We start from the raw sequence: 72089 nt of genomic DNA, 5'->3' as shown, positions 1-72089 counted from the left end.
GGCTTTCACCTTCTCAAAGCCCTGGGTTCATACGTGCATTTGCACAGGACTTGGAAGTTTCTGGAACGGATGGGTATTGCCACCTGAGAGCTTTCAGCATTAGGACTCATGCACCTGGCTTGTCCAAGGCAGGCGAGGGCAGGGAGAAACCCAAATTCAGGCCAAGACTGGGATGTGTTTGGCCCTAAGACCAAGCCACATTCGTGTGTGTGGACCAGAAGAGGCTGTTGGGTTTTTCATGACATCACGGTTCATCGAGACAAAGTGCTACACAACAACACCTCTTGCGCGCAGACATCCGCATCCTACAGAATTAAAGGACAGAAGTAACTCTTCTGAAAAGTCAATCATTAATAATGGAAAGGAATCCGCCGTCTTGTCCTCTTCTTCACACAGACCTAGAGAAGGCAGGTACTTGCTGTCCGTTCAAGCACTGAATATGACAGAGAAAATAAATTCTTTCTACTCTTTCTGTTTTGTGAGAGAGTTAGTCCCCTGTGATTTAAAGATTACCCTATTTCTATTAAGCCAAATCTGTGCTTCTTATTCAACAGAGTCACTTGGTTACTTGTACATCTATCCGGAAACAGGAGATTGATTTCGGAGGATACTTGGTTTTCCACTCCAACATCAGGAGTAATCTACACACTGGTATGTCTTGTGTTTGCATGGCTTTCTAATTCTTTCTCTAATTCTATTTCTAATTCTCAAATAAAACCTGACAAGGGCTACAGACAAGGAAAATTGCCAAAAAGATGTGCATGGGAAAAATTGTGCCTCCCCCCCTCTATTTCCTGAGCTTACCCCACATACCTTATAAAATCTAAAACAGTGTTACCTGCACTTAGGGGTTTTCACACTTTTGAAAAATGAAGTCGCTCTTTGTCATAACATATCAAGAAGAAGTAAAACAAAAAACAGAAATGATATTCTTAAAAAATACATTTTCCAAATTAATTTGACCACAGGTTTTTTTTTCAGCCTGTTTTTTAAATGAAATTATGCAAAGAGGGAAAATGTAATATTGCAATCAATAGAGTCCCACCCTTTTATAATGCCAGGTCTTAGTGCCCATTGATTTTTTAGCTAGCTGCATACACTTAGTTATGCACATAAGAATTTCATGTTACAAAGAAGAGAAAATGACTTTTTCTTCTTGCAGTAAACAGTAATAGCAGTAATTGGAATCTCACAAAATAGAAGTTTTATTCTCAGCCTTTAGAAACTATAGAAGGGGAAGGCAGGTACATCTTCAGATGATTTTCACAGATACATATGTGTATGTGTGTGTGTGTGTGTGTGTATATATATATATAAAAACAGAGACAATTTATAAAATTTGGAGAAAAAATATAGTGTCTTAGTTTTTGCAGTGACAATATGGTATGATCAAGTTTGTTGCAAGAAGGTGTTTCAAAGATTATTTTTATTATGACACATATTCCCTCAGAAAATTCTCTCTAGCAAAAGGTATCTCTAAAAAAGAAATCCTCCGAACTCTGGTTGGCTTAACGCCTCTCCAGAGTAGGTCAATAGCACACCCAGTGCAGGTGGCCCACTGGCCGCTCCCCGCCCAGCATCTGATAAAGCTAGTCTCTTCCCCGGATCAAGGTATTAAGGTTCGGGTTATTTGTATTGATTTTATGTGCCACTATGCTGCTCTAGCCATGCTCATATCTGTGGTTCACAAATTCCTCTTTAAAATGTCACCACCATTTCATTTCCTCTGCATCAATACTGCAGCCAGAGAGGCTGCTTGTTAACCTCTGGGGTTGTAGTCTTGTCAGATGCACCAGGACACTGCATATTCTCAAAGTTTTCACAGACATCAACAATGCAGGGGGTGGGTAGGGATGAGACTCGTCACAGAAAAAAAAAAAAAGAAGAAGAAGAAGAAGAAAGAATAAGAAAAAAATAAAAAGAAAAAGAAAACCAGAAAACTTTTAAATATTTTTCTTTTGATGTTCAGAAGGATTTTCCCTCTTGCCCAGGAAACCCTTGGAAATGGATCGGCCCTCTAGCGGTTAACAAGGGAGCTGAGGAATAATGGGAGGTTCATTAGGTAGCATTTGACATCATTGGAAAGCACAGCCACACCCACAAACAGGTGTGTGCACAAGAATTTCTGAACACAGCTATTACCAGCTACACCCACACCCTCAATTCTACTTGAAATGAATCTTAAAGAAATTTTGAATTTGCTAATAATTTGAGATCAATACATAGTTTCCCTGAAAGTTCTAAGGTAAGTCTTTCTCAGTGAAATAGGTAAACTAAGCCATCTAATAACTGTAAAGCTACTTTTCCTCCTCAGCATAGAGTAAAACTAGCCTTAACTGAAATCCAGATGGAAACCTATACACAGGCAGAGTCATGACTCTATTTATCAGTCTACGGTGATCCTTTAACAAACATGCAGTGGGGTAAAAATAAAACACATGTTTTCCCTTATTTCTCTGTAAGCGCTTACTTAAGGTTTTATTATATTTGGCCATGGGACATTCAGTAAACTTACTGATGATATCAAAGAATGATTTTACAAACAGTAAAAGTTACACTATTGACACCTCCAAATTCTGGAGTATTTACATTGTGTTAGGTGCACACTTGCTCAGGGAGATTAACAAACATTACTAGAAAGGCTGTGGCCAAATCCACCCTAGTTGTTTATAAAACCTTTACAACTCATCAGCTTCCACTAACACACTGGCACTGTTCAATTACCATCAGTGTTAGAGAGCCTTAGCAAAACATCTAGTGCCCATGTAAATAGACAAATCTGAAAACTAGCTGGTCTGTTGGCTTACATACTGTAGGTAATGTTTTCTTTTGCTCAAATTTGTTCTGGAAACTAATCACGCTCTGATAAAGCCATCTGCAAATATGAGAAAGATTGACACCCACATGTCAAAGTTTACACAGCCTGACCAAGTGTACATATAGTGCAGATGATGTGAGGGCTCTGCTGTGCAGAGCTTCTCTGGGGCCATATTGGAAAGGAGCTCTGCTTGAGAATGCAGGTACCACTGTCCACATTAGAGCAAAACTTGCAAGTTTCCTTGCCAAGCTAAAACTCTTCCAAAAGGATGGGTGCTTTTCTCAGTGTTCATCATGGAGTTTTAATTTCATTCACCCAGCATTATCAGTCTAGGGTGATGGAACGATTATCACTTAGTGAATTCCAAACACAATCGCTTTTCTACAAGTCACTAAAGCTTTAATTTGTCTAGAAAATGATAGTAACTTATTGTTCACATGCTAGAAAGGATAGCATAAAATATCAGTAGGAGTAATGATATGAAATGGCATTTGTCTAGAAAGTCACAGGTTAACTTTTTACTGTGCATGACCTAATCTGCAGGAAAGATTTTATACATAGATTTGTCCACCCATGCTCAAAGAAAACCCAGAACAAAAACCTGAATATAAAGCAGATGGATTACCAAACATGACTGAACACAGCGAGGAATTCCTCTTCATTTTACTTTGGCAATAAACGTTTCTGATTTAGAGGTACCTGGAACAATCCTCTTTCTCCTGGTGGTTGTCCATGTTTCCCAGAAACATACCCAGTGAATCTATTGCCTGATCCTGATCCCCTCTCTTTGGTAACACAATGAAAACCAACATCAACAACTATGTGGAAGGGTTTGTTTGTTGTGAACTTATTTTGACTCCTGATGCTCATTCCTTTCTAAGAGATCAGAAATCATACGATTGAAATTTTATTCTTGAATTTTCCTAGGAACAACTACAAATTTTCTTAACATTTCCAGAATGCAGCATAATAATTCTTTGAAGAATATGGCAATATTTGCTTCTCCCTAGCCTTCTGACAATTCTCATGATTGGTTTTTCCTTTTACTTACCAAGTAAAGCCCTATGATTTCATCTGCCAGATCTTTCCATTTCCATTTAAAGTTGGACAATTTCTTAGCCTTCACCAATTCTGGATTTTTTGAATCTGTCTTTCAAATTTCCAATTTAAAAATCACTCTTCTTGATAGATTATTAAATCTATATCCAGTAATGAGTTCGGCACTTCTTTGTTTGTCTTTATCTAAATGTAGCAAAATAAATGCTTCTGGTGGTTCTTAGATTTTTGTTTCTTGAAAGCATCTAACTAACACCTAGTCATTGGTTTCTTTGAAACTCTTTGATGGTAACATAGTTCTGTGTCTGTCTCTGTCCATCTTTTGTATATTTTAAACAACACAAAAGAAATCTCATTGTCCAGACACAATCATTTAGATGCATTTATCTTTACAAACATATATATTCCAACGTTTTTCAAAATGAAGTCTTATAATCAACAACTCATAGGTTTTACATAATAGCAAATTTTCATGAATAGGATATATACCTAATTAGCTGCCCTTGTTATTTTAAATACTTATTCTATTTACCAAAAATGGACTGAACCAACCTGCCAACATGTTTTTAAGGACATATGATTATATTATATCTGTGTATATCTCTTTCACGCTTCCCCAACCATTTGAGCTGCCTTTGATCATAAATATCATTTATAGAATCCCATAACCTCTTTTGTATAGTAGTTAGCTACACACATTGATATGAAATGTGTAATAATTTTACAAGGATTCTTGTCAAACAGAAGCCTTTTCTACCTTAGCTCATAAAACTTAATTTCCAATTTCCTCCTCCCAAAGAAGAAATGATCTTTGCCCCCAAGTGGATAATTGGATCATGGAGGCAGGTGACAGCTTAACAGTTACTAGGTAATATTACCTTAGAAGGGGTGGTTAAGGGAAGGATAATAACTCTGGTTTCTGAGGGGATGGGTGCAAGGGGAGCGGCAAGAACTTCTATCTGTTGAACATCTGTGCTGTGCAGAGACTGGTGGCCTTGTTATTAGCACTTAGCTCATCCATTCTCCTCTTGCCTCCTAATTTCTTCTCAGGCCACTCATTCCCTTGCTTCATGCCCTTTAATTGTTTCCAATAGTTCTTAGCACAAAGACCAAGCTCCTTTGAAGCTTGGTATGGTTTCGTTCATGCCAACATTGTCAGCCTCAGTTTTTTGTCTTCATCTCTTTGTTTTCTCTGTCTTGCTGCCACTAACCTTCTTTCCTTTGGCCACAGCTGTTTGGTTCACCTGGGTATCCCAAGCCAAGTCTGTTTCTGGTACAGAGTAGGTGCCAAATAAATATTTCTTGGTTGAAGGAACAAATAAGTGAATGCATTTAATCCGTTCAACCATCCTAGGATAAGGAAATAGAGGGTTATGTGGATTCAGCCACATGTCTGAGTCCCAGCTCATAACAAGGAGAGGTTAACAAGGTCTTAGCCCTGCTATTTAAATTGCTCTCAGAGCCTGCATCAGATCCATGTTAAAACCCTTTTGTAGATGAGGAGGCACACACGGATGAACTGGCTGCCCAAATGCGAGGGAGAGATAGTGGGGAATATGCCCGCTAACTGCATCCTGAAGCAATTTTCTTTCCCCTCAGATGTGTTTACCACCTACGGTGTTCCTTTAGAGGTTTTATTTATCTGTGGATTTTCTTTGAAAGAAGGCAGCCAGAGGAGGTTTCTTAGAAGCCAAGGTGAGAATTAGTAAGATGTATTGATATGGCACCTTTTATAACATTGAAGAATGATCATTAGACCGCTCTCAAGGATGAGGGATTTGCATTTGGCTTGCGTTGTGCAAACAGGGCTTTTGTTGACTTATCAACAGGACTTCGCTGGGGGTTTTGGATTGGATTCCAGAAGCTGGCACCTACGCTCTAAAAAATCTAAACAGAAGGAGAAAATAAATCACCAACTGGCACTTTAAAGACAAAGATTTACACCAGATTTAATAAACTTCCTGTCTTGCTGAGCATGAGGAAAATGTCGTGTTTACCCCAATGCTCTCTGCTCCCGGCAGCGTGTGTGCTGAGTTGGAAGGGCTGCAGAAGTGGGTCACACTCACCCAACTGGAACTCAAAAGACTCATAGAGAGCAAGCGCTGGACAATGGCCCGGTGTCCGCGATGTTTCCCTGCCTGTCGTTACTAACCCTGCTCAGGGCCAAGCTGGAGAGAAACGTGAAGCAAGCCACATTGTCTTGTGTGGGCTCCCTAAAAGCAGACCCAAGTCAAGGATTCAAGCACAAGCTGTTTATTTTGGGAGCGATTCCAAGAAACAGTGGGCAGGGGTTGGGGAAGTGAGAGAGGAAGGCAGTCTGGGAAGGTTATGTCACGAGGCCAGTTTCCACCATGGGTGCAAGCAGAGCTTAAACTTGCTGGGGACCTCTAGGAGCCAGCATCAAGCATGTGCCTAAGATTTATCTCAACCAAGGGCTGAAGGAGCTCATGTGCTTATCTGCTAATTCTCTCAGGACTGCTCAAGGGCTGCTCCCAGAAGCGTTAATTCCACAGGACATTCAGTCTGTAGCACCTGTGGACAGTACAGGTGTCAGCACCAGACAAAGTGCTCAAGCAAAGGGATGCAGTTTGGAAGTGAGGCACACTCACTAAACTGTTACAGATCTTGGAGCAACAGTGACTCTGACTCAAAACAAATCAAACATCCGCCACAGTTAAATCAAATCCTTATTTCTTTGTGACTTCTCCTTTTACTATTTATGGTGATTCGCACACATTGTCTGGGAGGTGTAAACATCTTACCATATCTCCCATCGTACATAGTTAAACTTGCTTGGACTCAATCATCATATTTATCCAAAAATTATTGACTTTCACCACTAGTATTGCAAGCAGTCCTAAAATTACAACTACAGCTCTGTATGGTGACAAGGAGTGTGCACTTTCCCACTGTCTCCAAATCAACAAGTGAGAAACACCTGGATCAAAACTGACATAAACAATTGACATGACATTGGGTTTTGGAGTGTAATATGGACCCGATTTACTTTCAGCTGGGAAATAAATCTTTTTGCCAAACTAAATACATACTCACTCACGTACTGAAGAAGAAATGAGAAACAGGGCACATGGTTAAACAGTTTAGTAGTTACAGAATTGTTGTTTGTAAAACGACTGACTGGATAATCTGTAGATCTAGTGGCATCAGGCAGACTTAGCCGTCATTTGGGATATTCACTGCCTTGTGTGCAATGCAGTCCCTCTAAGTCTTGTTGCTTGCACTAAAGTAGCCTCACCCTCCCTTTCATTTACGGCTGACCAGATCTTATGAGGCTTACAGTCACTCATTCCCCTCCTTTACCCTTTAGGCTGCCTTTTTCTTTTTTTTCTTTTTTTGATGAAGTCTTGCTCTGTCACCCAGGCTGGAGTGCAGTGGCATAATATTGGCTCACTGCAAGCTCCGCCTCCCAGGTTCGTGCCATTCTCCTGCCTCAGCCTCCTGAGTAGCTGGGACTACAGGTGCCCGCCACCAGGCCAGGCTAATTTTTGTATTTGTAGTAGAGACGGGTTTCATCGTGTGAGCCAGGATGGTCTCGATCTCCTGACCTTGTGATTCTCCTGCCTCAGCCTCCTGAGTAGCTGGGACTACAGGTGCCCGCCACCAGGCCAGGCTAATTTTTGTATTTGTAGTAGAGACGGGTTTCATCGTGTGAGCCAGGATGGTCTCGATCTCCTGACCTTGTGATCCATCCGCCTCAGCCTCCCAAAGTGCTGCGATTACAGGCGTGAGCCACTGCGCCCAGCCTAGGCTTCCTTTAAAGCCAGATTCACTGCTTTATCTTGATACCAAAGCCTTTTTTGGTTTTCTAAACCGGTGTTAGCTTTACTTAAACTACCAAGGAGGATGATCTTTGCATTTTTCTCCTTGGAAGAACATTGAGTTCGAAATTAAGGTGTTTGGTGCTAGTCACAGGAGGGCCATCTGCTAGTTTTGTTTGCTTTTATCTTCAGTTCCCTCCTCTTTGAAGTTGGAGTGAGAGGTGATTGTTCCAAAAGTGCATTATTCTGGATGATTTGTTTTTAACATGTGTTCTTATTAACTTGCCTTTCCTAACAGCCTTCATTATTGTGACAAGAAGGTGGCTTTGGCTATATTGGAGGGCTCTGTTCACCTATTTTCTCCATTTGGAAAATGATTCTGCTTTCTATTCTCCCTTTGTTTCTGGAGATAGATTTAGTCATGAGCATCCGTGAACTTGCAGTGATACCTTTGTAAGAGATTTGTTTCTGTTTCTCTATTGATGAATCATTTGATTAGTGAGTCAGTCTTACATTTTTGAAGGCAAAATGTATAAAAACTATGACCTTATCTTTGAGTTAGCCATGCTTATTAAAGACATGGCTATTCATTTTATGTTGGCAAAAGTGTGCTTCACTAGATGTGTCAGGTATTACAGGAAAAAAAAAAAAAAAAAAAAGTACTGCTCACAGGAAATCCTGGGTTAAAGCAAGTAAAACAGGTTTGGGAAATGCTATAACCTCTAACTCCAAATAGTGAATCAAAAGAACTGCAGCCTTTTTAAGGAGCTGGAGAGTCCTACAGAAACAAAAAACAAAAAACAAAAAAAAAGCAATCCATGTGAAGAAAACATGGAAAAACGTTCGTCTATAAATCATCTCATACCCAGGAGGCACAGAGGCAGAAAAGTAAGTTCTAGAAATGATACAACACCTTTTAAACATGTCCTCAGGTCGGAAGGAAAGCCACCACACTCACGGTGTTTTGACATCTGGCTGACCCTCTCTCTCTGGGACTGTGAGAAAGAATTCACTCTGGGTTACGTGGTATATCGCTAAGCATTGTAACATCCAATTTTTTGTGTAGACAGAATACAAATTAGAGTGGAAACAGACAATCATAGAATAAATTTTCTTCACGTACGAAGAGGGAAAGGATACTCATTTGTGCAGGATAGTGAAACTAAAATTCCTCCAGCTAAGATGTGAGGGAGAAGAGGGGTCTTACAAGGCTCACCATCTTCATGTCCATCTGTGCTGTTACACAAGTCACAACATGTGATGGTCAGAACGCTGGGATTTTCAGCCCTGGCTGGTATTTCCTTATCTTGCTATTAAAACACCTCAAAGTTGAAGAACAAAGGTCAATATTTAGGCATATTATGAAATCACTTCAGTTCTTCTTGATTGGAAGTTTATTTATTTGGATTTGTTAAATTAATAATTTCTAAAGTTGGTACTCAACATTGTGTAAGCATGACTTTTGGAAATATTACTAAGTAACATGTCACGAACAGCTAATAGAGGGAAATTGCAGTTAAGTGGAGTCTCATTCATCCACTTATTAGAATAAAAGGAAATTAAGTAGTTCCCCAAGCAGAAAGTTTTGGATAAGAATTGTAGAGAACAAAATAAATCTGTCTATTAAAATATTCTTTTAGTAATATATTAATACTGAAAATTACACACAGATCCTGAAAGTAAATATAAGGTTGTATTCAACTTATTAATATTGGTTGTATTCATGTGTACTCACAAATCTCCAATACATATTCTTTGTAATGTTGGTATTTTAATTTATTAACAAATGACTGAGTTTAATCTGACTGAGACTCACCTAAGTGTTTTCAAGCCAGCATTGAGAATTGGCTCTCAGTAAAGGGATCTCCTCTATCTTCCAATTCAGCAACTCACCTAACCCTATGCTCATCATCTTACATGCCCCCAACAGTTCTTTACAATTTTGCCTTTATTTTCATAATCACTGTTCGTGAACAAAATAATAAAGCAATTGGCCTACTCTACTCACTCTCCCATTCTCCACCTCACACCCAATAAATCAAATTTCTGTTTTCTTGTTTCTCAGATAGCAAGTTGGAAATATTATAGCAAGTTAATGAAAATATGACCAGAAAATCATCCAGTAGTTCCAATGTTGCTATTGTTGTGACCACTGTTGTTGTTTTAATCTGATAACTCCACTCACTTTATGTGCGACTATCCACAGATCACATACAATACAAGAGAAGGGCCTGGGCCCAATACTTGAGGACCTACAGCCTTGTCGAGAGAAAGACATTTGTTCTCCACCCTCCTTAAATTACTTTTGTTTTGTTTTTGTTGGATGATACCCTTTTCACATCTTTACTCAGGTCAAAAATTTGGGAGCCCTCGTGACAGGCAACCACTTTCCTCTCTGGCCGCACCACCAAGTCAACATTGTGTTCTAAGTGTGCCTTTATTCCCATCTCTGGAAGCTGTTCTCCCTTCTCTGCCATTCTCTCTGCCTTGGTTCTGAGCCTCACTATTTCTGCTTGGACTGTGGCAGGAGCCTCTATCCTTACATCCAAGCACAGCCTAGGATCACCTTTCTCCAATCCGTCCTTCAAAAATGCCTATTTGGTTATTTTCCTCCCCTGCCAATGTCTTCAGTGGTCTTACCAGGAAGCAGTCATGGCTAGACCCCTCCAAGGAACTCTGTTCCCCCTCCATCCTTTTCCCTTATTCCGGTTAATCTTGTCACCATCTACCCAGGGTCTCTGGACAAACCCGTGAGAACCACCTTTGATTCCTCCTTTTCCTTCACCCTGTTCACCCAATCTATCAGCAAAACCCGAAGCTCTACCTCCAAAACACTTTCAGAGCTCATTTGCCCTCTTCAACTCCTAACTGGGCTCCATGTTTCCATTATTCTTCCATCCACAATCCTTCCTCCATGCAGTCCCAGAATAAACTTAAGACCTCGATATTCCTCTCTTCCATTTCAGAGTTCTCAGAGATTCTCACTGCGTTTTGTGTCAAATACAATCTTCTTAAAATGTCCATCTTGGTCCTTACCTGATATTGTCCTGTTCCACTTTTGGAACTTCACATCTACCTTTCAAAATGTTGCATTAGGTAGATTCTGACATAATATAATACAAAGTACACTGCATGTTCTCAATGCTCTGGTAACACTGGCCTCTTATGCCTCCAGAATGGCAGATTCTTCCTGTCTTGGATCTTTGCCCAGCTCTTCACTCTTAAAAAAGTTCTGCCCATCCAACCCTACCTCCACCTCATCCCCACCTCCCAAAACTTACATAGTTAGCAATGCCTTAGCCACCACCTTTCCTCTCTGGGAAACCTTCTCTGTACAGTTCATCTGACTCCCACCGTAGTCTATTAAAAGCTGCTATTTATTTATTTATAGAAATGTCATCATCTGAAATTAAGTTATTCTCATGTTTGCTTATTTATGTATTGACTCTTTCCTACTCAGTAATGCAAGTTTCTTAAGGACAGGGCATCGACTTTGTCCTCAACTGTGCTTAGAATTAGGGCTGGTATAAGCTTAGGACACAAAAATATTTGCCAAAATATGAATGAATGATTATTATCAAACTATGCAAATTTACCAATATGGCAGGATAAAAACAGTATCTTAATATTTTGATTTGCTGTGTGATTATTATTGAAACTGAGCCTTTTTCATACTCTTATTGACAATTGTTGTCCATTTGTCTGTTAAGATCCTATTTATGTCCTTTGCTTACTTTTTAATTTAATTGTTTTTCTTTCTCTTACTAATTTGCAGTTACTTATGTCTCAGATTGTTTGTCCTACATGTTTAAAACATTTTGTCCTAGTGTGTCATTTGTTTGAACTTGATTTCGGGGTGGATATGTGTCATGACAAAACTTCAAATGTTGATGTGATAAAATATATCCATTTCCTTTCTTAAAAATACATAAAACACAAAAGCAACAAAAACCTCACATTCCTCAAAACATAAACTCCCACTTGAACACATTAGTCAGTATTAGGATTCATTAAAGCATCACAACTGGATATTAGGTAAGTTCTGGCATGGTATAATATGAAATACACAGCACAGTTATGAAGCATTCTTGCAAAAATTTTTTAAAAAGCATAAAGAAATGTATATTTAATGAGGTCATTGCATCCAATCTCCAGCCTTTTGGACGTATCAGGGATGTAGGAACAGGTCAAATGACACCATGGAGCACAGGCAGGTAAACCCAGACTGTGACAGTCTGTGGGCCCAGTGACTTCAACAGGACAATCGCAAGAGAGAAAGGGAAGAGTGGGGGAGAAGGGGACAATTTCAGGTGAAAAGAGATTTAAAAGATAAAACAAATATAAACAATTAGTAACCTCTTAAAAATCTTCATTCAAACAAACTGTAAAATGGCATATTTGAACAATTAGAGAAAACTGAAAATAGTCAGATAGCAGATAATATCTAGCAATTTTTAAATTTTATTTAGAGTCATACGGCATTGTGAGGATATCATTTTTTAGATACATATTAAATATTCAGGAATGAGAATAGAGAGTTTTCTTTAAAATATCATATTTTGATGACGAATTCCAAAAAAAGTGTTAAAATTTCTTACCTATAACTTTAGAACGAGAAATCTCTTATTGTTCTTGATAGTTTTGTTTTACATTATTTGAACCTAAAAAATTCCATGAGTAATACATCTTCTTGATACAGTGTTCCTTTTGTCAATAGAACTATTATTTGCTTTTAAAAGGCTTTTTGTTTAAATGCTAGTTATTTATCTGGCATCAGTAAAACTGCTTTTTTTTTGTTAGTGTATGTTTCACACTTCTCTTTATTTTCAACATTTCTCTTTATTTTGTCTCATCTGTGTGTGTGTGTGTGTGTGTGTGTGTGTGTGTGTGTGTTGTGTGTGTGTCTATGTAACAAGATGTGGCCAGATTTTTTTTCTTTTTTAAAAAATCCTATCTAAGCATCTTTTGACTTCCAATAGGTCAATTTTATCCCTTCATATTGGGTGTGAATACTGACTTATTTGGACATATTCATGTCATCTCGTTTTTCAGTTTTCTTTTCACAGTGCTCACTGGAAACATGCAGGTTTTTATTGGATTTATCAAGTTCTCTTATGTTTTATATATTTTTTGCAGTGTTGTGGAAATTGTACATATAATTTCTATTATTTAGTGATTATCCTTTTTTTCTCTTGCCTCCTTAGTGATTACTTTTATAATAATTTATATTGTGTTTAAACATACTATAATGTTACTTTTATCAATGTCTGGAATGAGTTTTCTCTCCCAAGTAAGACTTCAGCAGGCCAGGCATGGTGACTCAGTCCTGTAATCCCAGCACTCAGAGGCCAAGGTAGGAGATCACTTGAGCCCAAGAGTTTGAGACTAGCCTGGGCAACAGAGTGAGACACTGTCTTTATAAAAAATTTAAAAATTAGCTGGGTATGGCGGTGGTGCACAACTATAGTCCTGGCTATGCAGGAGGCTGAGGTGGGAGGATGGCTTGAATCCAGGAGGTTGAGGCTGCAGTGAGCTATGATTGTGCAACAACAAAACAAAACAAACAAACAAGAAAACCTCAGCAGAACTTAATTTTCCTCCCTTCTTCCCATGCCTACTACTTGTTGAGGTCATCTAGAACTGCTGACCAGTACAGTAGGCTACTGAATATCCCAAATATGCCTAGTCTGAATGTGGAGGTGCTCTAAGTGTAAAATACATGCCAAATTGCAAAGTTTAAATATTGATTATATCTTGAAATAATATTAAATTTATTTTAAATAAATTTAATATTTAAATTTATTTTATAATATATTTTAGTTTAAACAAAATGTATTAAATTTATTTTACCTTTTCATTTCCCTTTTTTAAAGTTGTTATTGAAAATTTGAAATTACAGATTTGGCTCACGTTATATTTTTATGGGTCAAAGTTGCCATAGGATTTTAGTTCTGCCTTGGTATTAGTTCTTTTGGAAACACTAAACAGACCTTCCTCCTTTCACCATTTCTTGTGTCCCATTTTGTTTCCTCTCTTTGTCTCTGCTTTTTTGGTTCACTGTTTAGCCCTCGAATTATACTGCCAAGTAGGTAGAAAATTCTGGAACTCTGATGCAATTACTGCCTCAACTTTAGTTTCTTGCTTTCTCTGTAGGCAGTCTGTTTTTCTTTCTAGAAGATTTTAGGAATTACTCTTGACTCATAGCGTCCTTCAGTGTCCCTCAAAGTGGAGGGTTCCTCCATTTTCATCCCTACTGTTTTACTCTCATAAAACTGCGAAGTTTCGTGTCTTTTTTGTTAAACTCTGGAAAAACTTCTTGCACTATCTTTTTGTCCGTCTTTTGCCATCCACAAGATCTATTTTTTTCCATTCTTTCCTTTCTGTCTCCTTCTTAAAGGAATTTGCATCTTTTGGATCCATTGCCACATTTAAACTTTCTTTTATGCCTTCTTTAAGTTCATCTTTTCCTCCGACTCTTGCTCTCAGCTCGCTCATTCCTGCGTTTATTCCATCTGTTCTATTCATTCTATTCAGCCCATCTGTCGTATAGAAGAGCTGGACCCTCATTTTAAAGTCTCCGTTTGGTTCTTTTCCATAACAGCCCATTCTTGTGTCACAGAAGTAATCTCTTCACTTGTCCTACTGAAGATGTTAATTTTGCCCTCATAAATGAGCCAGCTTTCAGTTACAGATTCTGTCTGCAGAGTTTGGTGTCTTTCTCTTCCTTCCTTCCTTCCTTCCTTCCTTCCTTCCTTCCTTCCTTCTTCCTTTCTCTCTTTCTCTCTCTCTCTCTCTTTCTCTCTTTCTCTCTTAGATGGAGTCTCACTCTGTCGCCCAGGCTGGAGTGCTGTGGCGGGATCTCAGCTCACTGCAACCTCTGCCTCCCAGGTTCACGCCATTCTCCTGCCTCAGCCACCTGAGTAGCTGGGACTACAGGTGCCTGCCACCACGCCCGGCTAATTTTTTTTCTATTTTTTTTTAGTAGAGATGGGGTTTCACCGTGTTAGCCAGGATAGTCTCGATCTCCTGACCTCATGATCCACCCGCCTCAGCCTCCTAAAGTGCTGGGATTACAGGCATGAGCCACCATACCTGGCTCAGAATTTGGTGTCTTTCTAGTGACAAATGAGACCAAAGCCACCATCACTCCCAAAATGAATAAACTGTGGCAAGTCATGTTCCACAACACAGACACTCAGATCACCAAACTCCAGCCTGTTCAGGAGCAGGTGCTCAAGACCAGACCACGGGCAAATCTTTGTCACCCCTCTGTCAGCCCCTCAGAGCTTGGGACCCTAAAAAGGAGCTTGGTCTCTGTCTTGCAACAAAGCCCCCTGCCTTTGCTTTGGGTAGCACTCCCCACTTTCATTTGACTTTACCTTTACTAGGATTCCTCAAAACTTCAGATGCACTGAGGTTTCCACTCTTATTTTCTAACACTATTGTACGTTTAAAAAAAAAAAACCCACTGTCTATTCTGTCATTTTTAGGTTGAAGGGCAGGAATTGGATGTCGTCCTCCACCTTCTCCACGTTGCCAACTCCTGTTCATCCTTCAAAACCCATCACAGGACAGACTCTTGCCAAAAACCTTTCTGAGTTTCTCTAGGTGGATTCAACTTCTCATCTCTGTGTTACCTGAATATAACATACATATTTTGAATCACTATTTTTAATTTCTTTATTATTTTAGTTCATCCTGTCCTATTTTAACACATTCATTTGCACAGATATTTTTTCTTTACTAGAATGTATATTTATTGAATAAGCATATAATGACCTAATCATTTCATTTTCTTTATGTGGGCTCATCATCTAGCTCAGATTGGGGGATGAGCTGGAGTATTTGCATTATGCCCCATAAATACATACACTTATTATGTGTCAATCATAAATTTAAAAAACTCCAGAGTATCTGGCACTTTTGGTTCCTTTCCCCCACTGTGGCACAGGGGAGCAGCAAGAGTTTGCCTTGTGGCCTGAGGGGCCCCATCCTGGAGACCGCTTCATAGTCTGACATCATGGGAACTGGTCACTCTATTTTGAGTGTGTAATCCAACCTATATCTTTTCTCTACTATTTCCTTCCTTTCACATTATTTGAAATGAAGGGCATGGATGTTTCATTCTCTTTTAAGAAAAGAAATTGTATTCTTCCTCTTATATAATAATGAGCTTCCTTTTAAAGGTAAACATATCTGCTGAAAATTTCAATAGCATATTCCACCACCACCACCATAACACTGACTCTCTCTGTCTGTCTTCTCTGCTTCTCTTCAAATTGTGGAAATATTAAATGAGAAAGCATCCAAAAAGAAAGCATTCTGAGTACTATCCTGATTTGTCCTTATCTGCAATATATATGCAAGCCAGACCAAGTTGATAAACACAGACAGCCCACCTGACTTCAAAAAACAAACAAATAAATATACAGGCAGACGTTGATTTCCCTGTGGAAATTTTACAGGGGAGTTAAGTTATGGAGTGTACACAGACCTGAAATTGTCATGCAAACTGGGTTGGCAGGGATTTCAGTGTCTATACGTGGGTTGAGTAAACCAGTTCAAATAAGGAAACCCTGGGACTAGATGTTTGAAAAAAAGCAGCTGGAAACTTAGAGTTGAGATGTTCTTCCTTTATCTGTACATACGCATCCACTATTTCTGGCTGCTTTTGCTTTTAGCAAGAGAAATTTACAAGCCACTGTGAAAATGATTGCTAATGGTATCTGGATCTGGTTGAGGAGAGAATATTACATATCACATCCAGGCTCTCCTGAGATCAGAATTCAAGTCCAATTGTTCATTTGGGAGGTGGCTCCAGAAAGCACTGGGAGGTGCATGAGGAAGGGAAACGGCTGGTACAGGGAGTGTTAACCATGAAAATAATTACTGTGGGTCCCGGGAACCTCATTCCACCCAGGGCCTGTAGGGGCAGCACGGACCACATACTTTGAAGCTATCCCACTTGAAGAGTGAGGGAGTGGGGGCATTTATCCACCAACTCCTGTCTGACATTGGCAAAGGGCTGCTCCAAGTGGGTGTTAAATCCCAGAAACTCTGGTCTGCATTGCCTAACAGACAGAGTGGGCCCCAGGACCCAAGGAAAGACTTCAGGCTTCACAGGGTCTGTCTGTGAATTCAGACCAGCATAAAAAACTGTGGGAAATTGCAGTAACAACACATTTTTTTTTCCATTCAGACTAATTTTTATCATTTTGAGAAAATTATAAAAAAATTTATAGATAATTCATGTTTATTAATTTGTTATCTGGAAATTTTTATGCCCAACCTCTAAAAACTTTCACCTGTTTCAGCTGTTTGATTTAAATCATCCATCCACTAATTCAATAAACTTTATGACTGTTGAGAAAGTTTTCACTTTAAAATAAACTTCTCCAGGCAGAGAGAAAGACCAGAATGTGTGATCTTGGAGAAGCTTGAGGAACTGAGAAAGGAAAGGAAGGAAAGTAGCAGGAATTACATGGGACTGGAAGTCAGAGGCTTTGCCTTTTGTTTCTGCCTTGCTTCTGTCTGGGTTGCTGTTGGTAAATGCCTCCCTGTCCCTTGGCTCAGCCCCCTCATCCATAGACTGAAGAGCCTGTGCTAGATATTTTGGCACTTTCTTAGTTTTCTTCCAGCTTCAACCTCCTGTAAATTCTATACTAAAAGGCATTGGAAAAGAGGGGGTTACTTAGGTTAGATTAAGGCAGAGTGGAGCAGGACTTATTGATTGTATCAATCATAGTAGCCAAGGATGGCCTCTGAGTAACCTTCCTTATTTTTAAAGCTCCCTCTCTATGTGCTTGTTGGGGAGATTATCATTGTTCTTCCATATTCAATGCTCCGTTCACATGGGAATATTGTTTGCTTACCAGTGGGCTGTACCCTTGGGGTCTAGTACATCATGAGTATGCAGAAAATGCTTGAGAGTTTCTTTTTTTTTTTTTTTAGTTTTAGAGACATGAAAAGTGTTCTGTTTAACCTTTAATCTCTTCTTCAACTGTGCTCTGTCTTATTGACCCTCCTGTTTTCTTAATAACAATTTGGGTAGATTCTATCACTTTCTGGTCAATTTTTCATTTTGATTTTTAATTGTAGTAAAAAATATGTAACATAGGAATTATCTTAACGCATTTATCAGAATTTTTTTTCTTTTTAAGGCTAAATCCTATTTCACTGTAAATATATACCACATTTTGTTTACTCATTCATCTATTGATGGACAGTTAGGTTGCAAATGTTTGTGTTTTCAATGAATGAAAAAAATGATTGAAAATCAAATGTTACCCATTAATGGTTGGCTTTTAACCCATCTGTTAGGATATGTCAAACAAGTATTGTTCTATGTATATAAAACCCTCTTTTAAAAACTTTGTTTATTTTGAAAATTTAAGAGGGAGAATTTCTTCTCCAATGAAAAGTCGAAAAAGAAACCAACCTTTATTGAGTGTTTACTCTGTGCCACACAGTCTTGCAAACATGTCATATTTTGCAAGTGAGTAAAGAACACTCCATAGAAGTGAGATTATTATAGTCTGAGAACGTTCAGGGGGAGGGGAGAATAGGGAAAGGTTGGTTAAAGGATGCAAAATTACAACTAAATAGGAGGAATGGATTCCAGTGTTATGTAGCACTGTAGGCTGAATGTGATTAACAGTAATTTATTATATATTTTTTAAAAGAGAAGATTTTGGGTATTCCTAACACAAAGAAATAAAAAATATTTAAGTGATATATGTACTAATTACTTTGATTTGGTCATTACACATTGCATACATGTATTTAAATATACCTCTGTATCCTTTATGTATGATTATTACATGCCAACTAAAAATAAAAGAGGGGAAAAAGGAGAAGAATACTCTTTCATAATTTGATCAGTGACCCTATGAGTGATACTGAGGGGTTGTCAGGTGCCAGACATTGTGTAGTTGCTGAAACTGTGACCCAAGCAAAGGTGTCCCATCCAACACTTTACATCACTAACAACTTTGCATGTTGATTTTTGACTTATTTTTATTCTCACATTCTTGACTCGCAGGACAAGTGAGTTGTGTATTTGTTATGACATTTTTCTAGCAGGTAGCCATAAGATATCACGGTCTCATGAAATCAGTATATTACAACAGCTCTGACAATGGATGTAAAATAACTTTACTTTTTAACTTAAAGAAATAGCACAACAATCAATCTTGTTAATCTAATAACATCTAAAATAACCCATACTTCTAAATAGATTCTGTAAGTAATAAACTCATAAATGAGGACTTTTGAGTGCAAAATTTAAAAAAGAAACCTTATCAGTAATGCTATAGTGGCAATATTTAATGCTGTGATTGATGCTCATATTGTCTACTATTTTTTAAGGTACCAGAATGAAATTGCTGGGTCTCCAGTTTAAAGTGACAATTACTTTTATTAAAACACAAGTCATTATGTAATAACCATTAACTGTTTATCATAAATAATCCATAAAGTTTTACCTAAATGTATTATAAACATTTTATATGTTGTTATGGAAAATTAATCCAGTAGAAAATAATTGATACCAACATTTAAATGTAGAATTTAAGTGAAATATTATTGCAGAAATTATTTCAAAGTGTGAAAAAATTCTAAGATAAAATGTTAAGCTGTCATAAAGTTTAGCCCAATCTGTAAATGATAATGTAAAAATATTTTAGTTCAAAATAGAAAATGAAAACTATCAGAGGGGAAAAAAAAAGAAAGCTAATTGTTCAATCAAGTATTGGAGAAAACAAAAATGTCAGAAAAAAAGGAACAGGCACCAGAATTGCTGTCTGGGCAAATTCCAGCCGAGGCCCTTTACCTACAGAGCAGGGTATGCATTTGCCGTCTATTCCCATTTCAGTAAAGTGGATGGATTTCTAAAAAAATTAGAAGAAAGAGACCCAAAGAATTCATTCATTCATTTAAATATACTTTCTGTCATATCAGGCAGTGGCCTAGTGATCCAAATATTCAACAAAGGGAGACTCAGCCCTTATTGGAACTAGTCTTCCTCAGGGAGACTTGCTGGCTTTCCAAAGACAGAGCAGGAAGGACACTGCCAAGAATTCAGTGCATGTGACTCGTTATAAGAGGTAGGGAAAAATCACAACCACTTAGGTTCTTTATCATCCTCAAAATTCAATATTTCTTTTGCTTATTTTGCAAATAATGGGGGAAGAAAAATAAGTACAAATATGAATGGGGCAAAGATTGGCACAAGCTAGCTCCAGTCCCAGAGCTGGGAAGGTCTTTGAGGGTCATTCTGAGTTGGCCAAGATGTCCAGGCTTGAGGTCATTCAGAGTCACCAGTCATTGGATGTGGGAAGCTATGACCTGAGGCCAGGGGCTCCAGGCAGCTGAGACTTCCCTGAAGGGCCCTTTAGCAGCCAGAGCGACGTGTCCTACCTTGAAAGGGGATGAGAGAGCGCATCACAGCTTCCCCCACAGGCTGCCACCACACCCCAAGCTGATCTGATTGAGCCTAAAATGGAGCCAGAAGTGGGAGCGGACAGGTAGGATCTTTATGTAAAGAGGCTTGATTTTCATTAGTGGTAGCAGAGACTAGAGAGGAAAGACAAATGAAGCCATTGAGAGTCACTGGAAATCCATGAAAGCTTCTGAATTTAGATAGCAACTCAAGTCTTTCCTCAGAAGTGAGCATTATAATTTGATTTTTCATTTAGCAACAAGTTTTCTTTTTCTTTTTAGGCAATTAGTTAAGATTGGGTTATTTGATTTTGAATATATGAATAGTAGCAATTTTATATAAATTTGTACAATTTGTATCTAAATGAATACATATGCTTCTATTGTGGGAGAGAAAAGTAAATTGATTTAACGTTAGGATGTGGGTAGTGGGGGAAATGTACTGTATATATCTCAGCAAAGTCATCTTTACTTCTTAACAGTAATCGCAGGCTTTTTCTGGTTAACCAGTTACATAGGTCTTAGGACTTTTGGAAAGAAACTTTTTGTCTTTTTAATTTTATTTCACTAACCTCAGATTTGTTGCATGGGGAATGGGAAGACACACCGTGAAGGCTGCAGTGTGGCCAGAGACGCCTCAGTTCTCTAAGTGGAGGCTGCCAAGTGAGGAAAACCGGTTTACTTCTGCTTAACCCTCATGGCCTCCTGAAAAGTTTGATGTGGTAAAGGTTAGCTGCAAAGTTCTAGTAAAAACAAGTCTCAGAGCAGACTCTCTCCTGCAGACTCTCATTACCATTTTTTCCCCCTGTAATTAGTGAGCAGCCACAAGACAATTCCTGCTCCCTCTGCTGTGGGCTTTTCTTGAGGTCACAGCTCACTGCCTTTTTAGGTGCTCATTCCTCTGTGCTGCAGGTGCAGCCCTCAAGGCAGGCATGACAGTGTTCCAGGGGGATTCTGTCATCCCAAGAGCCTGCCCAGGCACCCAGAAATCCCCGTGTAAATGCCTGACACCAGCTTAATTTGGGAACCACTCCTAAGAGCGTGGAAATGGGCTTTGCTAGGCTAATAGACCCTGCAGGGAGGTCGACCATCTCTACATTTTCTCGTATCTTGAGTTCCACTGACGTCATCAACAGAATCCCACCTCTGACTCCCAGTGTGCTGTTTGGCAATGCTTCTGGCATTGGCGGAGGTGCAGATAGCAGGAGCACTTTCAGCAGCTTCTGCTGGCCTGACTGTGGCTGTTTAGATTCTGGCTTAGCACCCCTGGAGTGTGATGGTCAGGGCCACAAAAACACTGGGGTAGGACTTAAGCTCCAAACTCCCTGCTTGTGATCATGCTGCCCAGACTAAAGTACAGTCCGTTTCCCTCATTCGCTGTAGTTATGTTCTAAGAAGTTGCTGTGAACACTGTATTAGCAATCCACTGCTCCTAAAGGAAATAGAGAATTAAGTTCCTGCATGCCTCCGGTCACAACATTTCCTCAATAAATCCATACATAGCCCTGCACTATGAGTGTTTCCACTTACTTAGATGAGAAGACACTTTATTTCCTATATAGGATTGATTCATTTACCATTTACCATGACATCATAGCAAACAGCAATTTGGAGAAAGCTTGTCTAACACATCTTGTTTTCTCTGTAAGGTGCATCTCAGCTTTCCCAGGCTTAGGGACAATAGCCAGCACTTCAGCACCATGTTCAAGGGTCATATTCAATAGCAAAATTACCATTAAAAAGCACAAAAATGTAACAAAAATCATGTCACTGAATGGACTACAAAAGGACACTCATATATAGTCCGAGAGCTAAAAGAAGAAAGCAGAACGGGAGCTTGTTCCACCTCATCTGAGAATGGGTGCTTTGGATGACTCAAATTTTTGCCACACTATGCATGTCTGTGAATGGGTGCAAAGGGGCATGAATGATGATGTGGGGTTACAAACAAATTTTAGCGAATAGGCCAAAAATGTGGAATTCATAATGAAAATTCATAATGAAAATAGACTTTACTAAAATAATTACAGTCTTTAGAGCAGTGAGGAAGAGAGCTCAGAAACAGCTGTCAGAATACATGGTAACAGGTATAATTACCCTCTTGAACAATAAGAAAAATTCTATTAAGAGCCTGACTTATATAACCTCACAGCACATGGTTGTTTTAAAATACGATGGCTAGGTGACAGCAGTGATCACTGGGTATTTTCTGAGCTAAGCAACAAATGTTGAATTCTTTTTTTTTTTTATTCAGTTAACAGTACGTATTCACTAAGAAATAAAGATTTACAGAATAAAGGCCAACATAGCATAGACAGTGGATATTTCCCTGATCCCAGCCCCAGAGGTGACCATAACTGATTGGAGAATTTGCTTTCAGAATGTTTTCCACGGATAGCCCTACGTGATTTTTATTTTATAAGATGGGGATGTTTCTCTATGGTTCTTTATTCACTTAAAACATCATGGAGAATTTTCTATTTTAGGCTAAGTGCGTGAATCTTGGTACTTTTAGCAGATATCTAGCATATAAAATAGCTTATCTCAACAATCCTCTTTGGAAGGGCATTTGTGGTGTTTCCAGAACGTGTGAAACGCTGCTTTCTCATATAGAACTGTAATGACTGGTTGAATAGATCTTTGCAAAATTGCGTGTTTTTCAATAGAAGGAACACACAGAAGTAGAATTACCAAGTGAAAAGGGTATGGCCATTTGAATACTACTAGTTTAAAAAAAAAAAAGGTTTTATCCACTTTGCTGTATTCAAATTCTGCTAGCCGCTAAATACTCTCTAGCTTGGGTGCATTTCAAATTTGAGGAATATTTTCAGAAACTTCACGCACCCATCCCAGTGGTCAGAGGGCAATGTGTCCCTGTTAGGGTTGCATCCAGAGTCCTGAGGACAGCCCCCCTGGGTTGTTAGAGGACAGACCACCTGACATATACTTGACCTCTCTGTGCCTCAATTGCCTATGGTGGAAATGATAACATCCACTTCCAAGATTGTTGGGAGGATTAACATGAATGTGGAAGATTGGAAGTGCTTAGTGCATAGCCCACAGGAAGCATAAGAGATTAAAGTGTCATTCTTTCACTGTTATCTCAAGTAACTAATAAGAATGGGCTTTTACAGAAAAAAAATTCTTCTTTTTGTAACTTGGTTTCATCTGCTAGACCATTAAGAGTTGGTAGGAGGAGCTCAGTCTTGCTCGCAGCTTTGCAGGCTGGCCCCAGTGACAACTGTGCAGGAACAGGAATATACCTTCGATTCTTGTTCTCTCTTTGGGTTACTCTCTGCCCTCTTCTCGAAACGCCCTGCCTTCCTCCCTAGCACTCTTCACCCTGTATCCTGATCAATTTCTTCTTAAATACTCCTTCGAGCCTTATTTCAATGCAATGCAGGAGTGGGGATGTACAGATGCCATCTAGATTCAAACATGAAGTTATAATAGGGTTATTGGGGTGGTGAAGATACCATGTGGTAGTCCTACTCAAAGCCCCCTCGATTTCTAGACTCAACTTTCCTCTATGCATCTGAACCCAAGGAGGGTGACTATTAGGATGTGGTCAGCTTCAGGGCCCAGATAGGCTGTCGTCAGCAGTCTTTCCACAAATTACACTGATTTCTGCCTTCTCTTAATAAATCCTGCTGCTTCATAACAAAGACTAGAACCTGGCTTCTGAGTAAATGTTTGAAATATTTGTTTTCTAAAGACAACTTTTAGGCTTAAATGCATCTTCTTCCCATTCCTTCCCCTCACTTGTGCAGCAGCTAAGCCAGCTCCGTCTCCCTTTGTTTGGTATTCAAAGCACAAGAATAGTGGTCATGAATATCAGCTAAAAAAGACTGAAGGGATTTTAGGTGGAATATCTTAACCCCAGGAGTGTGGCCCACGCAGGGTGGTCACAATGTTTGTTTAGTAGGTTGGGCTGGGGATTGAAAACCAGGGACTCAAACGCTATAACAGCCTGGATTTGAGGGGCTGAAAATATTTCACATTTGGTACAAGCACCAGGAAACTACTTATTTTGCTTGAATATCTTATTGTTCATTTGGTCAAGTAGGGTTAGGAATCAGGATATACTGGGGAGATCATTTTTATGCATAGATTTGAAATTACCTCCAACAGCTCGTAATACCAGCTGCATGATACCACATCCTGCATCCTACTCCTGCCAGAGGAATAGACAGCTCCCTTAGCACACCTGCCTTTCTTTCCTGGTTTTATTTTATTCACCAAGATAAGTAGGCAAGCAGGCAGGTAGAGAGGCAGATAGATAATCAGATGGATAAATAAACACATAGATCAATGGACTGATAGATAAAATAGAAACATATTAGAAGATTTTTTTAAAAAAAATTTTGTTTATAAGAACAAGACACCCTGAGTTATTTCTGTAAAGTTCAGAATGGGAAGAGAATTTCTCATTCTTACATAAGAGAAGGGAGCTGAGAAACTTCTGTGCAGTAAAATGACTGTTGGTACTAAGAGCTATGGATAATTTTTAAAGCATAGTAAGCTAAAAAAAAGTTATAAAAAACTGTTTGGAGGGATTTAAAATTTTGGGATTTTAGATACAAGAGAAGTCTAGCCTCCACCCCGAATGCTCTATGGGTGCCTCTCCATCAGGGCTTTCCAAGAGGAGCAGGCCAACCAAAGCTCCCAAGCCAGCATCTGCCTCCAAAATCCGCCTGGAGTTTCAGCCAGCCTCTGCCACCAAAAGGAGCCAGGGTGGCGTGCACAGCTCTCATAAAAGGGTGCCAATCTGGGGCTTGGCCGGGACTAAATCCGACTGAGAGAGACAGCAGTGACCCTGTAATTGGACGACTTCCCCTGTGTCCAGACCACCATAGAGACTGCTGGGCAGCGCAAGCTTCCCGGATCGCAGTTCACCAGGGGTCACCTTCATGCTGTGAGAACAAAGTCCGACTGAGCCCAGGGCCCCAGCTGCGTGGTTCTGCTGTGTAAACACGGCGCAGACAACAGGACGACCAAATGTTAGGGTCCCCGTGTGATCCATTGTTGGATTATAGACATGGCCATAGACTCCGTTTCCAACCGCCCCTGCATCTCTCTCTTCCCTCCTCTCTCGTCTTTCTGTCTCCTCTTCTACCTCATTTGTTGGCTTCTAAACATCCTCTAACGGGACAAATCTTTGGCTCTTTTGCCCTTTTTGTTTTCCAAGCCAGGGTTCCCACTGCACCCCAAACAAGCCCAATACTTTTAACAGGAAGGCCTCAGCAGAGGTGGCCTCACAGAGGCCTGCATGGTCACACGATGAATATTTTCTCGTTTGTCCCCATGAACAAAACTTGCTTAAAATCAGGTGCAGGTGGAGGAGGTTAGGAAAAGGTCTGCCTCTCCTCTTCCTTTTAATCAACCAACTCATCTTTAACTGCTGCCATTCCCCTCCTCTCTGCCATGGGCCCGGTTAATAGAAACTCGGAATGCAGGTTCATACCCCTGCTCTTAGGTGTTCAAGGATGCACTCTGGGAAGCGCCACTGCATCCATCACTGTCGGTGGCTACTTGAGAAACGCCAGGATGGACTGGCCCAGCAAAGCCCCTCCCCACTGCCCGCAGGCTGCAATTCAATTAGTCATGGTCAGAGGGAGGCATTATTATTCATACACCGCCGATGGTTCCCAAAGTAAACAGAGCTGGGATGAGGTCTCTGATCCTCCCAGTGCCTTTAGCTGGGACACAAAAGAAAAAAAACTCCCGAGACACTGGGGTGGGACATTTGATCTGAATTCTCATCTCCTTTGCAAGCTTCCCCATCAAATCTTGTTGATTTCTTTCTTCGCTTCTTTCTCTCTTTTTTCACAGTCTTTACAGATAAGTGCCTTGTGTGTGCATACGCAAACTCAGCAGGGCCGTTTTATTCCTTTATTGCCAACAATGCCAGAAAGTCTCTTCCCACCCAGGACACCCCCCCCCCCACCACTTTACAACGGGGACATGGATCCCCTAACTGGAGTGAATGATCCTGCTAGAATATAACAGACCAATAACTTCCTAATTCACAATCAATAATCCCTGCAAAAATCAAGGATGACATTTGTATTTTGGAAAGTGCTAACCAAATTACCCGTGGCCTGGCCAGCCCCCATCTGTTTATCAGTTTTGCTGAGTACAAGTGAACCCAAGATAAATGCCAGTTTTCCTCGGATAAATTTTACAGCCAAGCAGAAACTGCCAAAGCACACAGGAGAGGTAAAAGCAGAGCTGTGTTCTTATTGACAGAAAAGTCAATTTTGCAGGATGGACTTAGGCAAGAGCCTGTGACCCCCGCCCCAACTCAAGTTTGTATGTTTATAATAGGGCTGTTTTCTCTGGGAGGGAATGAGCCAATTCAGGGAGCTGAAAATTCAATGGAGCAGGCTGGCTGGGGCTTCCCAGCTGCAGGGGGAAGAAACGGCTCTGCCTGCTCACTGTTTTGCAGGAGCGTCATGCACCCTGGCCCAGACAGTGTGATAAACTTGGGGTGTCTGGATAACCCACATGCTTGTTTTCACTTTCACTGCATCTGACCCTCTGATGATCACTGCACTGGGATGCTTGACCAGGCCATGCATTTAGATGCAGCACCTAGCACCTCATTTTGCTCCGAAAAGCCTCAGAGCATCCAGCTGGTATGACTAAAATCCCCTGTGCAGAGTAACCTGGAGCCTTTGAGAAACATGAATTCCCAGGCCTGACCCCAGACCACTGAACCAGAATCTCTAGGGGCCAGGGCCTTGTCATTTGTGATTCACAACAAATCACTATGGGAGGCTGTCCAGACCTCCCTTTAAAGAAAGACTTTAAGGAATAAATCTCAGCTGCTAGGAGTTTCACTGGCAGACAGTTTTCACTATCAGCCCCTTCAGAAATGGGTCAGCTGTGGAGAGCCACCTGGAGCCCATGCTCAGGCCCCTTTGGGCAGGTCATCAAGTGGCTGATGAATGGATGTGCACATAGGCTCCGTAGCTTGGCCCCACTCAGGACTACTCTGAGGGAGCAATCCATTTCAGAATGCCCAATAGTATCCACTGTGGCTCCCTTCCACAGGTATTAGTCCCAGAGCCTCTCCTGAATAAATATCCTTCAAGTTAAACTCCATCTCAGAGGGAGAACCTTATTGCCAGGTTTGGAGAATAATGCTCTAGAAAACACTGTCCTTTTCCAACACTCAACCCATCCATAAATTCTCTCTATCATATCACAAAGAGCTGGGCACCTAGCCTCAGCCTGGCAAGCCAGAGGAAAGAATCCATGAACTCCTGACCCAGTCCCTCTGGACAACACTGGGAGGAATAAGTTGGGCCCCTGAATTCTCTTGGTTTCCATAGAAAGTTGAAGAGCCTGGAGTTCTACTACTGGCTCTGCTATTAGAGATGAGTTGAATGATTCAAATTACATGGCCTCAGTTTTTCCTCTGCAGAAATACAGAAATGGTAAGGGATTTTGGAGACAGAATGAAAAAACAATTACCTCGTAGACTTTTTCCTGTTCTACTGCCTATAACCCATGGAAAGAAGAAAGGGAGGGAGGACCGTAAGGAAGCAATGTACTGAAGACCTGCTCCTCTCATCAAGAGGTGGCATCAACTTCCCTCCCATGGAACAGGGCTGGGTTTAGTGATTCACTTCCAATGAGCAGGATGGGGCAGAAGTGGTGCTGCATGACTTCCAAGGCTAGATTGTAAAAGGCAATACAGTTTCCATCTGGTGCTCTCTCTTAGGATACACACTTGAAAAGATTTGAGCCCCCAGGTAAGAGACCATATGGGGAGACCACATAGAGACAGGCAGGCCCAAGGAGGCCGGCTGTTTGAGTCTTCTTGTGAGCCACGACCAGCTCCAGTCACTGTCCAACTGTTACTACATGAGAGACCCTGAGTGAGAACTGCCTGGCTAAACTTAGTCAACTTGCAGAATCATGATCAATAATAATAATAAATGGTTTGTGTGGTTTTGCAGTAAACTTGGGTGGTTATTACATAGCAATAGATGAGCTGGGGCGAATGAGAGATCTTAAAGCAAAGATCCACCTTTATTCATAACTTTGAGAATAACTTGACAAGTACACATACCTACATATGTATGTGTGTGTGTGTATACACACACACACACATATATAAATATAAATAAATTTAGAAGAAGGCAAACCTGATTCTAAAACTACCCAAACAAAACAAACTCAATTTACAGTCATGAGATTTTTCTCACAGGCCTCAGTGAGGACAGGCCAAGCACTGATGAAGCAGAAACCGGGCCTTTGTCCACACACCAATGACTGGCCTATTTCATCTGTCCGCAGATATTTAAGAGCTGTAATAACCAAGCAGATGTTACATCTACATGCTCAGCATATGCACTCATCTCCACAGGGATGCCAGTGATGCTCACTGGAGCCTGTTTTCTCCATTTGACATCATTGTTCTAGGCCAGGCACAGCGGCTCACACCTGTAATCCCAGCACTTTGGGAGGCCGAGACCAGTGGATCTCCTGAGGTCTGGAGTTTGAGACCAGTCTGGCCAACATGACAAAACCCTGTCTCTACTAAAAATACAACAAATTAGCTGGGATGGTAGCAGGCGCTTGTAATCCCAACTGCTCAGGAAGCTGAGGCAGGAGAATTGCTTGAACTTGGGAGGCAGGTGTTGCAGTGAGCCAAGATCACACTATTGCACTCCAGCCTGGGCAACAAGAGTGAAACTCCATCTCAAAAACAACAACAACAACAAAAGACATAGTTGTTCTAATTTAGGTTACGTTTGAAATGGTAATTTTCAGCATGAGCAGAGGCTGCTTCCTGTAAGCACTGAAAAATGTTTACTAACACACTGCTCTTGTTAAGCTACTGTATAAAAAACACCATAGACTGAGAGGCCTAAACAATAGACATTTATTTCTCACAGTTCTAGGGGCTGGGAAATCCAAGAACAAGGTGCTGACCCTTTACTTCCTGGTGAGGGTCCTTACCTTAGCTTGCAGGCAGCCACCTTTTTGCTGTGTCCCCACAAGGTGAAGAGAGATGGAGCTCCAGTATCTCTTCCTCTTCTAATAAGACCATTAATCTCATCATGGGACCCCTCCTCATGACTTCATCTAAACCTAATGACTTCCCAAAGGCCCTGCCTCCTAATACCATTACTTTGGGGGTTAGGGCTTCAACATATGAATTTGGGGGAGCACAAATGTGCCGTCCATAATACACACCAAAAGCATAATTATAAAAAGTTTATTAGAATGGCCCTGAAGCTTTATTTTTAAATAATTCACATTTGAGGTATTGTGTATAAAATAACAGAATTCTGCTTAAGCCTTTAGAATGATAGCCACCCATAATCATTAAAGATTTTGAAAGTCTCACTGCTTGAAAAGGGGTGACTTTTCAATTGTCTTGACAATAGCGCTCCACGCTGCTATCTCCAGACACTGTAATTGTAAAAGGCTTGCCATCATCCTTGCTGCTGAGTTTATTGTCACCCCAATAGACACTTGATTTTTTTTGGTGATGCTGCTCCTAGTCACGAAATGGGAAGAAATCCAAAATTAAGGGCTTGGAAAACATGAGTTTTAGTTCTTTCCTTATGGTACCACCAAGGGAAGGGGTGAGAGGAAGATCAGAGAATAAAACTTTTAAAGTCAATTAGGGATGCTTCAGTCATTTAGTTCACAACAGAGAGGGAAACTGCAACATGTGTGGATTGTGTGACCAGAGCTGCTACAGGCCTAATCCCTCCCAAGGCAGAGCTGGAACAGTGGGGTCCTGACTCCCAGTCCAGGGCTTTTTCTATGTTGTGAGTCTCACTAAAGCCGCAGTCAGAAATGAATGGATTCTCTGTGTCCTTAGGACAGGTCAGGCTAAGGACAAAACTCTGAAATTCTGGCAATAAAGGGAATGCGTTAGATCTTTTCTCATTATTATCTGCCTTATGCTATCTCCCCATTTTTCACCTCAGTAACTCACACGTTCCCTAGTCCACTCTTTCATCCCTGATGATGGACATTGGAAGGTGTGCAAGAGAAGCTGGACTGCCCTGTTGTGGAGGGAGGGCTCTAGAGGAAACTTACAGAGCCATTGTGAGTATCTCAAGCTCTGTCAGTGATTAACTCATGACTGAGCATTCTAGACTCACAGTCAGCTTAAATACGTTTCCTAAATTCTTCAAACAACTTGACGTTCCTAAATCACCAAGGTGACTTTGCATTTACTTCCAGAGTCCTAGTTTTGTTTTTGTTTTTGCTTTGCTTTTTACTTAGCATTATTTATTTACTTTAGAAGTAGAAAAATATATTCTAGAAATTGTCTCTCTTGTTGCTGCAGCAAGGTTACTCTGTCCCTCATTAGATTTATGGACAAATTTGTAATGTTAACAAAATGTGGACATCCTTTAACATCATTAGAGTGGGTTAGTAAAACAATCTAGTTGCTTTGTGCTTCTAATTTGCCTTAGTTGAAAACAGTTTGTGGTCTTCAGAAAAGTAACTGGCATTTGATCTATAAAAGCAGAAAAGTTTTTTCTTTAGTTTATTAGAAAACTAGGCCAATTTTTTCTGTAAAACGTAATTTGGGGATGAATATGGGAGTACTTGTAAGTGGAAATATCTGTGTCTGTGTGTGTGCTCATGTGCATGTGTATACACATATGTAGATCAAAGTATTTTTATTTCTTGAAGAAGACATTTAAGAAAATATATATGTGTGTATGTGAAATATAAATATATATACCTTGATTTTTCCAATTATTCTGGAACTTACCTGCAAGTAAACTTCAGATCTATTAAATGTTAGCACTCTCCATTCCTAATGCTCAACCGTCAGCCTAGCATTTTTTATAGTGATACACTGATATCAGCTTGCCATAACCCTGGTAGTGGTCCAGACTTACATTCTCACTTAAAGTGTCTTTTACCCCTGCTCTGAAAGCCAGTGTTCTGTTTGACTGGCTCGTCATCATTTTTTCTAGTTATTTCTCACCAAAAAGTGAACCTATGATCTTTGGCTAGTGTCAGCTACCCAGAGTGCAGGAGAGAGAATGCTGTAAAGGGAAAGGCACGCAGAAATAGGAAATGGTAGACTGGAGAGACAATGGGTTCAAGGTTGAAACATAACAAAGAAACCCAGTGCCAGCATGCGATGGCTGTTTGACTCTGGGCAAGCTTTCCAATGGTTTTATGACTCAATTTACCTATATGACTCATCTGTATCTGAAATAATGCCTATCTCCAAGGCTACCGTGATATTTAATTCAATATTTTATGTGAAATAGTTAGCTTAGCATGTAGAGGAAGCTAAGCATTCCATTGGTGTGTACATATGCAGCACCTCCTGAGCCTCTTTCACATACATATGTCTGCATGCCAGCCTGTGGGTAGCGTGGGTGTAAGTGTGCGTGCATGTATAATTTCATATATCGTAAGTACACAGATAGATGCATGTATGTGTGTACCTGAGTATATGTGTCTTCGTGTGTGTGTGTGTGTGAATGTGTGCATGTCTGGTTATATGTAGCAATCGCTGCAGCTGAAAAGAATGTGAGCTTGAGGAGAACCTTAGAGATTGAACAGAACAGAACTTTCATCACTTCTTAATTTTTTTTGTTATTTAATTTTCATTTCATAATCATAAACTTAACTCTGCAATCTAGCTAGGCATGGGAGAGAACAAGGAAAACATGGAACCCAAAGGGAACTGCAGCGAGAGCACAAAGATTCTAGGATACTGCGAGCAAATGGGGTGGAGGGGTGCTCTCCTGAGCTACAGAAGGAACGGTCTGGTGGTTAAGATAAAACACAAGCCAAACTTATTCGAGTTGTCCACAGTCAGCAATGGTGATCTTCTTGCTGGTCTTGCCATTCCTGGACCCAAAGCGCTCCATGGCCTCCACAATATTCATGCCTTCTTTCACTTTGCCAAAGACCACATGCTTGCCATCCAACCACTCAATCTTGGCAGTGCAGATGAAAAACTGGGTACAATTTGTGTTGGGTCCAGCATTTGCCATGGACAAGATGCCAGGACCTGTATGCTTTAGGATGAAGTTCTCATCTTCAAATTTCTCCCCATAGATGGACTTGCCACCAGTGCCATTATGACATGTGAAGTCACCACCCTGACACATAAACCCTGGAATAATTCTGTGAAAGCAGGAACCCTTATAACCAAATCCTTTCTCTCCAGTGCTCAGAGCACGAAAATTTTCTGCTGTCTTTGGAACCTTGTCTGCAAACAGCTCGAAGGAGACGCAGCCCAAGAGCTCGCCGTCCACAGCAATGTCGAAGAACACGATAGGGTTGACCGTGGCTGGTAGTACAGGAATTTCCTCGGCGGCAGCATCTGCAAAGCCCATTGCTTCTTAATTTATCCCTGTTTGGCCCTGTCATCAGGAGATTCATAACTTAATTCATAGAGACGTTAAAAATGCTCAAAGGATAATGCAATAAGATTACTTGGTCTTTTTTATTTTATTTTATTTTATTTTATTTTATTTTATTTTATAGTGCATGTAAGAGTCGTTGAGGAGTTGGTACTTTTTAAAGAAAGAGATGTGGAAATGCATTTATTTAACCAGGATATTTGGGTTGCCCATGATATGCCAGGCACCAGGAAAAGAGTTGAATCAGTAGAATAGGTTAAATATCTGATCCCACCTCAGAGAGCACACCTTTCCTGGGGAAACAGAGAGGTGTAAATAAACATCTACCCCATCCTGTAATATGACCTATTATAGCAGCAAAATGTGCAACAGTAGCAGAAAAGAGAGAGTGATTAGTTTAGCCTGCTATGGTCAGTGAGGGCTTCTGAAGACGTGGTATTTAGGCTGAGACATCAGGGATAAGAAGGCCCTGTCCAAGTGGAGGAAAGTCTAGACAGAACGTAGAAGAAATGCAGAGACATGGGGGCTTGAGAAAGTCAGGCACTGTTGAGAAATGGCAATGGTTTGGTGCCACTGGTGAGTATGGAAGAGGTGATCAGAGGCCCAGCCACGAAGGGCTTCCTCAGGCCTGTGGTAAAGGGTTGTTGCTTTCTTCCTGGAAGAGATCAAAAAAGAGCCAGCGAATGTACCAACACTGACTAAACTAAGATGATGAGTAGTGGTGGTGTGAGGATGAAGTGGAGTAGGAAGCGAGGAGTGGAATCACTCCACAGTGCGGAGAAGGACTGGACCATGATCAGGAAAACAGAGGGAGGAAGAACCCACCTGAGATACATTCGAGACATAATTGTTAGGAATTGTTGACAAGAAAGAGAAATCATCAAAGCTACTCCGTTTCTGACTTGCGCGATTTGTCAATGGTGGTGCAACAAGCAAAAAGAATAGCACATGGACGAGACAGTGTGGACACTGGACAATGAAGTGAAACTCATGAATTTAGTTCAAAATATTTGACTTAGAAACACTTTATACATTCTAGTAGAAACCCCCAAATTTCCTGATATTATCTCTATGAATTGGGTAAGCATTAGAACAATGTAAGAATCATTTGAAATTCTAGGACTGAATTTAACCAACCGTAAACCTGTGGCATAAGAACAGACTTTCTGAAACTCAGATTCACTTAAAAATGACATTTGTGTATGTGTGTGCACATACACAAATATATTGGTATATATTCGGTCCCTTGCTTTCCCTGACTAACCTTCAAATTTAGCAGTTCTCCCTTCCTATGTTGAACTGTGTGTATTTGTATGTGCACCTATGTGTGTGTGTGTCTGTGTATGTGTGTCTCTGTGTGTGTGTGCTTGTATGTAGGGTTTATAATTTAAGGCTCAAGGACTATGGGACACAAGCTTTTCCAAAACTCTGAAATTACAGCCCTATTTTATGAATAGGAATAGATTCATATTGTGTCTGAGGAGGAAGATCACAGCTTTCTTAAAGGAACCATTAGAAAAAAAAAAAAGAGTTTCAGAAACACTGTCTGGAATCACTTTGTTCATGTCACCCTTCAATGTGTGGGAGAAATTGGAATCCCACTGCGGGGTGGAGATACTTGTTCAAGGACAAAAAACAATTATATTAACCAGAAAAATCTCATTCGCTAATCCCAAAAGACTTTTGATCCAGATGGGACCTTTTCTTTCATGGAGTATGTTGAATTGTAACAAACTCAGCTATGACTGATTATTGCTTTTGACAGATTCTACATTGTTTCTCATGGCAAATTGGTGGAAAGAATTCCATAATAAAGCTCAAGCAGATTTTTATTTCAGTAGTTATCTCAACACATTTCTAGAGATAGACGGTATTTTATATTTTAATTTTTTTATCTTATACAAATTAATTTTTGTAATCTTGTACGGTATTTATATTTTAATTTTTAATGTTTGAAACATGTTAGAATCTTTAAACATAATAATCTAGAATTTGAGTGACAAAATAAATGAACTTGTACTAAGTGAATTTGGATAACTGAAAAAAATTGTGTTTGGCCTCTGTTTCAGTCTCTCAGGGCCCTGGCAGGCACACTCAACTTGGCACAGGGTCTGGGAAGTGCTGGGAGTGATGGTGCAGTCTCCCAGGGACAGTCGCAGTGGGGAGCTGTTAGGGAACCTGAGCCTGATGGGCCAGGGAAGGAAGGAGCCACCAGAACCCAGAGCAATTAGCACCCACTGATAGGTGCTGCGGCCTTCAGTAGACACCATGGTGGCTCAGCAGGGAGACAGCAGGAAAGAGCACCTCCCCAGCTTCAGTCTCTCTCACTGTCACATCTTCTGCTGGTGATTTCCATTGGCTGAGCCCAAATGGAAGGAAGCCAATGATGCAGTTTAAAAGGCCTAAGTAGGTGGAGAAAGGTGGGTGCTGCATTCAGAGGAAAGTGATCTAGAGTCGCTTAGCACAAGGTCATTAATTTTGTCAATCAAATTCTAAATCATTAGATTTAAAGATTCTAATATATCTCAAGTTACTAAAGAAGAAAAATGTAAATACCATACAAACTGATTTTCCTGTACAAGGAAGGTAGGTAGCCGGCATAGATTCTTTTTTTTCTCAAGAGGGCTAACTACATATACTTGAGTGTAAATATAATGTGAAAATATGAGCCTGGTGGATTTTTTACCTACTCTTTCATAAGCTATGTTCACATTCAGCCATATTCCATCGTGGCTCTGCTGACCAGGAACTGAGTTGTTCGTGTCCTCCAGGAAGCAGATGCCAAGAAGAAGGTAAAAGAGCAAGAGATTTATTGTGAGCAACTGCAAATGGCAAAGTGGAAAAAAGCAGGAGTTTACAGGGAGAGCCTTCAGACCATGCTGTGGGGCTGAGACTAGCAGGACAAGAAGGGGAGAAGGGAGGATTAAAAGGGAGGACTCTTAGAGCACAGCATTGCTCTGAGAAAGCCCCCCAAGACCAACCAGGAGCTCTGCCACAAAGACCGCCCATAGAGCGGTCCCATGTTGGGAGGAGATGGCCTTGCCTTGTACCAGTATTTTGCTCATTGTTCGAGGGCCACCCAAGAAGAGTACCATGGCTCAAAAGCAGTGCCAGACCTAGGGGACGTTCTTCCTCGCTGCTGGGTAACCAATCTTTTCTTGGAGATCTGAGGTTGTGTCTCCATGTCTGCCACAGATACCATGACTTTCACCCCAGAAGGAGCACACCATGAGATAGAGGAAATCCTGGGCAGGCATGAAAGGGAAACTGTCTTGTGTCTCCAGAGAAAGGCCCCTGTGGAGGGAAAAGAGTAAGGCAAGTGGAAGCAGGGGTTCAGGGACCTGTGACTTGACCTCCTTCGTCAGGATGGAAATCTTGAGCAAGGTGAGGTGTTGAGAAAACCAGAAACTAGAAACGCTGGTTGGAGAGCACTCAGAGGGTGGCCCTGAGTTTACAAGGGACGCTGCATTTGATTGACAATGGTATGATGGCCTGATTAGGCTGAAATAAGGCCTCCATCAACCTCCAGAGCTACCTTGGCTGTTGGATGGAGTGGAAGGGCTGCAGGAGGGCCTGCCTGCACACAGCAAACACAAGAGGCAGCTGTGGGTGCCAGCTGCTGGGCCACATTAACTATGGTCGGGTTAAACACCCTGTAGCCAAGGTTAATATCTAAGCTGCAGGCCAAATTGGTGGTTAAAGCCAGTACTCAGGACATTCTGTTGGTCTAGTGAGGGAGAATCACTCAGCTGGCTTAATGAGAGCACAGACACAGATCTGGGACTTTGTCAGCAGATGCAAGCCTGGAGCCACCTCACAGCAGAGAGGAGCAGGAACCCAGAGTATGGAAGCCCCTTTCTCTCCTGCACAGCACCTGCAGCCCAAGGCACTCACAGCACCATTGTGGGCAGCAGTAGGTGGATTAGAAACCACATGGCCCTGATAGGAGTTGAACTTTGCTTCAACTGACTCTTAATCTGACATGAGATTGTGCTAATTGGAAGATACCAAGATACTATTAAAAAAGAAGATGAAGTTCTCTTGTTTCAACCCCTATTACTATTGACTGTCAAATTCCCAAAAGACCCCAGAAAAACCTGTTAATGGAACAAAACCAAGTTTATTAGATTTACTGTAGTATAAGAGAATACCACCTTGGTAGAATCTTGACAGTGTCTCAGATTGACAAAGTCAGGGTCTGCACTGGGGGACTTCTAAGGTAGCTTCTGCAAGGTGGGGAGTGGCTTGGGACTGGGCAGGGTTTCTACCCTAACAGTTCTCAGTTGGTAAGCCCCACAAGGCCAAGGGTCTTGAAGCAACCCTTGATAAGAAATGTACTGGATTTGATAAGCTAGCTATTTTAGTGGATTTACTGCCTTATTTTTGACAAGCAAGTCTTCCTGAAGCAAGCAGGTACGTGATTTTTGCTTGGGTCCAACATTGTTTAATACAAGTACAAAAAAATGACTGGCCCCAGTGTTGTTTTAAGACACTGACTGGGAGCTATGCTGACTTCAGTTCTCAGGGGGTGAAGAATTGTGAGAGGAATGGCATAAATTTGTTTTAAAAAGTGGCATTTTGGGGGGGTCTTTCTTAGCACATATTTTTAACATGTTTCCTTTTAACACAGTTTTAAATTTCAGAAAACCTTCAAAGGTAGTACAGAGAGTTCCCATATATCCCCCTCATCCATTTTCCCCTATCATTAACATCATAATGTGGTACACTTATCACAATTAATGAACCAGGATTAATACATTATTACTAACTGAAGTTCATATTTCATTCAGATTTTCTTAGTTTTCACCTTAACGTCCTTTTCCTGTCCCAGGATCCCACCTGGCTACCACGCATGTTTAGTTCTCAAGTCTCCCTAGGTTCCTCATGGCTGTGACAGTTTCTGACTTTTTCCTTTTTCTGATGACGTTGACAGTCTGAGGAGTGCTGATGGAGCATTTTGCAGAATGTCCCTCACTTGGCATTTGTCTAATGTTTTACTCATAATTATCCTGGACTGATGGTTTTTGAAAGGAAGACCACAGAGGAAAAGAGCCATTCTTAGCACATCATATCAAAGGCACCTTCTACAGGTTGAGTCTCCCTTATCTGAAATGCTGAAGACCAGAAGTATTTCAAATTTTGAATTTGTTCAGATTTTGAAATATTTGCCTATACATAGTGAGATATCTTGGGGATGAGACCGAAGTCTTAACAGGAAATTTATTTTTGTTTCATATACACCATACACCCATAGCTTAAAGGTAATTTTATAAAATTTTTAAATAACTTTGGGCATGAAACAAAATTTTGAATGTGTTTTGACTTCAATCTGTCACATGAGATCAAGTTTAGAATTTTCTGCTGTGGCACCATGTTGGCACTCAAAATGTTTCAGATGTTGGAGCGTTTGGATTAGAGAATGTTCAGCTTGTATCAGCATGACTCATGACTGTTGACATTGACCTTGATCATCTGGCTGAGGTGGTGTTTGTCTGGCTTCTCCACCGTAAGCTTCCTTTTCCCCTCTTTTCATGCTGTGCTCTTTGGAAGAAAGTCACCGCATGCAGTCTAGTCTTCAGGAGCAGGGAGTTATGCTTTACCTCCTGGAGGGCAGAATTTCTGCATAAATGATTTGGGAATTTCTGTGGAGACCTTTGTCTCCTATCCCATTTATTCATTTATTTTATTATTTTTATATCAATATGAAATCATGAATATTTATTTTATACTCTGGGTTATAGTCCCATATTGTTTTACTTATTTTGTTGGTCTAATTGTTCCAGCTTTGGCCATCAGGAGCTCTGTCCGTTGTTTCCTTTGTCCCTTTGACATTTCTCCACCATTGCGTCCTTCCCCCCTCCCCCTCCCCAATCACTTCCTTGCTTCCTGGAACTGCAAGCTGTACCATGTTCATTGTGTATATTTTGTGACGCAGCCATGTCTCCAAAGAACCCTGGTTCCTTTTACTGGAGAATGGTATAGAAATGAAGATCTGGGTGCTAGGTTTACTCATTGCTACTGGGGTGTCATTGTTTCTAGTGGCATTTCCTTTTTCCATGTGTGCACTACATTTGTGACCCCTTCATTTGTGAATCTACTTTTATTCTTTCAATAACAAGGTCACTTGAGAAGCCACAGAAGTCAGCCACAGAGTGAGCTGAAAACTTGGTCTCTCACAGTAAAGATATCTCACTGTACAAAAAAGGTTTAAACTGCAGAAGAGTCTTACATGCACTGCAGCTCCAAAAAGTTAAACATGATCTCTCAGATGGTTTAGAGCTTTGTTCCCACCCAAATCTCATGTCTAATTGTAATCCCCAGGGGGGGCCTGGTAGGAGGTGATTTGATCATGGGTGTAGTTTCTCATGGTTTAACACCATCCCCCTTGGAGCTGTAGTCACGATAATGAGTTCTCAGGAGATCTGGGAATTTTTTGGTTTGTTTGTTTGTTTGTTTGTTTGTGACGGAGTTTTGCCCTTGTTGCCCAGGTTGGAGTGCAGGGGTGCAATCTCAGCCCACTGCAACCTCTGCCTCCCAGGTTCAAGCAATTCTTCTGCCTCAGTCTCCCAAGTAGCTGGGATTGTAGGTGCCTGCCACCATGCCTAGCTAATTTTTTGTATTTTAAGTGTATAGGGATTTCACCATGTTGACCAGACTGGTCTCGAACCCCTGACCTCAGGTGATCCACCCACCTCGGCCTTCCAAAGTTCTGGGATTACAGGCATGCGCCACCGCGCCCAGCTGATCTGGTTGTTTAAAAATGTGTAGCACCTCCCCTCTCTCTGTCTTCCTCCTGCTCCACCCAGGTGAAGTGCTGGCTTCTCCTTTGCCTTCCACCATGATTATAAGTTTCCTGAGGCCTCCCAAAATGCCAGCATCATTCTTCCGGTATAGCCTGTGGAAATATGAGCCAATTAAACCTCTTTTCTTTACAAAGTACCCAGTCTCAGGTATTTCTTTATAGCAGTGCAAGAACGGACTGCTACAGGCTCCATTTGTTACATACCGAAAACAACAGAGAAGTTTTCATTTTTTCAATGCAAATTCAAAGTTTCGAACAAGGCAAATTAGAAGTCTGGCAGGCAAAGTCCCCATCTTGGTGTGACTGATGACTGCTCACAGTGCTGTGATGAATGGGTCCCTAAACCAAACACATCAATACCTACTGGGCGTGGGAAGGACAACGTTTGCTACCTTCAGTGAGGTTAAACCCTTTTCTCTCAGACATCGTGTTAAAATAGGCTCCATAGTTACAGTTTGATCCCAAGACAAAGAAAGAAAGGTCAATGATTAAAGGCAATTCTTTACCATCAAATTAAGATGTGACAAATTTGTCTCTTCTTCACTGACAATATTTTGCTTCTTCTGCAAAACCAAGATTAAAGACAAAAAAAAAACAGAAAAGTAAAAGAAAGACTAAGATTTTAAAAATTTTCCATTTTTCCATTTCAGTTCCCTGGTTCTTTCTGTTTGTTCATTTAGCTATTTTCCCTAATTGTTTTGAATACAGTAAAATCTCATACCATAAAAACTTTTTTTAAAAAAGAAATAAAATAATTTTGGTACAGAGAGTTGCATTTGATTCTAGTGAAGATTTGGGCTTCAGTAAAGCAAGTAAGGCTTAATGAGACAATTTCTAAAAAGAAAAACTTCATGTAATTGAAATGTTAAAATATTTTATAATTCTATCGCCTAGCATATATTCACCCTGGGCAGTTTATGGGTCTTTGGGGATCCATCTTTCCCAAGAGGCTTTCAGAGCAAGATGCCCCAGGTCTTTCTCATACACATTGTCATGGGAACTGTTTCATGAACCATAGCTGAGTGTGGCAGGACTGAGCGATACATCCAATGACACACAACTGAATCCTGGCACTGATCCAGGGACAGCATTGTCTGTGAGCTGCTCGATGAGTTGGCCTGGTATGAAAACCTGGGTAGGTTGTGGTACACCGTACTGGATCGTGATTAATCAGCCAGTCAACTCCTCTCTCTCTGGAAAGGAGATGGACCCCCAGAGTGGTTTTAGGATCACCAGAGCTCCTATAATCACCTGAATTGTGGTCAAAAATGTTTCTGGTCTCCATAAGGCCTGGCTTTTGGCTGCTGAGATAGTTTTTTGTGCTTTTTAACATCCTGGAAAGCACTTTTAATAAAAATTATCTCCTGTGGTTACCCAAGCACATCTTGGCTCCTTGAAACTTAAGAATCTAACATAATGGTAACACATTAAATGACCAAGAGTATATATGGTAGGTTTCTTGAGGGCAGTTATCAAGTCTTATTTTTATATCCTAAGTGGGCACATTTAACAAGTACAGACACTCTCAGACTTATAATGGGGTTACTTTCCCATAAACTCATCATAAGTTGAAAATGCATTTAATATACCTAATCTCGTGAGCATCATAGCTTAGCCTAGCCTGGCTTAAATTTGTTCATAACACATCAGCCCACCGTTGGGCAAAATCATCTGGCAGCACAGTATACTGTAGAGTCCCAATTCTTACCCTTGTGATCGTGGCTGACTGGGAGCTGTGGCTCACTGCCACTGTCCAGCTTCATGAGAGAGTATTGTATGGTATATTACTAGCCTGGGAAAAGATCAGAATTCACTGATATTCTGATCAGTTCCGAATTCACTGAACTATGGTTTCTACTGAATGTGCATTGCTTTCTCACCGTTAAGTAAAAAATTTTAAGTCAAGCCATGGTAAGTCAAGAATCATCTGCACTCGATAGTGAATATGATTAGTGAATGAATGAGTGAGCTAACAAGAGCCAGAGAGAGTAAATGAATTACCTGAGGCTACTGAGAAAAGAGGTATGTTTTGGCTCTTTTCATAATGTCTTGCCCCTGTGTTAAACAGTACTGAAACTAGTCATTCTTTCCTGTCCATATGTTACATAATACTAAGACCAAGCAAAAGTAGCTGAGTTGCATGTTCCAGTGATACCTGTTTCTGAAAATTAGACCATAAATGAGTTAAACAATTCATGTATTAAGGCAAACCATTTCCTTAGAAAGACTGACTTCTTAGCTTGGCCTTGCTGTGCCCAGCTAATTGAAAGCTATAATAACATAAACTCCGTGCAGTTCAAACCAGCTGCCTACATGGAAAAGAACATCTTAAAAATCCCTCAGCCTAAGTCCTAGGGCGCTATTGATACCCTACCCTAATTTTCATTTCCAGCCACTATTAAGACCCATCAAGGTGGTGTTCTATCTTACTATGGTGTGACTTACAGTTTTGCATGATAGAAAGGTTTTTCTGGTGGTCTTCAGGGGAGTTGATGGTCAATACAACACAATCAGTTTTCAGTTCCCTTTTTCTTCTTTTTAAAACATGATTTCACATTTCTCTGAATGTGCAAAAATCTATTAAGCACAGGGAAGTACGGGTGTCATTGCTTTCCTACAAGCTCTTGGAGCATGCAACTAATAAGCCATTTTCTTTTTTGTCATTTTGCCTAAGGAATAAAATTATTGGACTAGAATTTATTTCAAAAATCTTTCCAATTCTAAAATTTGGGTTTCAGTAAATCTAGGGAAGTGCTCACTAAATGCAATTTTGAATAAACATCAAAATTGTTCTCTACCGTGTTGAATACAGAAGAAATCCAACATTGTCTTGATTCTGAGATAGAAAATGGTTTATGGCACATGGCAAACTGTGTTAAGGCCCTCTGGCCCCTTGAACACTGAATTTAATTTCTCAAATATACACAAAAATGCACAGCTTCGGACTTGCAGTAAAGTGTCTGTCGTGAGAGTTGTTTTAGCCCAAATGGCTCTAAAACATGGCTGTCAATTCCAGACGTTTCCAACTGGATGAGACAACAGCCACCACATGTCACACAATGCACCACATGCAATGTAAACATACCATTCACGTTCACACTCAGATATTTATGGCATTTTCCGTGGTTGCCATGTCAACCCATGGAGCAACCAGGCCATTAAATCACGCTGTCAGCAGGCCAAGACAGTAACACTACAAAAAAATTCCAGTTGCTGACATGAAACATTACATTTATCATTTCAAGACCTGGTTTTTTCCAGCTGCCTCTTGCTTTATGCTCTTCACTGCTTTCGAGCTGGTCTTTTAGGGTACAAGGAGAATACAAATGAGCTGTTTAAAATGCAGTGGAAATCCCAGTCAACTCTTGAGTATTTTTACTTTCAAAGAACTTATTTTTTTAAGGTGATAATCTTGAGGTCACATGTCAAGAGAAGGGACAGGCTGAGAACTGACATATTATTGATATAACTGGCCAGTTTTTAACTTTCCAGCCTGGATTCAGTCTTTTATTTCTCTCCTCTGCATGAAATTGTTCTCAGTAAATGTCTACATTTCAAGCACATTCACTCTAATTTCTTCTGAACTCTGATGTCTTCTGAAACTCGGATTTCTCCTTAGGAGTTCTCATTAAAAACATTTTCAGGGTCATGTAGAAAGAAGGCATGCAGAAAGACTCATCAACAGATTGAGAGGTTGGCTCTATAATCAGTAACAGAGACAAAGAATAGACTTTTTAGGGCAGTCCTGATTTTTCATGATTATATTAATTTCAGAAAAGGTGAATCATTGAATGTATAACTGGATGTAATTTAAATGTTCTACCACTAGAAGGCTTTTCATATAAATTCACAATCAGAAGAAGTTTTTCCTGTCATACCATGCATTAAGAATTTTAGAAAATAAGGACATTGTGACATTTTGGTGTATGTGATGATGCAATTGTTATACCATGACGACTGTACATGAATAGAAGGACGATGCAAAGCCAGCCTGCCTTGCCTCGCGCTGTCTCTCCTCTCTGGCAGCTGTGCTTCCTCCTCTTCCCTTTGGCCACGTCTGAGCACATTAAGCTTGCAGGATTGTGAAGGGAATTAAAGGCATTTCAGCTACTCATGTGCACAGCGCTCTTCTCCTCATTCTACCTGGAAAACAACACTAAGAAGGTACAATCAATGAGAGCTTTCAGAGGAGAACAAGCCTGGATGAGAATCTTCTTGAACTGGGCATCAGAACAGCTCTCTCCTCCTCACCCATCTGCACACAGCCCTCGAAAGGCATGCCATCCCACAGACATTTTTCTTGAAAAAAGAGACAGAACAAATTCAGGGAATGTGAAAATAAAAGAAGAAATGATGGGTTAGAGAACATCTAGACTATTCTCGTGGAGCAGACACCTGGGGGCAGAGGTGAGAGAGGCTGGGAACAAACCCGAGGTCCTCAGACACCTGCTAGCTCACAGGCAAGTGGAAGGGGCAGAGCCTTACAGAGCTGACTTTGAAACAGGTAAACTGGGGACCAGAGCTGAAACTGGATAATATGAACTGGGTCTTCAAAGATGGGTTAGCAATTTCTGACACTTGTATAAGGGGGATAAGAAACTTCTAGACTGAAGAAACCCTTGAACATATGCCCAGGGCTGGAGAAATAATGATGCAGTCCCAGAAAGAAAAAGTAGATCCTGTGCTTTCAAAGCAGATTAGGCAAGATATAGGAAAGGGCCAAGCAGGGGAGTACGAGGAGTGCCTGGGTGAGGAGACTGCAGCAAGAGAAGTTACAGTGGAAAGAGATGTGGTCAGATCTGTGTTCTTGGGTGATGTTTGTAAATGAATCTGATGAGAAGGGAGATGAAGTCATGAAATCATTAGAAGTTCATTAGAATAATTGGATTTAGGAGACAGCAAAGGTAATAATAATGATAAAAGAGAATTTAAAATTATCATTCAAAGTCTGAATGTATTGGGGTGTGGCGAAAACTCCTCTCCCAGAAATTTGAGTGTAAAAACAATACCTTTAGAATGAACAAATAATAGTATAGTCACACAAAGTAATAGTATACCGCAATGAGAAAAGAGTGAGCTATAAGCACAAAAATATGGTTGAATCTCACAAAGATAAAACTTGAGAAAAAGAAGCCAGTCACAGAAGAGTCAATATGATGTGACTCCAATTATTTAGAGTCCCAAAACGAATCATGCTGCTGGCTGGACGGTTGGGATCTTGGGGAGGGTAAAGTCATTGACTGGAAGGGAAATAGCCCGTGGTTTCCAAGGGGCTGGTAGTGTTCCATCTCTTGATTTGGGTGCTGGTTGCAGGATGTGCTTGGGTTGTGGAAAATCACCGGGTGGTACATTTATGATATGTTCACTTCTCTTCTCTGCCTGTTAAACTTTGATAAAAGTTTTTACAAAAATGCTTTGGGGATTTTAGTTTAAGGAAGTGGATTGACTGACAGGTGATCTTTAAATGTCCAGCCCTTGAATCTAAATACAAATAGGGGTAAACAAGGCCATGTTTCTTGGATTCCAGGAAATTGGGAACTATGATTCAGCAAGTTAGAGCATTGCATCATGTAGTGAAACCCCACATCTCTCGGTCGTAGTCCTCCCACCTTTCAGCCAGACTTGGACACTAGCTTAGCAGCCACAGGCCTGGAAACAGTCTGCACAGCCAACTCATTGTCTCATTAATTTCAAGGATGTAGAAAAAGAAAAAGTGATAAGGGCAAGGGTGGGAGGCTATCTCTTAGCAGCTTCAGAATAAAACCAGTGGAGCTCAGTTCCTGCCAAGAACTCAGGAGAAATCCATCATTCCTCTTGCCTGGCCTGTGGTCAGCGCCACTGTGGTGATAAGCAGAGAAGCCTGTAATGATTAACTGGACATGTACGTACAATGGTCACCCACACACACAGACTTCTTATCATCCAGGAGCCCGGCACTTTAATACTGAATCATACCCATGTTCGGAGAAGGAAGTTTGCAGCCACTAACACACTTCAAAATTTGGATTCAGCTTTAATTCCTGTAGTTCACTATAACCCTTCCCAACTGCTTCCTACCTAGATGAAAAAGAAATAATTGAATTAAAAAAAAAAGTCCCAAGTTGTTCCATGGGTGGATTACTAAGAAGCATTTCTTAATAAGAAGTTTCCATAAATGCATTTAATAGATTGTTTGCAGATTATTAACCCCTTGAAAAGGAAGAAGGAAAAAAGAATGAACGTAGTGTTAGAATAAGGCAAGTACTCAGAAAAATAATGTGATCTATATTCAGAAAAATCTCCTTACATTATCCACATTACTTCAATAGTACATATAAAATTCCTGTAAAGTTGTGGCTTATAAGCAATTCTTTCAACTTCCCATCAGAGCTAGTTTCAGCAGCAACATAGTTTTTAAAAATATTTTTTGGAAACTCTGATATAGAATGCATTACATTTATCATATAGAACTCAGTACTATTCAGAGCTGTTTTCCTGATATGAACATACTTGAGATCTCTTCCCCTTCCTCCCTGCTTTACATTTCTGTCATTCATTCCTTCAGCAAATGTCGCTGAGCACCTTCTGTGTGCCAGGCCTTGTTTAGATTATTGGGGACATGGAGGGCAGTAAGTTAGGCCTCATCCAAGCCCACTGGACCTGACATTCTTGTTGCTGTGGCCTGGTGCTGTCTCATTCCCTCTGGTGCTGACTTTTGTAAATTCCTCCCAACTTTCCCCACCTCTAGTCTGTCAGCTTCCATCCCTTCCACAACTCTGGTTATTAGAGTGCTATCCTTACAGATCAAATCTGTTCATTTCACACCATCCTTCTTGCTTCCTTTCTGTCCTCCATTCCACAACAAAACAATACAAACATGCAAATTATTCCCCACCAAACAAAAGCAAAAGGAAACAAAACCTTTAATGGGATAAAAGGAAAGTTTATAGAATAAGAAAGGCATTCAGGGTCCTTTGAAATCTCATTCTAGATTTTTTCCCCAAGGTCCCGCATGTCTTTCTTGGTGTCCTCTGTAGGCCTTTTGATGCCTCTCTATGTCAAAACAGTTTCCCTATTTTGCCTTTATTTAAGTGTATCTTTTGCCAAGAATGTTCTCTCCCTCCATTTCTGTCTATACAAAGTTTCCCATGTTTTACAAGCCAAATTCAAATGCTTCCTCCTTCATGAGACCGTAGATAGTGGTATCCTGCTGGCACCTCTTCCCAAATCCATGTTGATGTTGGTAGTTTGAATTCATCTGTAATGAGAATATTCACACCATGGAAACTGGCAAACGCTGCAGATCAGAGCTGGATTTATTGTTTCGTTGATTGTCTAGACTTAAGAAAGTGGTGGAGAAAATGTTGATATAGCAGGTTAAACTTAAAAATGGGCTGTGTTTATAGCCATTATATTATGAAAACACATAAAGTACACTTCAGGAAATATTTTTTGAGTATTTGAAAACTGTTCTCCAATTCAACAAAGAAGCCGTTCATTCCACTGATGAACAAATGAAGTCCCAACATATGTCCTCATTGTTTCACTTTCATTTTACTACTTAACATCAACAAAAACATCAACTAACATTCATGTTGGAGTTGCATTTGCTCATCATTGAGGTGAGCAGCTTCTTTGCGGAATCTGAGAGTGATCAAGAATTGACTTACAGGCTGGGCATGATGGCTCATGCCTGTAATCCCAGCACTTTGGGAGGCCAAGGCGGGCAGATCACTTGAGGTCAGGAATTTGAGACCAGCCTGGCCAACACAGTAAAACCCCACCTCTACTAAAAAGACAAAAATCAGCCAGGTGTGGTGGTGCCCACCTGTAGTCCCAGCTACTGGGGAAGCTGAGGTGGGAGGATCACTTGAGGTTGCAGAGAGGTGGAGATGGAAGTTGCAGTGAGCTGAGATTGCAGCACTGCACTCCAACCTAGGCAACAGAGCGAGACTCCATCTCAAAAAAAAAAAAAAAGAATTGATTTGTAGTTGGCTATAAGTGCAAAAGTTCAGCAAAATCAACAAAAGAATTCTGTTAAAATCAATTAGCTATATGGACTTTATAATTAATATTTAAAAAATATTTAATTGACAAAATACATATTCAAGGTACACTATGAGATGATATGATATACATACATATTGCATAATGATTACCATAGTCAAATTAACTAGCAGGTCCACTACTACTCTAGTTACTATTTGTGTGTGTGTATGTGTGTGTGTTAATCCTTAAAATCTGTTCTCATAGAATTCCAAGTTATCAATACATTCCCCTATTATGCATTAGATCTATAGAACTTCTTCATCTTATGACTGAAACCTTGTGTCCTTTGACCAGTGAGTGTCTCCCTATTTCTCTCACCTCCCAGCCTTTGATCACCGGTATTCTACTGTCTGCTTCTATGAATCAGACTTTTTAGATGCCATGTATTAGTGAGATTATGCAGTATTTACCTTTCTGTGTCTGGCTTATTTCACTTGGCATAATGTCCTCCAGGTTCATCCATTTTGTCACAAATGACAAGATTTCTGTCTTTTTAAGGGCTAAATAGTATTCCATTATATTCTACGTTTTGTTTATTCATTGATCTCTTGTCAGTGGACACTTAGATTGTTTCCACGTCTTGCTTATTGCGAATGATGCTAGAATGAACATGAGGGTGAAGATAATTCTTCAAGATTCTGGTTTTGCTTCCCTTGGATATATTACCAGGAGAGGAATTGCTGGATCATATGATAATTCTAGTTTTAAATTTTTGAGGAATCTCTATACAGTTTTTCATACTGTGGCACCAGTCTACATTCCAAGCAACCACAAAGGTTCTCTTTTCTTCACACTGTCACCAACACTTGTTATTTCTTGTCTTTTTGATAATAGCCATCCTAAGAGGTGTGAAGTGATAACTCATTATGGTTTTGTTTGTCACTTCCCTGATGATTAATGATGTTGCGCACCTTTTCATGTACTTGGCCATTTATATGTCTTCTTCGGAAAAATACCTACTCAAGTTTTTTTGTTATTGAGTTGTGTATTATATATTTTGGATATTAATCCCTTATCAGATTTATGGTTTGCAAATATTTCCTTCCATTTCATAGGCGGCCTTTTTGTTTTGTTGATTGTTTCCTTTGCTGTGTAGAAGCTTTTTAGTCTGATGTCGTCCTGCTTGCTTATTTTTGCTTTCGTAGCTTGTGCTTTTGGTGTCATACCAAAAACAAACAAACAAACAAACAAACCATGGCCAAGACCAATTTCAAGGAGCTTTTCTCCCATATTTTCTCCTAGATATCTGTAATAAACACACACACGCACACACACTTTTTACCAGAGAGCCATTTGTTAGACATTTAGCAGGATATAGTAGTCCCTCCTTATTCATGATTTTACTTTCTACCATTTCCATTACGTGTGGTCAACCACAGTCTAAAAATATTAAATGGACTATTCTAGAAATAAACACTTCATAAATGCTAAGTTGTGTGCCATTCTGAGTAGCATGATGAAATTCCTCACTGCCTCACTTTGTCTTGTGCAGGACTTAAATCATCCGTTTGTCCAGCATCTCCATGCTGTAGACACCACCATCCATCAGTCACTTAGTGGTCGGCTTGGTTATGGTATGTAGGATTTGGTGCTATCTACAGTAGCAGGCAACCAGTGAGGTCTTGGAATGTATTCCTCAAGCATAAGAGGGCACTACCGTAACACTGTCAAGCTGTAGGCAAGTATCCTCTGGGATTGCTTAACACAGGAGGTAGAGGGAGGACTGCCCAGCTTACCTGCTCACCTGCCCCTCATGTGGCTCCTCGGAGGCCCCTGCACTACCATGTACATGTGATGCCCCAGCAGCTGCTCCTTGCTCCAGTCTCCTCCTGCGGTTATTGTGGCTGAGCCTTCCCTCAGACCTTGTTCCTCCATCCCTGTAATCCTAGATGTGTTCTAATTCTAGGCAAGTCCTCACATATTTGTCCTGTGTTGGTTAAGCTCTCCAAGCCTTAGTTTCTCCATCTGTAAAGTGGGAACAATATTAGTATCTACCTGAGAGCATTGTTGTAAGTAAAAAGAGGGTAATGAATGAGAAACTCTTGGCCCACCACCCTGGCACACAGTAGGAATAATATTAATAAGCATCTCAATAGCAAATGTGGCAAATATCTGCTGAGTGCTTGTGAGACTTCGTTTGGAATCTCTATTCATTTACTTTTCATGGCAATCCAGTGAGATGGATTCCATGTCATTCCCATTTTACAGATGAAGAAACTGAGGCACACACAGATTAAGAAATGTGTCCAGAGCCCCACAGTTGGGGATGTTCGGTAAGCTACTATTCAAGAGTTAGATAACATCAAAACATGGTTTTCAGATATACTCCCCTTTTCTCTTTTTTTTCTCCACCCATTTTTCTTTATTGTTACATACTCTCTTATTTCCTCCTCTTGCAGCATTTCTGATTCCTCACTTCAGCTTTAGCCACTTGAAAGGAAAGGGAGAAAACGTCAAAGAAGATTCTTTATTTTTCTGTGAGTGCTTCGCTTTCTTTGGTGCTTCCTTTGGAGTTTTATGGACTTTTAAAAAAATTATTTTGATGTAACTTCAAACTTGTAGAAGAGTTGCAATATCTGTGCAAAGAAGTAGCATATACACCTCATTCAGATGACACATTTATTTCGATTTTCTGTCATGTGCTTTATCCTTCTTTCTCTTTGTCTTCTCTCCACCTACTGTTTGCCAAACATCAAATTGATGCTGTCCACTGTCCTGGCTTTACAGACCATTGTACCAACAACTTGTTTCTCCAATTCCTGTCCTCTATTCTCTCACGCATGGTCAAAGTTATAGTTGCCTTTTCTAATTACAATTTTCTTCCTGTCTGTTCACAGCAGAGTCCTTTCAGCCACAAGTCTTAATAGTTTGCATGAATGTTAATCTGCTTCTCACAGAGTCACCATGAAACACACCTTAGACAGGTATGCACCATGCTGTCCAAACCCTTGGGTCCGACTGTGTTTCAGAATCCAGCAACTTAAAGATTTTTAAAGATAAGATGAACAGTATTCCATGTGTTTAATAATATACCCAGTGGGGTCTAGGGGAGCAATCCCACAATCAAACACAAATATTTCTGCAGCCAATGCATGCAGAATAAACAAAGATTTTACATATTCTCAGTTCAGTACATGTCATGTTAAAATTTCAGTATTCAGAGTTTCTTGCTTTTTGGAATTGCACACAAAGGGTGCTGTACTTTTTTATATGGTAGGGGATAGGTTCAGATAAATACGTTAGTGACTGATCAACTATATAGCATCAAAATTGCCTAAAATTTAGTAGGTAGATCAATTTTATTTTAATTCACATATTAAAATTATTATCGTTTCAGTAGAACATAAAAAACAGGATATTGACAGCTAAATATCCCTACATACACCAGAGCAGGATTAAAGTTTTAAAGATAAAAAGCAAAGACTAATGCTTTGTTTTACAAGAAGATCTTCTTTGAAGTCATAGGGAAACAAGGTCTCAGCTGTAGCAAATGGCATGGCCTTCCAAGAGAGCAGGACACATTGTAACTATGGGGACTCCAGACTGTCAATAACATTCGATATTAAAGAACAGATAGTCTCTAGTCCCAGCACTTTGGAAGGCCAAGGCTGGCAGATCACCTGAGCTCAGGAGTTCGAGACCAGCCTTGCCAACATGATGAAACCCCGTCTCTACTAAAATACAAAAATTAGCCAGGTGTGGTGATGGACACCTGTAATCCCAGGTACTCAGGAGGCCGAGGCAGGAGAATCTCCTGAACCGAGGAGGCAGAGGTTGCAGTGAGCTAAGATCGTGTTACTGCACTCCAGCCTGGGTAACAGAGGGAGACTGTCTCAAAAAAAAAAAAAAAAAAAAAGAATAGACAGGTCTATGTACCAGATCACAGTCCTTACAACATATTAGTTCACATAAGTGCAAATAGTAGAGTCTATTTTATAATAGCACAGCTTGTTATCACATAAAATTACCAACCTCCTCATTCTATTGTATACTTCTTATGTTGACTAAATAGACAGAATGAATATTCCCTGATATAGCAACCTCTATTGAGACTTCTTTTCTCTGAAACTTTTTAAAAATACATACTTTCTACCGAATTCCACCTAACATGAGATTGGACACTACCTCAAACTTTTCCCAAATGACTTCATGAGTAATATTCATTTGGTACCTGTAGTAGAATTTATGTATTCTAAGCTAAGAGCTGATATTAAACAAATATTTGAGATTGGTTTCAATAAATCTAAGGAAAAAAGTAGCAAATATCCGTTGGGATGCGACTTAAAATTATCCTAAATATAAAAAAGTTTTTGTGATTAGTTTACTGTTACGCATAATATATTCTCAATATTCACTTACTGACGATTCACTTTATGCCATTTTAAGCACTGGGAAACAAATTTAAACAAATTGCCACAGTCATAAGTCAAATCAGAGTCCCAGTGATGTTATGTTTTACAGGCTTCAGTGTAAGTAATGAATTGCCTAATACATCATGGATGATTTTAAGATATCGCTTTTTGGAGTGAGAGACCAAAAATCACGTTTGCCAAAAGAACACCTTTTTTTCCCCAGAATGCAGCAAGGCTCCCCATCCCCAGGAGCAAACATCACTTTTTTTTTCTTTTTTTGATGTTGCCCTTAAAATATGAGGCTGAAGCTCAGAGTTAAGCACATCCTGGAACTGGGAACTCTCACCAGCACCAGGTGCAGGGAAGTAGGCAACTTTGCCGCTGGCTTATTTTTTTGAGGAAACTGTGCCTGTACTCTCTGAGCAAAGTGGCAATATCTGCAGCTGCCTGCCCGCCACCAGACAGCCAGTCCGATGTGAATTATTTAACAGAAAGTATTGCAACCTCCACTCACAATAGAGGAGGCTTCAAGGTTTGTGGGTGACACCCTGACAGGCTGCAGGATCAAAGCCAGGATTTTAGAGAAGAGATGCAGTTGAGCAGTGCCTGCTGGCCAAGGAGCTGTCGTGACCTAGGGGCAGAGGAAGAATGCCAATCCATGCCTCGAGGGTGGCACATTCCAAGGACTAAACCAGAAGAAGTAAGGCCAAGTGCTGGCAAGAGGGAGCCACAAACTAGAATGATTACGTTTTGAAAGCACTGCTTCCCGGCTCAGACATAAAATTATATTTAAATGTCCTGCCTCTGTGCAATCAAAAGAAGCTAACTGAAAGAAACACGCACTTCAAGGCTGTAAATCTGAAACTTCCTAATCCCCGAAAGTCCACACTAGACTTCTTGCCTCCATGGAAACAACAAAGCATTCAGCCAACTGATTGGCCTCCAATGAATTTTAGATAAGACAGCTTGGAAGGGAATGGATGTGATTTTAATGCAGAAGAAAGCGCTGGAAGGGAGGTCCACTTGGTTCATATTTGAATAAAGCAAACAAGGCAGACGAAAGGCTGACAGCTGTAAATGACATTGTCAGTACAAAAATTATCAGCCAGTTTACAATCTGTTTGCTTATGTTGAACAAACAGACTGTGTGTGGCATCCTTCGGCCTGGTGAATGGCAGAAATACTTGCGGGCTTCAGAAAAGCTATCTGCTCTCCTGCAGCCCGGCCACAATTAGATCGCCATTTGACAGCCACACTGAAAAGGAAACTGTGTCCTCTGCCTTCCCCCACACTCCCTTGCCTCTTTGCTTTCCCTTTTCCTTTCTTTCTGTTTCTTGGTCTTCTTCTTCATAAGACAAGCACTGAAGTTGGGTAGAGACACTCGTCCTGTTGTATCAATGGCGTGAATTATGTTAGTTCTGTTGCTGGATCAAGTCGTTTACTGATGTGTCTGACATTCCAAGTGGGAGATCTTCAGTAACCTAGCAAGGCTCAGCGCCAACAGTCTTCATTTTTTATTCCTTACAGGAAGCAGAATCCGGGAGCTCCTGAAAGAATGCCACTTTTTTCTTCTTTGTGCAGCCTGTCTCGCAGACCGTTTGCTTTGAACTTGCTAGCACTGCATTTGGTGCCGAAACAAAACACAACGCAAGCAGGGCTGTGGAGCTCTGTTCCTCCTGAGCAAGGCCCCGAAAGCCCAAGTTTCAGGAGGGAATAAAACCTAGTGGGCGCTACCGCTCCCTGGGAGCTATGCTGAGTGTGTAACCCAGCCCCCAACGTGAAAGGGGTGAGTTGTGTGGTCCCATTGCTTAATCCCCTCTGTGTTCTGCAAACTCATAACACAGAAATAGCTCCTTTTGTTCAAAAAGAATGGAAAGCAAACACAGGTACTAATTTTATCCCTCACGTTCTCAGAGGCTCCCTCTTGTTTAACTGCATCAGAGAGATTTAAGCTGCTGGGAGTGGCTTTTTTCACCAGGCCTGAGGCTATTTGGGCACTGGGAGCTTTTTACCTAAGAGATTCCAGTTCACCTTAGAGTAAGCGAGTGACACACCTCCTTGCCCTAGGCGGCAAGTCACCTCTGTAGAGTGCACACACTGGAAAACAGAATAACCTCATAGGAAGACAACTGTCTACAAACCTAGAGTTTTGATTTTCGTCTTCTATCTTGTGTGTTGTCATTATTGATTGTGTCTTCTTGCTAGATTTAGCCAAGAAGTTATTCATTTGAGGAGAGGATCAAGTCTTTCTGTCATGCCTTCCTTTCTTTTCTCCTTCTTTAATATAAAGAATCTATTTAGAGGTACTTGGTTTATTTGACTAGAGAAAAAAAATGATGATAGGTAAGTAGGGTGTGTTTGTCACAGATAAAGGGCACATCACAGGCACACACAAAGCCAGAAGACCGTGGTAATTACTGGTAAGCAGCGAAGCATCAAAACACCTCTTGTATGAAAGTTCATCCAATTACCACTAACCTAGAGAGAAGAGTTATGTTGCACTGTGCTTTTCATTTTAATATAAATGGCTGTTTCTTTTTCTCTGATATGGCCATCGGTCATAAAGAGTTGACCATCGTTAAAACTGTTTGATTTGGAAGTCTGTAGTGTTTGGCTAAGAGGGTAAATGCAAATTTGATGAAAGAATAAGGATAAATTTACATATCAGCCTCAGCTCACATGGAGAGAGTAAACATTCTGTTTATCTCAAGTGTCACTTTATGATTTCAGTAGAATATAAAACTGACCTTGGCCCAGTCATTGCAAAAGGCCTAAATGAAATATACAGTTGTCTAAATACGATTTACTCAAGTAGAACTTGTCAGCAAACCTTGTGGAACTCAGCAAACAGGACTGGAGAGCACAGCGAAAGAATTTTGTTCTGATAAACTCCAAAATGAAATTCTGGAGCAAGGAGTAGGTGAATAAGAAAGGTTAAGAAAAAAAATCCTACCTCATGAATTTTATGGTAATCATGGTGAATTAAAATATCCTATTTAGCTGCAGTTTTAGGCTTTAGTTATCTAAAAATTAGAAAATGAAAACAAACAGAAAATTTTAAAAGCCAATGTTAACACTGTAATGCATAGTATTCTTTTACCAAACCTTTGTTTTATCATTTGGGGACAAGAGTAAGATCATGATTTGTTTGGTTTCTAGAAACTATAATTGATTCCAGGAACTTTAACACTCCATAGGTAGTTTACACTGCAGGAGGATAATTCCTTTTGGCTGTTTAAATCAACCACGTTTGCATTTTCCACAACATTTTTAATTAGTTTTTTTCTTGAGCTAAGTCAACATTCATCACTGTGGTGAAGGAACATCAGACTTTGTCCATAATGGAGGCTTTTGAGTGTGCAGAAAAATATTCCAAGACAATTGCAGGCATCTGAACTGGTATTTCACCCCCACTTTCTTGTACCCAAAAGTTCAAGGTGGAAAATGAAGGCATAAAATGAGATTCTTTTATGGAGAAAAGTTGATGGCATTAATAGAGTAAGGGGGTGGGGGCTTATGTACATATTTTTAATTTGAGCTATTCTGGAAATTTTGCCCAGTAGAGCAAATAATAACAATAGTCTGAATGAAATAAAAGAAAGGTGAAGAAAATTTGGTAGAAATGAATGGTTTTAATTATAAAAGTAAAGAGTATTCTTGTAGGTCCTATTTATGCATTTACCTTTACAGCCCGCAAAGTATTTTTTAAATAAATAAGTATCTATTTATGTCCACATAGAATAATACAAAGCTTTAAAGAAGACCCCGTAAGAACTTCATATCTGAGTACCATTTGCAATTGATTTACAAATAATGCCAGCATCCTTAGAGACTTCTTCAGGCAAAGTTATACTGGGTTTTTTTTGTGGCTAAGTAGGTGAGAGTGCTAACATAAATGAGGAGAAAGTACCTCATTATTACCAAAACTGTAGCCAGGCTTTCCACGTGGGGTTTGAAAAGAGATTGACATGTTGCCCTCACTGCAAGGAGAGTAAAAACAAGTTTGTGTGGAGTGGGAGGGGAGGTTGTATATATCTGAGGAAGTCAGGCTGTTGAGACCCTTTTCCTCAGTGTCCCGTGTTCACATACAGGTGAACTTGGAGTACTGCACACAGCATTGCTTCCAGCCTGAAGTGACTGTAAAATGCCAGCGAATAGAAGCTCAAGGCTGAGTAAAGGATCCTGCACACTCAACAGGCTCATCCTTCTCTGCATCCGAGATGTTTAGAGCCCCAGTTACAGAGCTTTCAGAAGGCGGTGTTCGCCCACAGCACACTATTGATGCCTGTCGAATCTAAGGAAATTAACTAAGAAGGGAAGGAATAATCTCCATAGAAAAGGGATTTGAGAACCCGGAAGAGGGTATGGGCCTGGCAGTGGGCACATTGTGAACTATGCACTATCACTGGCCTAAAACGTACTCTGTGTGCATCATTTACTCACGTTTAAAAATCACCCTCTACTTGTTCTCCCGTGACCCTCATTGGACTGTATCCAGACAGCACTGAAAGTGATCGCCGGAAAAAGTAGAAACAACCCATGTGTTCGTCCACTGACGAATGGATCAAAACGTGTGGCGTGTCCATCCATACAAGGGGATATTGCCCAGCAGTCAAAAGGAGCAAAGAACTGACGCGTACCACATCATGGCTCATTCTTAATAGTATATTCAGTGAAAGAAACCAGTCACAAAAGCCCACGTACTGTATGGTTCTATTTATATGAACTGCTTGGAGGAGGCACCTAGTGGTTGCCAGGGGTTTGGGATGGGGGTAGAGGGCAGGAATGGGTAGTGCTTGCCCCCTCAATGGGATTTCTTTGCAGGGTGATTAAAACTTTCTAAAACTGGTATGGTGATGGTTGCACAAGTCTGTGAATACACTAAAACCACTGAGCTGTACATTTTAAACAGGTAAATATTATGGTATACGAATTAAATCTCAATGAAGTTGTTAAAGAAAAAAAAAAAAAAAGGGAAGCAAAACCTGACATCTAGAGTGTTATGGAGCCAAAGACGAGCTTTCAAAAAGAACTGCATAGGTACCTGAGGAACCATGGAAAGCAACATGAACGTGAACTTCAAGCAGGCCATGGGCCATCTCTGACCGTTTCCACCCAGGTGAAGGGAGCTGGTGTCAGAATCATATCCTAACTTAAAATTGGTAAATATTTGTTGGTTATCTATGTTGTGCCAGGCATCGTGGCCACAAGGGAGAACAAAACTCTTTGTGGAGCTCACAGTCCAGGAGAGAGGCAAATATATGTAGTTAGCCAGACCACAAGTGGCAAAACTGTGCATGTCGTTAACAGTGGGTTTGGAAGTGCAAGGGGTATCCACACACCTCTGGGAATCCCTGATGCAGAGCAGAGAAATCAGACAGCAAGGTTTCCAAGTTTGGATTTTATTCTGTAGGTCGTAAGGAGTCTCCAAAGTTTCTTTAGAAGAAAAGTGATAAGGTATTTAACAGAATCCAATGTTAGGTTCTGTGCTGGATCCCAGCACAAACGCACGAACGCAGGCCTGAGGAGCTATGATTCAGCAAAGCTTGAGACCCAGGGAAAGCACCTGGAAGCTTCTCCCTTTGAAAACTTGTTGTAGGTTGAAGGGATTGTGTGGTTTTCCAAACACCTAAAAGATTCCAGATTGCATGAATACTATTAAGCCTCAGATGCAAGTTGGAGTAAGTTTAGCATTCTGAGACCTGAAGATCACATCTGAAGGGCAGCATTCAAGCCCAGATACCTCATTTCAAAAGGATCACATATAAAGGAATATGGGCAAGACTTGGGAAGCACCACCAATCACATAACATACAGAAAGGTGGAAAAAAATGTGGAAAACCCACCGAGCCAGGGCAGGTGTCCAGCCTTACCAAGCCCCTGCTATGGACTGGGTGCTGTGTATCATTACCAGCATTACTTCATTTAATCCTCAGAACCCTAAAAGGGAGAAGATGAGTAATGATATTATCCCCATTTTACAGATTAAGAAACAAAGCAGTAGAGCAATTGAGGAATTTGTCTGAGGTCATTTAGTAAGTAGTGAAATTATTCCAACACAGATGTACTGATCATCCAAGGTTGTACCTTTAATCACCGTGTTATTCTGCTTTCTTGTTCCAAATATTCTCAAAATATTTAAAACTTGCCAATAAATCAAAGCTTCAAGAAGGCAGCAAGTTCATTTTCTGAACTCTGTAAAGAAGAGATAAACTTTCAGAAAGAGTTCCCAGTCATTGAAGATGTTGAGGCAGGAGCCAAAAGACCATTTGTCAGAAATGTGGATGATCTAAAGTATTAGGATTAAATGGCATTCATGTGTTCTCTCAGCCTGGTTATTCTGATGTGGGATCCTACGAACATAACCAGAACCCCCGCATATGGCCATGAAGGTTGGATATTGCATGACCCCGGGGAGGGATGTTTCATATTCAGAGATATTATGGACTTCCATATAGATCATGACTGTTTTCCTGAAGAGTTTAGTCAAAGAGTGCGAAGGGAGAGCTGCTCTCTATTTCTTATATGCTCCAAGTTTCCATCTGGGCTTTTAAAGATGACAACCATATCTGACATAGAAAGATAATTTTAAAGGAGAGGGATGGATAGGCATGAGGCCAGAGACAGGAATATGAGTTAGGGGGTGTGATGACTACAGCAATAGGTAAGGAATGAGAATAGAGAATTGAAGAGGATCTGGAAGCTGTTTCACATTTGTATTAGTCCAGGAGAGAGATGAGCTGAAGACACAAATTTAGGAGTCACAAATATGAGAAGATAGTTGAAGATTAGGGGAACTGGTAAGTCTACATGAGAAAGACCAAGGAACAAGAAAAGACAAGCACTGAAAACTTGATCACTGTGCAAATCTAAGTCACTGGTCAGGAAACAGAGCATTTTCTGCAGGTAGCAGGTGATTGGCAGAGAGTGTTTCAGAGAGCGGGATGATGGAGAAGTTGACAGACCTCACAACTTGGATTGCTGTCAATCTTTACCAGATCACTTTCAGTGGATTGTTGATGGAGAATGGTACAGAAGTCCAACTGACACATTATGGAACAATGGCTACTTAGAAAGTAGAAATAGTGAGTGCAGAAGGATGGTGTTGGAGGAGAAACCCAGGGAGCTGTAATTTGAGGGGAAAGGAGGTTTTGGGAAGTTTTTTTCATGGAAGCATTGGGAAGACCTGTTGACACAATAAGTAATCCTTTGTCAACAGGAGCCATATCTTACGTACCACCGTAATATCTAAGGTAAATTTGTTGCTGAATGATCATGTCCCATAATTCCTATACTGGCACATAATGTAACAAGATATTTATTTGTGGGAGGAAATCTAAATATTTTGGTGTTGAATCGCTTGGGAGATGGCTCTTCTCTTGCAGTATTGGGAGCCTACAGTTGGTGTTTTAACAAGGTGTGAGAACACTAAAAAGGAGGGAACAAAGCTTATAAGCAACTCATAAGGTGCGATTCCAGGGTCCAGCCTAGTTTCGGTGAGTCCCACTTCTACATTTCTCTCAAATGTACCACGTGACAGAGAAACTTGGGAGAGTCTTGATTTGGAGGGCCCAGTGTGACTGGTAGACTCAGAGGCCAAGAGACTCTGAAGCCACTGCCTGCACTTTAAATTTTTCCTTCTGCTGTTTCTGAGCCAGCCAGGAAGCTGTGGCTGAAACTCTGGCCATGCATCAAAGCTCTTAAACTGGCTTGGGGCAACTGCTTGAAAAAAGAAAGGGGAAAAAAAAGCAACTGAAACCATTTTGCCATCCCATTGTATCATTATTGTTAAACTCTTAGGAGAAGGGATTTTGCAAAATAAAAAGCATGACATATCATAACTTATGGGAAAAAGCATGACAATGTAGCATGACATGTTGAAAGAGCATGACATGTTTTTAAAAGTATGGTATGGTAAAGCTTGACACCTTATAACTTCCTTATTACTTTCTGATTTCTTACATGTTTATTACAGTGAACAATAGTGAAATGATGGATGATTTCCATCATCTTCATTATAATATTCAACACTTAAAGGTAATATTTGTTATTCTCCTTATGTCTGTTCTGTATTTTCTTTACATATACACATAAGCTATTATTATTTATATAATTAAGTTCAGCACTCAATGTGTTGGCTTAATGAATGACAGCATCTACTTTTTGATAATTTTTCTCTTAGAAATACACTGTCAATTGTTTCCACAGTTCAGTGTGTTTGTCTACTACTTCATTTGTATCATCTTCATATTATTCCAGTCCTGTGCACATATTTCATGATTGGTTTCGACATTTTTGCTACTGGATACTTAGATTGCCCTATCCTTTTTTTTTCCAGTTACATATGATGCTGTAGAGAGTATCATCTCCTCAAACCCTTGGTATTATCCCTAGGAGAATCTGATATCCTAACATATATCCTGCTTCATATGAATACATTTTAAGGCTTTTATATTTATTGTCAAATTGTGGATTACAATGGTTAGTCCAACTTATATTTCCATGAGTTGGCATGAATGTTCATTTTTTTACATTTTTATTATGTGCTGGACATATTCACGAACAATAAAAATGTTGACCAGTTTTATAAGATAACTGTGGAATATTGTGTGTATATATATATCACATGATAAATGTGTTGGAATTCTTGAAATTTTCATTTGATCACAAATAAGGTTTTAAAATTATTTCATATATTTACCATCCATTTTATCATCTATTATTTCTAGCTCTTCTTCAGCGAGTTGCCTGTTTATATCTTTTGCCAGGTTTTCTATTGATCTATTGATGTATTTATCTTTTTTAGTATTTATAAAATACCCTTATATATTAAAGATATTAGTCTTTTCTCTGTCATGTATATTGTGATATGTGTGCGTGCATGTATTTTGAAATGTGATATTTTATGTAATCATATATAATGCTTACTTACTTGGTGAGATCTTTCTTTGCTCTTATGCTTACATAAGACTCTCTACAATAAAGTTATTCCTCCATTTCTCTGATTTTGTTCTAATTCTACCACATGAAAATCTTTATCTTTAAACTTTTAAAAAATCCAAATTAATCTGGAAGTATGTGAGTGCATGTGTGATACTATATGAGGCTCTAATTTTGTTTTTTCCTTGAAGATTTAAGGAATTGGCTCATTAGCATTTATTTTTTCCTTTTCCTATTGTCTTGAACGCTACTTTTATCAGGTACCAAACTTTTATACATACTGAGCTTTCTGGATTTCTATTCTGTCCCATTAACATATTTTTATATTGATATCATGCTGTTGTAATGATATATCAGCTTTGCCCAGCAGTAATGTTTACAAAAGAATGACAAGACAATAGTAGCCAATTTAATGTAACTTATCAGTAAGGTCTGAGAAGTGAGCATCAAGTTCTAATTTAGGCATTTTCACCAGTTTGCAGGGTGATATTGACTGAGTTACCTAAAATTTTAAATATATTCCTTTATTTATTTATTTGGCAAGTCTTCCTTTTTTTTTTTTAATGATACTTTAAGTTCTAGGGTACATATGCACAACATGCAGGTTTGTTACATATGTATACATGTGCCATGTTGGTGTCCTGCACCTATCAACTCGTCACCACCCATCAACTTGTCATTTACATCAGGTATAACTCCCAATGCCATCCCTCCCCACTCCGCCCTCTCCATAATAGGCCCTGGTGTGTGATGTTCCCCTTCCAGAGTCCAAGAGATCTCATTGTTCAATTCCCACGTATGAGTGAGAACATGCGGTGTTTGGTTTTCTGTTCTTGTGATCGTTTGCTGAGAATGATGGTTTCCAGCTGCATCCATGTCCCTACAAAGGACACGAACTCATCCTTTTTTATGGCTGTATAGTATTCCATGGTGTATATGTGCCACATTTTCTTAATCCAGTCTGCCACTGATGGACATTTGGATTGATTCCAAGTCTTCGCTATTGTGAATGGTGCCGCAAAAATTTAGATCCTGCATGCCTAAAATTGGGATTGTAACACTTCTGTGGCCAATGTCATTCCACTGTTGCAGAATCAAATGAGTTAAATTATATCAAATCACTTAAAATTTCAACTCTAATGTTGTTTATGAAATCTTTTTCTTTGTGTGGCAGATTAAATGAAATCTCAGATTTTGTAATGTACCCTTTAAAAATGAGTAGCCCTGGATTGAAATAGAAGAAGAGTTATAGCTTTCATTTTTGACCCTAATTCATAATTTAGAAGAATCACCATTAGAACTTGCCATGTAACCATAGGACCTGTTTAAAGAAAGAGATGATTCAGAAAGCAATTTGAAGCATATTTTGGGATTTTCTGGTCTCAAGAGGAAAAGCCTGTTTCAAGACAAACCTTCCTCCTGAAGGCATACATTGCATCTGGCATCATCCTAAAGGAGACTCAGCTACTACCGGTGTAGGTGATTCACTACCTGGTGAGCTATTTAAGGGGAAAAGGCTGTGTTCCAATAATATTTTGTGGGCAGTAGTTGCAATAAAAAATATCTAAATGAATACTTCCTCTGTGTTCACATTTGGATAAAATCCCTCAACCACAGAATAGCAAGTTGGGCAGGAAGGAAAAAGGCTCCCAAGGACAGAATGCACCAGGTGCGGGACCAGGAGCACTGGGTTGGGACTCAGGAGCTGGGAGATGTGATCTTACTCCGCCTCTAACTTTCTGTGTGCGTTGGCTACATGTGGGCTTCAGTGTCCATGTCATTCTGTTCCAATCCAAGCTCTTCCTATGATTTAGAAACCATCAGCATTTGATTCACTGTTGTCACATGGGAGCAATGCCCACCAGCACCTGTTCACCCAAGGTTTGAGAATTACATCACATGAAAAGAAAAGCAGGTGGAGTGGATGACGTTTATTAAGCTCTGGAAGCAGAGTGTGAGCTCTCTGAGGGCAGAGACCATGCTGTGTTATTTTTCCTCCCAGTATCTACCACCGTTCCTGATGCACCCAGTGAATGTTGGTTGAAAGAATGAACAGATGGAATTGAATGATGGGAAAACAACACAGGTGGTCTGCAGTCAGGGTAGGAACCTGAAAAAGATGTTTACCTTTTCTGATAAGGACCAGAATCTTGTTTCTTGCTCTCCCATTCTCAGCCTCAGTTTATGTCTTCCATCCCTGCCCCTTCCCCTTCAACCTTCACCCAGGGATGAAAAGAGATAGGGCTCCTCCCACAGGCAGACCTCCAACTTGACCACATTTGTCCACACAAACAACCATCCCTCCTTGTTTGTTCTTCCAGCAGGGTATGAGCCTGGGAGGCAACACTTCAAGGCCAATGCCTCCTCTCCAGGGGCAGTGTCCCAGCATTGATGTGCAGCCTCTTCCCACCCACAACACCAGGGAGCTATTTCCCCAGTACCAGGACGGAGTTCCTACTGTGAGAGCTGGAGGCATTGTCCGCCACCTCGGCTTGGTGGAAAATGTTCCGTTTAGACAGGTGGTTGAGCTTTCTACCAACTGGCAGAAGTTTTCTTCTTCTTTTGCTAAGAGCTCCATCCTCCTTGCAGTTAGGCTCTGGCCAGAAATGGGGGGGTGGGGTGGCAAAGGGATGGGGCAGAGCAGGAGACAAGCCCATTCGCGAGTTACCTTTTGATGGAATGGTATTATTCTGCCTTCATTTGCCAAGAAATGGAAGCGAGATTAGGGATAGGTGCACTGATCAAACATTCCCAAGACCAGCCCAGACCTCCAGAGGTGAACCTGGGAGCCCTGGAGCCAGGAAAGTTCAGAGCTGGTAAGAAATGTGGGAAAATGACTGTGCCGGCTTCTAGCAATACAACCAGTCACCTGTCCTGACTGCCTCGTGGGTGCTGTGCTAGAGGTTTGTCCTTTAAGCCTTGTCCTTAAGCGTTGGGCATCCACGGATTCACAACATGCAGGCGAGACAAGCAGCGGTCAGATTCACTATATCATCCTACTGTATGAGCTTTGCAAAGAATAGCAGCCTAAAATGGCAGAAGTCTTGGAAGCCAACACAAAAGAGGTAATTGTAAAACGAAGTTATTTACTTCAAGCTAGAACTCTGCCCAAATTGCAGTTTTCAGGGAGGAAAGGTTCATTTATTTTCTATCCCAATAATGAAGTTATTTATCATAGTCTCTTCACATCTGACAGAAATGTGTCCCAAGGTGGTCAAACATCACTAAATTTGAAAATACCACTCTAGCAAATAATGTTCCCCAATATTGGTTTTAATGGAGTACCATGTAACTCAAAATGTAAGGTGATTCCCATCAGTTCTTCAATAATTCTGATAGGGAGATGGAAGTCAATGAAAATAAAACATTTTCAACGATCACTTCTTTAAGAGACCACTGTTTCCTGTGTCTAGCCACATGAGGTCAGCACTCCACTTCTGGGGAGTTTATAAATGAGCCAGGCAGGTGAGGACACTTGGTGCATGGCTGGCTTGATTCAGTAGTTTGGGTGTTTGCTTCTGTACACCAGCCTCTTACTTTGTTCTATTCAAATTTGTCCCTCTGCAAAATGAACAATTAATGCATGGTCACTTGTAAATGTTAAATCTGCAAATACCAGGGCTTCCCGTATAGGACGTTTCCAGAAATTGCAGGCTGCTTGCCATGTTACCCCCAGTTCTCTTGAGGAGGTGGGAAGATCAGGATGAGCACTTTGCTTTTGGGGAAGTAAAGGCACAGGAAGCTCAGGTAATGAGTTTGATAGAATCAATGCAGAAACCCTATCACAAATCCCTGGGAGAGTAAAAAGTAAGGAGGACTCCACATGAACGTTTTCAGCCATAAATACATTCTAATGCAAACATATTTCAAAATGTGAGTGAGAGTGTGCAGCCATTCGAATGAGGTTTTATTCACTAAGCAGAAGGCTGCATTGTCATACGTAGAACTCAGTGGCAGGAGAAGATAAAACCATCTTCCATAAAAATGGGATCATGTAGGTTATGGCTCCTGGAGCATTTATTAAAAAGGAAATAATTCCTACTTCTCATTCATTGAAAAACTGGAGCATTCTCAAGAAAAAAGTGTTAACTACAAAATATAATGATATGATTTATTTTATAGCTAGACTGTATGTGCGATTTTATAGAATTGACATGCCAAATGCATCTAACAGGTTTATATCTAACAGTCTAACAGGTTTAATGTTTCATGTTGGTGTTTTCCTTCCTTGATAAGTCAAGCACTTTCTTATTCACAAATCCTTTCTGAAATTTCACATTCTAAATGAAACTAGGGGAAAAACCATACTTTTAAATTTCCTGAAATGGGTAACTTCTTTTCATTTTACTTTTGTATTTTTGTGCAGATGATCTCATCTTGCATATGGATGTTTGAAATGAATGAGTTTTTATGTAAAATATAGGCAGAATTTCTCTATAGTTTAGTAAGTCAATGTTCATAAGTAGATATCGTCATGCAATGAACTAACAGGTTCTTTATGAGCAGATCTTCAGAAAATTGATTATTATAATTCTCTTTATATCTCTTTAAAATCAGAGAACATTATTTTCTGTTCTCTTCTCTTTATACAAGTACTGAGACTATAGCTCAGTTAACATTTTGATATATAAATACACATGTATTTTTACAGATTTTAAGTTCATGTTGTATGTAGATTTTGTTTTGTTTTCTCCTTTGTTCCCTCATACTATATGGTGAGCATTTCCCCATGGCACTAAATACTCTTGGAAAACATGTTATTTAATACTTTATGACTATAAATAGTTTTGGGTACCACATATGTGATCTCTTAATATGTTTTACGATATACAACAATGTCTATTTAATTTATTGGAGAAAAAGGTAAATTCCATGAAATCAGCCAATTTAGTAGAAAGAATAACATATATTTAGTATGGTGTTGAATTAACAACCACACAATTTGATCAACAGTTTGGCCTGTCAGCTGTGGTTGTAATAGGTCTTTGCAGCAGATCTGGTGGCCATCAGGGTCCTGTCTCTTCTAGGAGTCAATTCACTGTTACATTTCATTTTAAACAGAGTTCACATGCAGAGAGGCAGAGAATGGGTTATGCACAGAGTGCGATGAAGTACAAGAGGGTTATGCTTTGGGTAACACTGACACCTGGGCTTCTCATGAGCTCCTGATATCTGGGTTTCCTGATAACTGGATTTCTCATGAGCTTCATGCAGGGTATTCAATTTCAGTCAATGAGAAGAATGAAGACCCGACAAGAAAAGCAAATAGCTTATCAGGGACAGGTGGAAAAAGGTAGATATTTTTAAAAGCTAGTGTTTTTTATATTTTTTAACTAGTCATATCTTCCTAACTGAAGTTAGTCCCAACCTCGTCACTCTGACCAGGTGCATTGCTACTAACAATCAAAGTTGTATTCCTCTCTTTCACATTTCTTATCCCTTGGGTTGGCCAACAGGTCACTCCAGCCTTTAAAATACCTCTTACCAAAATGATCTTTTGCATATATTAGGATACAGAAATGTGGAGTTTCATATGAGGGTTTAAGCATCATTTAATTGCTAGAACTATAATAAAAGGCCCAGGGAATCCTTGTTGTTTCTTACTCTAATACTGTGCAGGGTCTTGGAGCTTTAATGATATCAAGCATCATAGAAGATTACTATGAGTATTTAGGAGGAGAATAAAGGGTGATTAGAAATCTGGGTTTATATTTAAACTTCAGTGAAGAAGTTTTATCCATTCCAAACTCCCACTTTATTTCATCTGCATTCTGAATGTTTTCCTTGAGTCTCATTGGAACCAGCTCATGGTTTGTTCTTGGTCACACATTGGCCTCTAGCATCCACTTTAAGGTAGAAAGTTATAAAGTGTCCCCTCCTTTAGAAGATGTGGGGCTGCATTTTCTTTCAATGACTAAGTAGCCCGTTAGTGCCTATGTAGTGAGAACTAAAAGGGAGTTAGTTTCATATGATGGCATAGCAACATAAAGGAGGTTAGGAAAACACCTATCAAAAATGAATGAAGTAAAAAGTTTGCCTGGCTTCCTCTGATCTGAAAACACACCATTGCCTTGGGAGCAACTCCCATGGCAAAACATTATCGGTGAGTCAAGTTGCACGTTTCCCTTTTTCTTCCCTTAATCTCAGATTGGGCAGCTCAGGTGTGTGCCAAGAATCTACTCCAGCAAACCACCCCCTCCAGCTTTTCAGAGTGGCCATTGTTACTCAACGGAAGCTCATGATTCAGCAGGTACTCAGCGTGTGGTCTCTTAGGAAACGGCTGCAGGGCACCTGAACAATTCACTGCTGACTGACCACAGCTCCAGTCAGCAAATGCCTCCCACAAATGAGCAGTCAACTTTCTCCAAGAGTAACAGGGTGGACACGTGTTCCAGGGCCAATAATGGAATGACATCCTCAATTAGGTTGGTCCCCTATCGCACCCCAAGAAGTCTTAGGCATTTATTTGGGAACACAGGTTGGTGTATGGACATTGTCTTCAAACTAAATTACAGGACAAAAGTGTCTGCCATTGCCATAATGAAAAATGTCTGGCTTTCTCTCCCTGGTTATTTCTTCATAACCACTCCAGCATAAAGGACTAACTCTAGAGCAAGAGCCTCCCTACATCCATGCATGTATCCACCTGTCCATTAGCTAACAACCAGTTACATTATCTAGTCTTACCTGAAAACCTTGTACCAAACGCTGAGGATACCAACATGGCTAAGATCTAATCCTGAAGCACTCAAGAACTCATCAAGAACTCAGTCAAATGGGTGATCAGCTTTTTAATCTGTGAAGTGTCCTATAGCAGTAAATGTCATATAGAGGAAGTATGAATAAAATACTGTAGAGGAAGGACTGGGTGTGAGGAAAGAAATAAACTTTCACAGGGGGAGGGGTGTGTGGGGTTGAGTGTTTCTTTCTCTGTCTCCTTTTTAAAAATAATTTTGATTGTGTATATTTAAGGTACACGACATGATGTTATGGGATATATAGAGGTAGTAAAATAGTTACTGTAGTGAAGCAAATGAACATATCCATCATCTTAGGTAGTTACCCTCTTTTTGTGTGTGGCAAGAGCAACTAAAATCTACCAAGTTGGGAAAAATCCTGAGGACAGCACAATATCATCAGTGTGGTCCCCTTGTTGTTACTTAGCTCTAGACTTGTTCATTCTGTATAGCTGCTGCTTTGTTTCTTGGACCCACATCTCTTTAGTCCCACCTCACTCCTGGCCCAGATAACCACTGTTTTATTTTCTATCTCTGTATATTTGAGTTTGTTTTTAGCTTCCATGTATAATTGACAGAATGCAATTTTTTGTGTGTGTCTGGCTTACTTCATTTAGCGTTATGTCCTCCAGTTTCATCCATGTTGTGGCAAATGGCAGGATCTCTTTCTTTTTTAAGATTAAATAATATTCCTGGCCAGGTGCAGTGGCTCATGCCTGTAATCCCAGCACTTTGGGAGGCCAAGATGGGTGGTTCATGAGGTCCAGAGATCAAGACCATCCTGACCACACCACAGTTTCCTCATTTATTTGTCTGTCAAGGGACATGCGGGTTGTTTCCATATCTTTACTATTGTGAATAGTGCTGCAGTAAAAATAGAAGTGCAGATATTTTTAAAGGTGATGATTTCATTTCCTTCGGGCATGTACCCAGAAGATAGATATGTAGGCCATAGGGTAGATCTATTTTTAATGTCTTTAGGGACCTCCATACTGTTTTTAAGAATGGCTGCACCAATTTACATTCTGACCAACGGTGTACAAGGGTTCCCTTTCCCCACACTGTTGCCAGCGTAAGAGACTTAATGTCTCTTACATTGTTTGATAAGAGCCATCCAAACCGGTGTAAGGTAATATTGGACTTGGATCTTGAAGGGTGAATAGGAGTGTGTCTGGCAGAGGAGGAGGTCAGGTGCATCTCTGGCTTAGAGACCCACATGATCTTTTTTTAAATTTTTTGAGACAGGATCTCCCTGTCACCTAGGCTGGAATGCAGTGGCACAAACACGGCTCGCTGCAGTCTCAACTTTCTGGGCTCAAGCCATCCTCCTACCTCAGCCTCCCAAGTAGCTGTAATGTAACAAACATTCAAATGTCGCTCTTCTATGTGGATTGGTTCAAATGTGTACCTGAGACATGTCACCACTGCTGGCTAATTAAAATAAATTTTGTAGAGACAGGGTCTTGCCATGTTGCTCAGTCTGTTTTCAAGCTCCTGGGCTCAAGCAATCCTCCCGCCTTGGCCTGCCAAAGTGCTGGGATTACAGGCGTGAGCCACTGCAACGGCTTCACCTGATCTTTTGTTGCTGCTCTTTGGGACCCCTGCTCCACAATTGGGGCATAATTCCTAGTCAGTAGGTTCCATCCCCAAGCAACTTAAAAGGGTACAGACACATTTAGTTACAGACATGGTTTTGTTATACAATAACTTTCTCAACCTCTTCAAGAGTGGTTCCCCTTTTCCATGCTGATGTTTTTGGGTGAAATTTGTCCTTCTGCAGTCACTTACACTCTGAAACCTCAGTGACCTCCTAAGTTTCTGCTCCAACTCGCTTCACTGAATAATGGGAGTTACTCCAAGCATTGCCAGAATGGTGCATTTTTTCTCTTTTGTGACTTTCCTAGCTGACCTAGCTGTGAGTGACAGCTCCCATCCTCTTCCTCATCATTTACTGCAGTGCTGCAACCTAGAGTCAACTCTCCTTTATGATACACCTTACCAACCCTGCTTTCTCTGCATAACTTCTTTCTGCTACTCTGTTCCAACTATCCCCACCTCCCTTTGGGCAAGTCCTGCCTAGCTGAGGCTTCCCAGTGATCCATCTTGACTTACAATTAAATTGGCATTTCAAGATCTAGCTATTTTTTTAATGTTGAGAAATGGGGATTGCAGTCTGAAACCAACAGAAGGAAGAGAAAGGAATTGTTTTCCACGTCTGTGTCAGTTTCATAGAAGTAATTCTACTCCCATTCTCATGACTCATCTCTGAACACCCTTTCAAAGGCATCACATGTACTTTCGGAGAGTAGCACAGACCACAAAACCTGTATGTGTGACTCTTTCTGTCTTTCACTCCTTTCTTTCATCTGTGAGCTACTCATTTGCATACTTCCCAGAAGCTGTACAAGAGGGAGAAGCAATCAATTAACTCTGGCTTGCAGCAGGGATTGGTGCTACCAGAGGTTTGAGTGCAAACCTTTTCTACTTTCTGGAAGCTGGAGTCATTGATCGATCATTATATCTGATTATCTGGGAAAACTGAGACTTGGCTGGACATATTATTAAGTTTTGAGTTGGTCTGAGACAGAAGTTATTGTTGCAAATGATTTTGTATTGTGGTTACAACAGAGTGTGCAAAATTTCCAGCTCTCTCTTGAATAAAAGCCACTTGATCACAGACGCTCTCCCTCCTCCTCTCTGTTTCTCCTGCAAGGCTTGAGGGGCTTCTTGCCATCCCAAGTAGTCACCCTCTACACCCTGATATTGCCAGTGTCTTTCTCTTTGAGTCATCCACAATTCAAATCCAAGCCAAATGCTGAGACTGAAAAAAGTTTTAAAAAGTAAGTTCAAACTTACTATTTGACTAGAAGTGAAAACATAGCAAGTAACACTGGTTTATGGACCGCTCATTGTACAGCTGTGTCCTCCTCCAGAGAAAGTCTTCCTTTGTTCTTTTGGTCAGGATCCTCATCTCCAGCAACTCATGCTCCCCTCTTGCAGGGTCTTTCTGTCCTGGCACCTAGAAAGTACCCAAAGTCACTGCAGATGCATTTCTATTGCGGTCTTACTTCCCATTCCAGGATGCAGGAGGTCTCTGGAAACCCAAGCATGGCTCCTTAGAGGTGTAAATCTTAAAAACATTTCTTTTCTCTTATAACTGTGACCTGCTTGTGTTTTAATCCGAAATCTGCCTTTCAGTCGAGCAAACTGGTGTCATTTAACCTCCATAGGAGTTAACAGCAGATGGAGAGAGGTTGGTAACAAACATTCAAATATCACTCTTCTATGTGGATCGGTTCAAATGTGTACCTGAGACATTTTAGCCTGATCACACAAAGTGAATATAGATCAGGGAAACAGTATTATTGATAAAAATCTATGACTTTGCTATTTTATGTTAATTCACAAATTCAAATTTTAATGACATTCTTTCAGGGAGTTAAACAGAAAACATTTAAGTAACTACCAATCTCAAATTATTTTCAAAGGAGGGAATATCTGTGCAGATGGAAGAAAGCCAACATTGATTTGAGATTTTATTTTGGTTGGTTCATGTAGAAGCCGCGTGTGAAAATGTCCAAGTATTTTTCAGCAGACTGGGAAACCCAATCTGACCATATATTTTCCTGGCCAGATAATTTTGTGACCAAAAAACAGGATACATGATTTGATACAATGCCTGATAACAGGACAGAATACTTGAAATATGAATTATTGCAAAAAACACAGGAGTCTTGATGTGGGCCCATGAAGAAGGCGATTCCAGATACTGTGAACGTGGGTGGCTGAGGCCTTCGACAAGGAGCCCTCACCTCTGCATTCACTTCATTCACTTTATGACCAAGTTTCTTCTGAAACAGTGGAGAAGAAAATGCAGTGAGGATCTAGGTGATTCCTAAAAGATGCATTGTGGATGAAGTTCTGTTTAACTGTTGCAGATGTTAGCTTTGCCTTATTGTAGCAGGTTTGACCAGAGACACAAAAAGTAGAAGACGATAGAATAGACCATCCATCATTCACATCTCTGGGAAGATAAATTTCAAAACTAAAAAGATTATATTCCTCTTTGGTGTCTATTGAGACATCTTTCACTTTTTGCATTTTATTTTAATACAAACTGATACCTTGTTGAAATTACCAACAACCTAGATAAAGTCCTAATTCTTTTTTGGTCACACGGAGAAAAAAAATTCTTAGACTTGACATATATAATTAGGAAAAAGACAGACTCTCTAAAAGCTAAACGCAATGTTTATTTTTAAATGTCCTAAGGTTAAGACCTTGCTAGCAAGTTTTTATTGCTGAGCGACAACCGTAAGTGAGAAATGGGGTTTATAATGGAAATGCAGATGCACTGCCTTAATTATCAGATTGCCACCAGGCACCAGCATAATGAAGGAATTTTCTCATTTTTGCACAATGAATACTAATTGAGGTAGCAGAAGGGAGTGTCTGGGTGGCCACACTGCAGTAAACTGGTGCCATCTAAAGGAGAGGAGAGCAAAGCCACCTGAATGGCACTCCAAAGGAAACAGGATAGGTACGCTCTTCTAGTACCTGGACAGCTGGATTTCTGCACTTGGATTTTTAACAGAAAACACAAAATTGAATTCTACCATGTTACTAACACAACTGGTTATCAGGTGGAGCTAGGAACGGGACAGATGTTGCCAGTTTTTCTGAAACTCATCTCTATACAGCGAACTTCTCATCTGTCAGTCTGTAGAGAAGTGGTTAGGTACCATAAATTAGGCATGCCAGATGA

General features: G+C 40.3%; 1 long non-coding RNA gene across 1 annotated transcript; it reads left to right on the top strand.

Moving 5' to 3' along the window:
• Positions 1-36176: 36176 nt before the first annotated feature.
• LOC105527084 lies at positions 36177-56496 on the top strand. The gene is made up of 4 exons (XR_001004194.1): positions 36177-36878; positions 50136-50219; positions 55387-55524; positions 55739-56496. It is a non-coding gene; the product is annotated as an uncharacterized LOC105527084 (long non-coding RNA).
• Positions 56497-72089: the final 15593 nt, after the last annotated feature.

This window comes from Colobus angolensis, unplaced genomic scaffold, assembly GCF_000951035.1.
Source record: "Colobus angolensis palliatus isolate OR3802 unplaced genomic scaffold, Cang.pa_1.0 Scaffold117, whole genome shotgun sequence".
In the NCBI taxonomy this organism is placed as follows: Eukaryota; Metazoa; Chordata; class Mammalia; order Primates; family Cercopithecidae; genus Colobus; species Colobus angolensis.
This window is presented reverse-complemented; position numbering and strand designations above follow the sequence as displayed.